General features: G+C 33.1%; 6 protein-coding genes across 14 annotated transcripts in view; 3 read left to right on the plus strand and 3 right to left on the minus strand.

Annotated features, from left to right (window-relative positions):
• LOC111708059 (uncharacterized) overlaps positions 1–1,689 on the plus strand; it is a 3,320-nt gene extending 1,631 nt beyond the window's left edge. The window contains exons 4-5 of the mRNA XM_023481310.1: positions 1,363–1,410; positions 1,636–1,689. Coding sequence (XP_023337078.1) covers positions 1,363–1,410; positions 1,636–1,689 — 102 coding nt within the window. The remainder of the gene's footprint in view (positions 1–1,362; positions 1,411–1,635) is intronic.
• Positions 1,690–4,438: 2,749 nt separating this feature from the next.
• Positions 4,439–14,309, plus strand: LOC111708060 (stress response protein NST1). Its single transcript, XM_023481311.1, has 17 exons — positions 4,439–4,509; positions 5,160–5,209; positions 6,684–6,760; positions 6,814–6,891; positions 7,060–7,118; positions 7,609–7,705; positions 7,899–7,952; positions 8,033–8,129; positions 8,248–8,329; positions 8,698–8,731; positions 8,845–8,895; positions 8,973–9,086; positions 11,827–11,921; positions 12,294–12,355; positions 12,413–12,469; positions 13,246–13,319; positions 13,988–14,309. Exons 1-17 carry the CDS (start codon positions 4,439–4,441, stop codon positions 14,069–14,071), a joined length of 1,236 nt encoding a protein of 411 aa, XP_023337079.1. The 3' UTR covers positions 14,072–14,309.
• Positions 14,310–19,138: 4,829 nt separating this feature from the next.
• LOC111708051 (spectrin beta chain) lies at positions 19,139–40,702 on the minus strand. Of its 7 annotated transcripts, none has more exons than XM_023481297.1 (30): positions 40,575–40,701; positions 40,261–40,446; positions 39,979–40,021; positions 39,227–39,310; positions 39,070–39,152; positions 38,424–38,821; positions 38,175–38,338; positions 37,155–37,307; positions 36,692–36,831; positions 36,242–36,434; positions 34,290–36,124; positions 33,891–33,975; positions 33,476–33,577; positions 32,164–33,411; positions 31,611–31,841; positions 31,124–31,351; positions 30,594–30,733; positions 30,031–30,105; positions 29,490–29,583; positions 28,743–28,877; positions 27,636–27,724; positions 27,253–27,302; positions 25,571–25,714; positions 24,476–24,631; positions 23,373–23,451; positions 22,989–23,084; positions 22,638–22,721; positions 22,096–22,177; positions 21,938–22,038; positions 19,139–19,553 (listed from the first exon to the last, which is right to left on the minus strand). In XM_023481297.1, the coding sequence occupies exons 1-30, from the start codon at positions 40,667–40,669 to the stop codon at positions 19,550–19,552; spliced, it is 6,597 nt and encodes a 2,198-aa protein (XP_023337065.1). In that variant the 5' UTR covers positions 40,670–40,701; the 3' UTR covers positions 19,139–19,549. The 7 variants fall into 7 exon arrangements, with proteins under 7 accessions (XP_023337065.1, XP_023337066.1, XP_023337067.1 ...); XM_023481298.1 differs by lacking the exon at positions 24,476–24,631 and adding an exon at positions 26,343–26,471; XM_023481296.1 differs by lacking the exon at positions 19,139–19,553 and adding an exon at positions 26,343–26,471 and having other exon boundaries at positions 21,934–22,038.
• A 2,590-nt stretch (positions 40,703–43,292) lies between these two features.
• Positions 43,293–46,742, minus strand: LOC111708053 (uncharacterized). Of its 2 annotated transcripts, none has more exons than XM_023481304.1 (6): positions 46,547–46,742; positions 46,352–46,413; positions 45,779–45,904; positions 44,208–44,235; positions 44,080–44,103; positions 43,293–43,453 (listed from the first exon to the last, which is right to left on the minus strand). In XM_023481304.1, the coding sequence occupies exons 2-6, from the start codon at positions 46,411–46,413 to the stop codon at positions 43,388–43,390; spliced, it is 306 nt and encodes a 101-aa protein (XP_023337072.1). In that variant the 5' UTR covers positions 46,547–46,742; the 3' UTR covers positions 43,293–43,387. The 2 variants fall into 2 exon arrangements, with proteins under 2 accessions (XP_023337072.1, XP_023337073.1); XM_023481305.1 differs by having other exon boundaries at positions 43,320–43,453; positions 45,779–45,895; positions 46,547–46,688.
• Positions 46,743–60,161: 13,419 nt separating this feature from the next.
• LOC111708061 (uncharacterized) lies at positions 60,162–63,923 on the plus strand. Its single transcript, XM_023481312.1, has 4 exons — positions 60,162–60,380; positions 60,686–60,832; positions 61,873–61,987; positions 62,282–63,923. The coding sequence occupies exons 1-4, from the start codon at positions 60,162–60,164 to the stop codon at positions 62,809–62,811; spliced, it is 1,011 nt and encodes a 336-aa protein (XP_023337080.1). The 3' UTR covers positions 62,812–63,923.
• A 3,130-nt stretch (positions 63,924–67,053) lies between these two features.
• The window catches only part of LOC111708030 (TBC1 domain family member 12), an 18,250-nt gene continuing 13,939 nt past the window's right edge, over positions 67,054–71,364 (minus strand). Inside the window, exons 15-18 of one of the 2 annotated variants that reach the window (XR_002766575.1) lie at positions 71,343–71,364; positions 68,080–68,178; positions 67,538–67,798; positions 67,054–67,086 (exon numbers count right to left, since the gene is read on the minus strand). The exon at positions 71,343–71,364 is cut by the window's right edge and continues 54 nt beyond it. Coding sequence is in view for 1 of the 2 variants with exons in the window: in XM_023481273.1 (XP_023337041.1) it covers positions 67,742–67,798; positions 68,080–68,178; positions 71,343–71,364 (178 nt within the window). In the remaining variant the exon portion in view is untranslated. Of the gene's footprint in view, positions 67,087–67,517; positions 67,799–68,079; positions 68,179–71,342 lie in introns of those variants that run through there. The other variant, XM_023481273.1, reaches the window with a different exon arrangement.

Here is a 71,364-nt window from a genome sequence, read left to right on the forward strand (position 1 = left end):
CTAAAATTAATAATAAAAGAAAACCAAATTATGAAATAGGCTGGTTTCATAATTGACCAATGATCATTTCACATAGACTCTATGCCTTTCACTTTACACACGATGATTTTCCGTTTCAACTATAAATCAAATGATGTATGTTTTTATTCACCTAATTCATTTTATAAAGTTTATTTAACAGCTTTAAAAAATTCGAAATTGAAATGAATAGTCTAGGGAACATACTGTGTTAATGTACTCTACTGCATATAATTTGTGAACATTTACATGATTTGTACACTTAGAACTCCCTTTTAGGCTGAAAGGGACTTACAAAATTCATACCGAAGGATTGTCTAAATTCCACTCTAATATATATTCTATTCTGTTTGGTTATAAATAAAAATATCTACGAATCCTTGATCAAATATAGATTTAAAGGGTATTGTTGTAAATCGTACATGCCATTCTACAGATGGAAGGTCATTTAACCCTATTTACCCTGACGTCTATGTTTCATATCTGGTTCCCTCATGGAAGGGGTCAAATTGACCCCCCCCCCCCTCTATTTTGTTATCGTGATACAAGTCTATAACATTTGATATGTTTTTGGAAAGCTCTTGAGTTCTACTTCATTAATCTGCAACAAAAAAATGGCAATTTTGCAAAAATTCAAATATTTCTTGCGAAATCTAGTTATTAAGCAAAAAAATTGCAACATTATATACATTTTTGAAAAGCCCTTGGCCCAGCAAATTCAAATGTTAAAAATTTCTAAAACCTAAATGTTTATTCAAGAAAAACTGAAAATGTGCAAATTCCCTTCAAAGGCGTCTGTGCAAAAATCTGTGGAAAATGTTTTTGCTAAAATTATGCAATCTGGTTGCTTTTGTTATAGCTGCTTTCCAAAGAGCTATAAATGTTGAAATCCCATGATTGGAAGTAGGTCTAACTATAGATTTAGTCTGGTATTGGTAAATAAGGCATTTATGCCTGAGGACTTAGGCAGTAGATATAAAAGCCCAGCTTTTTGCCTTAGGTGATGGGCATGTGTTAGTTATACAAGTCAGAAAATGTCATTTTTTGAGTTATCGCAAAAAAACGATAGGAAGGGGGGGTCAAATTGATTAAAGATAGGGTTAATCCCCCCCCCCAGGGTAAATAGGGTTAAAATTACGCTAACAATATTTCCCTTCTTGTTCCAGATAAAGAAGGTAGAAATAGATCACAAGCATATCAGGGCTTTAAAGGAAACTTTAAACGTAAAAAAAGATTCTATGCCAGATATGTATCAGGTAATTCAAATCAATTTGACCAAAATTGTTCGCATTTTATATCATTTAACTGTAAATTTTGCCGGTAAAATTGAAGCCTATTTTTTAGGTTAAAATAGTGAATCCCAACATTTACATAGGATTAGATTTAACCAAGGTAAATATTCAAATATATATATGTGGAAGATATCGTCATTTTTCTAGCTTGAAACTTATTCAATTCCGACGATTTTCTTTCTCCTTTTTTGTATCAGAAATGCACAAGTAACTTTTAAGAGAAAAAAACAATTCAAAATAGTTAAAAAAAAGATGCCATATAAAAAATGAAGTATATATATAAATGTATAATTTCTTATCATTAAATTTCTGTTTTTTTTTCTAGAATAAGCCTGTTGTTACAGACAAAAACCCCCACTTAGAAGGTATAAGTCTTTGATCTCTTTTAAGATGATTTTTATGATTTTGACAAAGGACTAAATGTACGGGGTGAGTCAAAAACCAGGAATTACCAAAGTTTTTGGAAAAAAAAATTTTCGCAAAAAATAGATGGAAAAATTTATTTTTTAATCACAAATGAAAGAGATATGCTCTAAAAACCGCAAACAATTTTGAGGCAAAACTTGAATGCATTGTAAGTTTGAAAAATATTAGAATAAAACACTTTCCCATGAATGTTTCCAGACATTTAATGTTTTCCAAAAAAAACAAGTTTTGCGGATTTAAAACATTTTTTTGTCACATTTCAATGTTTTTATAAAATCGGAAACAAAAAAAAATGTTGAAATTCTTTTACTCGTACATACATTACATTAAACAGTCATGAAAAAAAAGAGATATTGCAACAAAAAATCAGTTCAAAAAGTGCTTAGTTTAAAGAATTTAAAATAATTTGTTACCCACAAATAATGAAACTTTAATTTTTGTGAAGACCTAAAACTCTTTGAATATAGCAGTACTAAGTTTCAATTCTGGTTTCGGCCTTAAAATTCAGCCACATCGACAGAGCTCGAGATATCAACAGTTTATCCTTAGAATTTACGGGTTAAAGTTTAATCCAAGGAATTGCCAGGACGTCAATAAAGATATAAAAAAGTAATAATAAAGCTCTTTGTTCATATAATATATATGTTAGCTACACATGGCCAAACGGGTGGGCTGAATTAGCTAACATTTTTTAGGGAACCCATGGGTGCCCGAGGGGTAACTAAGGTTAAAGAGTAGATTTTTTTTTAAATTTGAATTTTTTTCAAAAAGTGTTGCTACGGGTAACGCCGGGCACTTCAGTTGGTTAGTAATAATTCAAACAAACAACTTAAACTGAACGGGCAGGGGGATCTAGACGACCCGATTGAGCACGTTATCAACAGATTAAATATACAAAAGGTTTGACCTATGTTTAGGGTTGCAAGATGCTCACAAATGTATTTATCTACCCAGCTCTATGGAGAAAAATCAGTATCTTCCATCCTATCTTAGCCAAAATGTGATTTTTATTGTAAGTAATTATTCACATATACATACTGGGTCTTTTATCTTTTTCAATTAAAGAAGCTGATTACTTGACTCAAACTCTAATTTTTAATCTCTGTTTGCAAGCTAATGGTACGAACGTGTAACCCTTTTTATTTTAGTTTTTCACTAATTTTGTAAAGTTTGTTAGTTTTTTTCAGGTTTCAAAGTTTTAAGGATTTGAAAAAAGAATTTGAGGCCGGGTTTTTGATCCAAATATAATATTTTCTAGGAATTTTTAATAAACATATTTTTAATATTTTCAGGAGTTGCCCTCTGCCCCTCTGTTTGCCCCTGGTGTGGCCCCTGGTTTATTCCTCTACACTCCCAAACTAACAGGGGCATTTCAAACATTTATTTCTAAAAACATTTCGATAATATATTTAATGATAAAAATATGACTAAAAGAATAAGGGGATTATTTAGCATTTTTCGGAAGAAAAATTTCGCATATTCTTAAGTTTTCTAAAATACAGTTTTTAATCTTAATGTATTCCCCCTTGCTATTATAAAAATTAGTTGCAACGCTTTTAAGGATTAATTCACTCCCAAAATCGAGAAAAAAAAACAATCGATCTTCGAAATTATTTGCATCTGTTATTTTTCATCCTAGTTTTAAAAGTATGCTTAACAAAATAAACCCTGTCGCAAAAATATCAAAATTATCAAATGCCAAATGATCAAATGTCTAATTATGGAATACAAACGCAGGACGTTTCAATTAGGTCTACAAGCTAGAAATGTAAACAAATCAGAGAAAATTCATAACAACGGATCGTTCTGCATTGTTCATCTAAAAACTGGTTAAATGTCGACAACAAAGAGAAAATATAGAGGAGACTATAAGAGATAAGGAAAGAGAATAAAAGAGATAAGAGAACAGAAGAGTAGAGAAGAGAAGAAAAGAGATAAGAGAACAGAAGAGTAGAGAAGAGAAGAAAAGAGATAAGAGAACAGAAGATTAGAGAAGAGAAGAAAAGAGATAAGAGAACAGAAGATTAGAGAAGAGAAGAAAAGAGATAAGAGAACAGAAGATTAGAGAAGGGAAGAAAAGAGATAAGAGAACAGAAGAGTAGAGAAGAGAAGAAAAGAAAAGAAAAGATAAGAAAAAAGAGAAGAAAAAAGAAGAAAAAAGAAGAGAAGAAAAAAGAAGAGAAGAAAAAAGGAGAGAAGAGAAAGAAGAAAGAGAGAGCTTACATTTTACAGACGTTTAATCATAAAAATATGTTTAAGAATACCTTAAACTTTAAAATAAACTTTATTGTAAAATTTTATGATATTTTTGAAAAAATAGAAGTCCAAACTGTTTCGCGTACATTTTTCTGAGCATTTAAAGATTTTTGATCATTTGGCATTTGATATTCTGATATTTTTGCGCATTTAACAAATGTTGTCTGCCTGTTTTGTGCTTACAAAATGACCAGAATTGTCTAACTATGAAACAAAACCAGATTACCTTCTTAGTCCTTACTTATCTATTATTTTTTAAATCATGAAGTAAAATTTTAGTTTTTTCTAGGTTTAAATGAACAATTTTTATTCCGAAGACTAGGGTTGAAAAAAATGAAAAAAATGTAAACTATTATGTCCTTGTTACATTTAAGATTACAACTTTTAACTACTTTAAAAATTGACTTTACAAAATAAATATTTTTATCTAATATGAGCGGATTTAAATGTTTAAAAGTTTAGGTTGTAATATATTTGTAGCTCATGATCCACAACTTCATAAATACTGGGTTTTAAGGTAAAAAAAAACATACAAAAACATGCAAAATTACGATAAAGGTTGATTTTGAAAAAGTGTCTTTCTCATTTTGTTAAGAGATAGAAAAAAAATAAAAAATCGTCCAGTACTTCTTCAAAACTAAACATTTGTGAAACTATTTCAAAATAATGGCTAATCCTAATAAAAGATTTAAGAACTAAAATGCCGTGTTGACCAGAATGTAGGTACTTTTGAGAAACACCTAAGGAAAGCCAATGTAACCTGTCACGAAGACAACTTAGATCTGATCAAAAATAAATATTTGTTTTTTTGGTGAATTTTTTCTATCTCTTGACAAAAAGAAAAAAGACACATTGTATAGTATACTCTTTCTTTATGAAATTATGAATTCTGTGTTACTAGTATGTACAATGTACATGATATATTCACACACAAAGATATACATACATTTTTTAATGCATGGTGTAGTTCAAATTTATTTAGGAAATTTTTAACTAAATAGTGTTATGCAAACAACATGCAAAATTATGCTAAATAGTCGACATTAATTTTTACTCGTGCATAACAAATTTAACATTTAATCGTTATTGAATCCTTTAATATATAAAAGAAGAAGTGATTTTTTTTTGTAGATATTTTAGCATTTTAAAATATTTTCCATATTTTAGGATAAGCGGGAAAAATGCAGTTGTTCCGCCGGAATTAGAAAAAGACAAGGGTAGGATATGGTTTGAATATCACACAACTCATTTTTTATTAATTTTTTAATTTTTTTATTAATAAATCTATATTCTTTATGTTTTTAACATTCATTTTTGAATGCCAAAAATGCTATTAACAAAATTTTAAAAAGACCAGTGAATTTTTTTCTTTGACTGTTGTATCTTCTTTTTTGCTTATCATACATCTGTTTTCTGTTCCTCTCTTTTATTCTTATTCTAATCCCTTCTAGACAAGAGAACATTTTGAAACATATTTCTGATTTTCTTTCTCCCTAATATTACGCATATTTCTATTTGTTTTCCATGCAGAGGTGTCAAATTTCTCTGACAAGTTTTGTTGAAGAATGAGGATGAAACTTTTTCATCCAGCTATTGTTCATATGTATTATATATATTCTTACAGGTTGGAAAAATAAAAGTCACTGCTAAGCGGTTTTTGAAAATTCTGAAGATGCATTGTCAGAATTTCACATTAATAATGACATTAATAATGGGATAAGGAAGGTTAGGCAAGGAGTGAATATTTTCGACAAAAGAATTCTTGATTCTTGTAAGTTCATCTTAGACAGCACTTCAGAATACGGCCTGGTCTACAGCAATCTTTTCCTCGCAGCCGGCAGAGTATAAACGGGTATCATAGCGTATGGTGCACAACCTATCAGGATTCTACTTTCTATGTTTCAATTTTCCTTGTTATTGGCAAGAGGGAGTGGGAAGAGAAGCATAGAGAAACCCCTCCTTCTCAGTACTTTTATTTTCTTTTTTCCCAAGTAGGATGTATTGCCATTTTTTATTCCACAGAGGGTTCTGCTCAGCTGCAAGAAATTGGAGAGAGTTGTATAACAACCTGACTGTTCTGAAGCTCCCTTGATGCTTGCGTTCAAAAATGAAATATTGATTGTAGTTCCGTTTTTTCTTTTCCAATTGTGTGCAGGGGCGTATATACTCTCCTAGCTAAAGTTTCTCTAGTTTAGTAATAGCTAAGTTCATCAGAAAAAAACTTAGAAATCATGAAGCTAACTTTTTTTTACTTCATAACTTCAAACAAAATATTCATTTCTTTGAAATACTTTCTATAGGTTCGATATTGAAAACAATATTGTCTAACATTTTTATAATATGCCAAAAACGAGTTTTCAGAAAAATCATCGAAATTGATAAAAATATTCCATTCAAGTTAAAAAAGGTTGTTTAATAATTTTTTTTACCAAAAAATCCATTTTTATTAAATTAAAGTGGTTTCATTCAATCAAGATTCAAGAACCATAAGACTCTATTTTAGATAAAATAATAATATTTATTAATTCAACAAAATAATTATATAATCTTCAATCAAAATGTTAAGGTAGATACTCACCACAAACACTTAATCCCAATGTCTTTGCAACCTTGAGGTTTGATATTAAAAACTGACTTTTTGTGATTTTGCATTTTTGAAATATAGTTTTCCGAGACATTTTCTATTTTTAGAGCTTGAGGCCAAGGAAGAAGAAGAGAAAGAAAAACAACTTCAAAAAGAACCAACAACGGATGAAAAGCTTTCAGCGGTAATTGAAGACATTTTTTCATTATATTTTATGTATTAAATATTTCTTTTTAGCTGGAGAAAAAGTTGATGAAATTGCCGAGAGCAAGCACAGAAATAGGAAAGCTGAAGAAAGAAATTGAAAATTTAAAGGTATCTGATTGTATTTGTAGAATTTACAAAAATAAGATTTTTTTATGATTATAAAGGGACAATTAACGTTATTTACTTCTCATTTGGATAATAGGCTAATATCATTTCCAACATTTTTAAAGACATTGGGTCACTGAAAAATTGCGTTAATTACTCGACCTTTCATAGGTTCTGAAGAATCAGGAGAAGATATCGGAATTAAAAGAAAATTTGTCAATTTTACCCAGGTAAACTAGATACATTGAAAAAAAAAAAACAAGTTATGAACGAAAAACTGCAAAATTCAAATTTGATCAACTTTGGGTTTCATCACTGTGACTATTTGATAATGTGCTGTAAACCCTCCAACTTTGATAATGTAAATGCACTCAACTTTTTATAAATTTTTCCTTTCTATACATGTCTAGGGCTACAAAAAAGCAAAAGCGTGTTAGTACAGTAACATTAAAGCCTAAGGTGTTGGAACATTCCAAAGTCCACCCAGTCTTAAAAATTGATGTAACTTTCCAGCAGGCGTGATCTATTTTACCCTTCTGTGTCTGAATTTAATGAAATTAAGCCACGTCTGAAATCCCCCAAAAACCACTTTTAATTGACCACTGGCTGAAATCTTGAAAAATTTAATACAAATTTAAGTGGAACCAACCATATTTGAGCCCTGGCTTAAATTTAAACCGCGGCTTAAATTCTTTAAATTCGGCGTCCGGTTTTCTTTAGATATAGTGAAGAATCTGCCCGCTTAAAACTGTTACTAGAAGAACTTGAGATGAAAGAGAAGAAACGAAAAGAGGAGGAAGAGGCAAGGAGGAAAAAGGTTTGTTATTGGTGTACATGAAAAAAAATCTTTAATGGCTGGGTATCATTTTTAAACACAAGCAGTGGCATGGCGTGGCTTAGCCCTTCCCCTAAACCCAGGACTCTGTTTACGCCCCTAAACCCTAATTTTGTACTATTTATTTCACTATTCTATTCTGATTTTCTATATGATAATCTTAATATTGTTAAAGGAAGAGGAGTTACTAGCGTCCAAGAAGAAAGTCAAACTGGAAAAAGAAAAGAAGGTTATACCAACAGCAACAGAACGGAAATCTCTTTTAAATTCAATAATTCCGTTTTATGCAGAGTAAATATATGTTTTTAGGAGAGTATAACAAAAAGTGTTATCCAAGAAAAATTAGAGAAGGTTAAAGCTAAGAAGGAAATGATGGAACAGGCTGAGATTGAGAAAGTTCAGTCAGGTTGATATTTTGCAAATACATTTATGGGGGTCTATAATAAAAGAGAATCTTCTATCATTTTAGCTGTTCTAACAAAACAAAGTATTCTCTGTAGTGAACAAACCATGTGTTCTTTTAGTGTTGGGAGGACGACATCAGAATTGTGCGGGGCATGGTGCGCAAGCCCATGGAAAGGAATCTGTAACCTCTCTCATCTCAAGGTTAGAATAAATTGCAGGACGTACAGAGATTAGAATGTCAGTTATGATATACAATATTGTTACAATTGAGACATTATTTTAGATTCATTCTTTGTTTTTGAATTTAAGAGTGTAACAAGGGAGGGGTGGCTGCTCCCCCTCTATCACTCCCCTTCGATATTGCAAAGAAAAATAAAATGTGGCCATGTATACTGCAAAAAAGAAATATTAAATGCAAACCAAAAGATATTTTCTTTACAAGAGATCACAAAGAGTCAACATTAAAAGCCTTAATTCAACCCTTCCTGTGAATTAAGCATAAAAGAAACAACAAAATGAAACATGAATCAAAAGTAAACTTGATAATTATTATTTCAATTTTTATTTAGAAAATCCTCTGCAAATCCCAGTAAGGGTGTAAAGGTAAGGTATTTTTCCAATTTCAATGCTCCTCATTTTAAATTTGTTGAACACAATATAAAATAATTAGTTTATTTTGATTTTAGAATATTTGTTTAAAAATATAATTTTTTCAGGAATTAGATGAACAGTGGGGTAGAAAAATTAGCAACATGAAATTGCCAAAGGTTCTACAATATCTAAAAAATCTAAAAATAAAGAGAATACATATTAAATTGTAAATAATTTATTTCAATCATTCTAGAACATAGCAAAACATAGATGCGAAGACAAGGGAATTAAGAAAAAGTCCTGGGCTGTCCAGTTTAAAGAGTTCAGGGCATTTGGAGAATGTGTTCTAGATTATTTAAGATCCCAGGTAAAAATAAAAGTTTTATTGAATTACAAAATTACATAAAAAAGAAAAATAAATTTAGTGTTCAGACCTATTGAAACATAGAACTTAGCTTCTGGCTCACAAAATTCAGAACATTATCATCAAAGATTATCAAAAGGATTGGCAAAACAAATATTATTATTCTGATAACACTAGACATTAAGACTATGGAGCTCTCTGAAGTATTTCTGTCATAATTTATGATCGTGTTGATCAAACAGAAAAATGTTACTAAAGTCATTACAAGAGAAATTGTAGAGGATCTTAAAAAGAACTCCTTCAATGGTTTGATCACCATTTTCTGAAATTCAACTGAATCATCTTTTAAGATAATCTTGACTGGTAATTTGTTCACCCCTTTTTGGTCAGGGATTTCTTTTGTAGAAACTTGTTGTACTGAAGTTCTGCGCTTTGTTGGCCTTCGAACTACCTGAATTAAAATGTCCCCAGTTGACCAGGATCTCTTTAGCTTGAAAGTTTTGTGTCTTAGACTGGACCCTGCAATGTATGGTTGAAGGGGTTTATGCTGTTGAACCTCTTTTTGTGATTTGACCTTTGTAGATGGAGCCATGCATTTGACTTTCTTTAACAATCTCAATACATAGATTATGGTTTTGATTACTTCCATAAGAGTTGAAAGGAATAACAGGATTGCAGCAAACCGGATCTGATAGCATTCCAAATGCTCATTGCTGCTGTTTGATGTTACATTAAATGTCTGTGTTTGAATTCCAAATTCACTTATAATTTGATCCCCATCTGCAGATGCATAGTATTTTGAGTGTGTTAGCAAACATCTTATATGATTGAGTAGAAAATCTGATACAAATATCACTGCCACAAACACCACTGAGAATATTAAGCTAGTATTCCGACTTATGCCTTGGTAGAAACCTGGAAATGCAATCAGAACTAGTCGTGCAGCAGAAAGCATAACCAATGATGCACAAAAGCAACATGCCAAAGGCTTGGGATTTAGCAAATACTTGGATATTTCTAGATTGTACGCATAGAATGTGCTTAACCCTTCTTGGTTAATATTTGTCATCAAGCTTAGTGTATAATATTCTAAAAGTGCTGCCTCTACAGTTAGCAAGAACTGAATAGAGAGTCCGTCGAGAATATTTTTTTGTGTTAGACCAGCCAGGAAAACTTGGAAAATTACACAGGCTGTAAAGGAAAACATTAAGCCTACTGTATCAACAGTTAATCTGTACAGGTTTGGATTCTTCGGAACATACGTCACAAAACAACCATATGCTGCTAGGAGTAAACTTGTGCCTAAGGTTTTTAAATTCATCATTTTCTTGTTGCCTTTTGAGCTGAATGAAAAAAAGTGATAGTCTGCAGCTCAACTTACATTGAATAAATCAAGTATTTTTCTTGAAGCAATGATCGCTTTTTTATAACTTGTTTTGAATTGTTTCAAAAAATAGTGTTGTATGTAGAGACTTTCTCTCTTCTCTAATAGACCGAGCAGGTTCAAGAGCTGCATAATTTAATTTAATTGGCTTCTCTGTTGTGAAACCACATCTTTCAATTGCTTAGCAACTGGTGAGGTTTTCTTCTTTTTTCCTCTCACTTCAGATTCTTATTGATCCATCACTATAATACCTTGAAAACCAGCCATTATTTATTATTTTAATATTAAAATTGAGGACAAATTTAAAGAATTTAAACTGCCAAAAAACGATTCCAATTGATGGGCCCCTCAGTAGGATTACAGCGGGGGTTAGTCATTTTCTCAAAATTATGAAAGGTTCCATCACTGTTGATGCACTCAATTCTATGCTCTAGACTGAGAAAAATATTTGATGCACAGTAATAATAAATTGGATTAAATGCATACATTTTCTCAATTACATCTCTTGTGATCTTTGGACATATTTAAAGTGCAATGCATATTGTATACCATAGGAATATTGAGTATGGATTGACTTTTATTGCAAAATGACAACTTTCAATTCCATCTGAACAATGGAGCTCAGAAGATTGAAGAGTTGAAAAGTGTATGTTTAAACTTTACTGCAGTCTAATGTTACAGCTCATGGACTGTAGTTTTATTGTAAACAATAAAATACTGATGAAACAGGGCTTGTAATTTCTTTGCAGAGCTCGCAGAGCGAAGCATGCAATTTAAAAGATTCAGCTCGGGTTGTAATTCCTTAAACCCAGCTAAAAGACCCAATCTTAGACTCAACTCTGACAACAGCTTGTGAAGTTGTGACACCTGATTGACAAATAGAATATTCAACCGGTTTTTTGAACTCAACTCTGTGGAAAATAATTTGCAACTTGAATCCGAAATCTTTAGTTGTAAATAAGGCCCAATGACATCTTAGACCTGAGTCGTATTTTGTTGAACTTTTTAAATCACCGACTCAACAAAGATTATCTTGAACAACCAATTGCTGGAAACTGATGGCATCGTAGCTTCTAATAATTACTTTCAGAGATGTCATGCTCGGTTTAAATAGACAACAATGTAGCAATGAGAGAAATAAACGGACTTTATATATACTGAATCTAGCAATACAAAGTTCAAATATCTACTTGAAATCTAACATGGAAATTACAGATATATTTGGTTTGGTTCTCAGAGCTTCCGGAATGTAAAGACGATATTCCAGGGTCTCCACAACAGACCCTTTATTTTGTCTATGAATAATAATACATATATATATATATATATATATATATATATATATATATATATGAGTAGGGGATGAATGCCCACTTTATTCTACGAGTAGCAACTGATAGGGACTGGGCCGCTGATGTTAGAACTCAGCAATACTGGCTCGACGAAACAAACAGGTTTAATTTTGGAACCCATATTGTAGGTCACTAACGGTCATTTTCAATACATCTTTTTCTACTGCGGGATAACAATTTTAAATTATCATTACATCAATGGATTCTATTAGAACTATAACGATAAGAAGAAAATCTTTTGCCATACATTTTTCGGAATTTTAAAATCATTTTGCAATTGGATTGGAGTCATTATTTAAATAGTTAATAAGCAGGCTTGCACTTCTAACATCAAATACTTCAACTTTGGTTTGAATCGCTATTTCTGTTTTTTTAAAGTTTTCTAATGTTTTGACAAACATTATTAACAAAAAATCATTTTCTTTTAAATTTTGCACAGAAATGTTTGATTTTACAGTTTTTGTTTTGTTTAAGGGTAGGGAAGTGTAACCATTATATGTATAGAGGAGAGGCAATATTTTTTGCAAAATTTGATGGTAATTTTTTTAACTTAATAAATAAAAACTTTTTATACAACTTCGTTTTTCTTTTAGAGGGAAATTGGAAGTTTGGAATTAAGGACTTAAATCTAGCCAGAGGACTAGGGCAAGGTTTAAGTATACTTACTCTTTAACTCTTTAGATGAATCAAGATGAAAAAAAATGTAATACTAACTTAAAACCTTATAATCAAATCAAACTAGCTGAAGTGCCCGGCGTTGCATATGGGCCGATAAAAAAAAAATTTTAATTTAAAAAAAATCTGATTTTTAAAGAATAAAAATCGATTAAAAAATAAATCGATTTTTTTAGCCTATGTTACTCCCTATGCAATAGGAACCCATGGGTTCCCTCAAAAAATTGCATTCCATTCGGTCCAGCTGTTTTTCCGGCTATAACTAACATATAAATATATATGTATATAAACATATATATTCATCTGTTTTTTTGATTGAATAATAATTGAATATAAATATATATTATACAGATTTGAATTATTATGATAAAAGGTTTAAAATGTTTTTGAAATGTTAGGATTTAAGATTTTGGGAGCCTACATGGCCGAATTTAAGTTGATTCTTGAAGCCCAGAGAAAATAATCATGCTAAATCATTATGTTATAATAATAATAACAGTAGGGTTCAGTTGTGAAGGTTGTTTATAGGAACCAAAAACTGTTAAGATAAAATAATCTTTTTGTATATTTTTAAGGTTTGGTAAATATACATTATACGAATCATGTTTTCTTTTGTTTTGTGATGCAGTATAATGTAAATATTTTTCATAAATGAATGCTGTTTGATTAAAAAAAAATATTGCTTGATTAAAAAAATATTTACTCCGATTTTAGGGAAACGTGGTTTTATTTTAATATCTGACAATTCTAGGGGGTAAATATCCTTTAGAGGGAAAAGATTTTTTCCACGCTAGTAATTGTGATACTCATCATATTTATCATCAGGTAAATAGAAAGTTGGGGCCATTTTTGCAAGTGTTACATGAGGAAAAGGACTCAGAAATGAGGGATGTGATATAGATATAAAAGCATTAGATTAAAATCATCAAATGGCATGTGTTGAAAATATTTTATACATTTCCTTCTCCACTTTCACGTTCATTTTTTTTAAATTGACTTAAAGGGACTGTAAGTGTAATTTCAAATGACCCTCCATGCAAAGATATTAATGCATGATTTACAACTGTACCCTTAAACACCAATTCGACTGATCAAATTTGGGGGAGTCTCATTAAACACTTTGTTTGCAAGATGTTTTAACTTTTGAAAACATTAATATATTCACTTTCTAGAATATGCTGCAGAAGATAAAATATTTTCTTTCGAATTTAGGACACTGTTTTTAATATGAAATATTATGTCAAATTTCGCAAGTATATGTCAAATTTTGCATCAGCTGTGTTGAGGTCAAACTGTACACCGCGTTTTAAATGGATTCAAGTGGTTTTTAAAATAATTAAACAAAGAGTTTTCTTTACTCAATGAACAGTCAAAGGATTAATGAGTTATACTTCTATCAGGCGTTGTCCTCTTGGCATGGAGGGTCACTTGAAATGACGATACTTACAGTCCCTTTAATAGAATTTCTATTGGTAAAAGGTTTGTGTTTTCAGGCAATGATGAAAGGTTCCAAGGCTGTAGAAAGACATGGAACGCATAGCCATGGAACTGCTGAGATATCCGGAATTCATAATTAAATAGACAGAAGTAAAAATTTATGAAATAAATGTTTTATTAAAATTTTCTGTTTTGACATTAATTGATAAACACAGCTCTATCACAATACTTAAGTTTTTTTTACTCTGTTACTCTGGATTAGCTGGTTTCCAGGGAACAAAAACTTCACAAAAAATTGCGAAAATATTTGTTCCTATTTTAAAACTTTTTTGCGCAATATAGTATTTTTCCGCGAAAATTAATTAAATGAAAAAATGCAAAAACGACAATTGAAATTTCGCGAAAACAATTTTCTTTAAAGATAATCACTGTAGCTGCAACAATTACTTACGCAAAAAAAAACTTTGCTTTCATTTTTTCGCGAAATTTGCGCATTTCTTATTTTTCGAAAATTTCGCATTTTTTCCTGAAACAGATTAAAGAAATTTTTTTCAAATAATAAGCGAAAATCTTCACAGTTTTCGTGAAAGAACAAAACCGAAAAATGCGAAATTTTCGGCGAATTTTCCGCAAAATAAGAAAAGCAAAAATTTTGCGAAAAATCAAGAGCAAAATTTTGCAAAAAACAATTTGTGGAAATTTAGCCAAAAAAGTACGGAATGTTTGCGAATTTTTCATCAATCATTTATTCATTGGAAACCCTACTCCGGATAAGGTGTAGAATATAATCTGCTTTTTATTGTAATCAATTGTTTGTTTGGTAAATTATTGCTTGATAAAATAAATGGTAAAAATTCTAATAAGTATACAATAAAAGATTAAAACTAAAGATTAAATTACAAAAAAGGCCAATTCATGGGTCCTGACCTACATAGACATACATGAAAGCTTGAGATATACAAAGTCCAGAACTTTTTCATCAAACACCACTAATAGAATGGGCAATAGAAAAATGATTATTCTGGTAAAACTAGACAGTACCCAGAAAGAGCTTTCTGACTTTTTTGTTTGAAAACTTATAATCACATAAATCAGAGTTATAAATGTGATTGTGGTCACCAGAAAAGAGATTGTAGAGGATCTGCATAAGAACTCCTTAAAGGGTTTGATCACCATTTTTTGAAAATTATCTGAATCCACCTTGGAGATCTTCTTAACTGGTAAGTTTTTTACCCCTTCAGGATGATAGATTTCTTTTGCTGTTGTAAGTTGCAGAGAAAGTCTTCGCTTGCTTGGTTTCTGAATCATCTGAATTTTTATATCCCCAGCAGAACAGGATCTTTTCAACTTGTTTTTAAGCTTCAGACTGACCCCTGGAAGGTCAGGTGAAAGGGGTTCAAGTTGGTGACCGATATTTAGTGATATGATCTTCACAGTCGGAGCTGTGCGTTTGTTTTTTCTCAATAATCTTGATAAAAAGATGAAGATTTTGATGACTTCCATTAGGGATGACAGAAATAATAGAATTGCTGCAAACCGGATCTGAAAGCATTCTAGTTGCTCATCATCATTGCCCGTTGATATTATATTCAATGTCTGTGTTGAAATTCCGAATTCGATTCTCATTTGTTCTCCGTCTGCGGATTCATAGTGTTTTGAGTGCGTTAACAAACATCTCACATGATTTAGCAGAAAATCTGATATTAGTATGACAACATTAAAGGCTGCTGAGAACACCAAGCATGTCTTTCTCGGCAAGCACTGGTAGTATGATGGCAAGGCAATCAGTAATAGTCGTGCAGCAGAAAGCATAACCAATGATGCGCAAAAACAACATGCCAGAGGCTTGGGATTCACCACATATTTGGATATTTCTGGGTTATTAGCATAGAATGTGCTAAACCCTTCATGGGCAATGTTGGTTACGAGGCTCAGAGTCCAGAAGTGCATAATTGCACCCTCTGTTGTGAGCAAGAACTGAATACAGAGCCCACCTAGAATGGTTTGCTGTGTTGAACTTGCCAGGTAAACTTGTAATGTGACACAGGCTAAAAAGGAACAAATTGACCCAACCGTATCAGCAGTTAGTTTGTACAGGTTTGGATTGCTGGGAACATATGTTACAAAACAACTATAGGTCGCTATCAATAAACTAGTGCCTAGCAGTTTTAATTTTATCATTTTCTTGAGACCCTGCAAGCTATAAAATAAGATAAGTTTTTTCGTCCAAAAACACTGTTCTCAGTTCAAACTTTCTCTCTTGTCTAAGCTCGTCAGAGGGAAAAAAGGAGTCTCATTGTGTAAATTACTTCTCTGTTTTGTTTTTGGCTGCTTGGCAACCATTTTCATTTAGAAAAAAGTATTCCCTATGAATAGGAAGGGGAAGTTTTAGTCACATGAGCTGTGGAAATTGAGAAAAAATTCTAAATTCCAAAATTATAATATCATAAGTATTAAACAAATATTTCCCCCCCTATTCATTCTAACGTATAGTAAAGGCATATTGATAAGAAATTTATCTGTCTGTGCCTTCAAAAAACAAAATTTTCTTTTTTTCGGTCACACTAGAGTCTAGGAGTCCTAGGATAAGGCTTTATTGACGGCCTAGAACTCTTTCTATACCATGGATTTCAAGATAAATTGGATTAATTTAACTAACTAAACCCTTAATAGGTTTGGGCAGAGATAAAAGAGTTACAGAGATCGATACCTATAATATGCGATATTTTCCACAGTATATTCCATTGTGTACAAGGACTGTACACGACCAATCAGCAAACATCTGTATTCAGGGATATTTAAGGATCCTTTGAATACGAAACATAAAATCTTCAAAAAAAAAAACAATATTCATAAACGTTATGTTTTATGTTTAAAATTGTAGAATTTCTTTAAAAGTTGTAAAACTTAACCCTGAATGCAACAAATGGCCGTGAGATGTTAGTCAAAACCCATTACATGAAACCGTAGCATGGCGTGCCGGGACATTTAAGGCCTGCTTAGCCTATCCAGGTAGAGTGTATGAGCAGTCTGTGGGTTGGGGGTGGGTGGTTTTTGCCAGCACTCGCATTTTTGACTCTTGCAGTTTGACATTTTTCACTCCCTCTGGTTTTTGCCAGCGCTTGCATTTTTGACACGATCAGTTTGACAGTTTTTCACTTTCAAGAAATGATAATTTGAAGAATTTTATGCAAAAAAATATCTTTTTTAGGCAGGACTGTAATTTTTACAATTAATTTGTTACAAATTTATTGATACATGTAAATGCAGAATGTACATAATTATTTTCCAACCTTCTTGTTTTCTAATTGTCCTTTAGTTCGGCGTTCAATTCCCTTTAGGATGGTTAATATGCAGGATTGTTTATTGTTAACATTGCTGAAATGAGAACTTCCCTTTGTCAGCTGCATTGAGTTACATGTATCAGTATATGCAGTAATTTAGAAAGAAGTCTAATAGACCTAGCCTTCACTGTATTCAGGACTGTTATAACGAATCTTTTTTTCAATGAGGTTAAAATAAAGGTTTATACACTCACAAGTCTTCCCCTGCTTCTCCCTCTGAGTGAGCAAGAAAAAATGCGTAAAAATATATTTTGTGACAGAATAAAAAATTTGTTCTCAACGAATATCAATTCTCCGCTACAACCCTATGTTCTAACGCGGCCATTTTGAGAAAAGTGTCTCCCTGTATCAGTCCAATCGATTTGACGGCCTCCTAGTTCCTAACTGTGGGTACACAGGGGAATGGGGCAAGGTTGACATCAGGTTCAAAGGAGCTAGTGGGGGTACAGAATTACCTCTTTATCTACTTTATTCTGAAAAAAAGAGAAAAAAGTCTTGAATGACGACATATTTCATTTTTGAATAATTAACTTTTAGCCGAGCACACTGTGTATACAACCGTCATGTTCAGTTATATCATTACGATAGTATTACCAACATTTGAAATGCACCACTCATGTTTTGATCTTGAAAGTTTTCGTTTTTAGGATTTTAAGTACTTAAAAACTTTCAGAGCCGTAAAATCGACAAAATCTACATTATTGATCCTGATTTAAAGGGTACCATTATGAATCGGGCATGTCCCTTTTTAGATGGAGGGCCATTTAAAATTGCAACATGTCCCTTTTTTACATTTATTCACACTTTAAATTTGTTAAATATTGCAGGATATAGAGGGGCCGGATGAGTCTTTGATTCAAGATTTTTCCATTTCATTTCTGAAAATGTCTTTTACTTTCTCTAGTTTATTATCCAATATTATCTTGGAAACCCAGCTTCGCCTGGAGTTTACCTGAATCAATTCAGCCATGACTCAGCTTACAAAACAAACCAACAATAAATGATTACTACTTTTATTTATATATACATGATTCTATGCCCGGTTGATAAGTTAGCACTCAAATCCCTTGACCTATTTACTTCAAAAATTTTGACTGGATAACCGGCAGAACCACGGGAAAGTTTTTTTGCTTGATTTAAAATTCTAAGTTTTTTGGGTAACTTTTATGGAGAGTTTAGTTTCCAGGCAAAGCTGGATTTCCAAGCTGGTATTCTGCATGAATTAATTTAACTGCTTCTATTCTTTCTATAAATGATGTCCCGCATAATTTCGGATCGTTTATGGCTCTAAATTGCGATCTTCGCGACTACACAGAAAATTTAATAATTTAATTTTAATAATTTAATTTAATATAAAAATTGGCACGCAGAAAAACTAGGCTTTAATCGTACTATGTGCGTATTAGCGTTATATCTTTGAGATAATCCAATATAATATGGGATGCTCTGTAGGTTTAAGTTGACCTTTATGGGACGCTCTGTAGGTTCAAGTTGACCTTTATGGGACGCTCTGTAGGTTCAAGGTGACCTTTATGGGACGCTCTGTAGGTTCAAGTTGACCTTTATGGGACGCTCTATAGGTTCAAGTTGACCTTTATGGGACGCTCTGTAGGTTCATGTTGACCTTTATGGGACGCTCTGTAGGTCCAAGTTGACCTTTATGGGACGCTCTGTAGGTTCAAGTTGACCTTTATGGGACGCTCTGTAGGTTCAAGTTAACCTTTATGGGACGCTCTGTAGGTTCAAGGTGACCTTTATGGGACGCTCTGTAGGTTCAAGTGGACCTTTATGTGACGCTCTGTAGGTTCAATGTGACCTTTCTATAAAGTCTCTAATGAGACTCTGATCACCAGATTGAATAAGCAAGTTAAAGTTATTTATTCCGTTAAACATCTTATAATAAGGACTATAATGATAAAGAAAAAATAACTACAAATTTTATTATTCAACAATAAGCTTCTTTTAGAAGGTAAAAGAAAAAATTGACTGTCCTATTTTAGGTAGGTATTCAAAATAACATTCAAATCTAAACTTAAATTTAACGTCAAAACATACGCGGCAGTATAATAAGGATAAAGTGAAGGGTGGCACGTTGCAACAGCTAACACTCGACAATTATTTCAGCTGTTGATTTTAGCGCCATTTTGAAACAAAGCGTCCAAAATTGGTTAAAAATAAGCGATATACTTTATATACTTTGTAAACTATTTATAAGAAGTTAAAATTTATGAAACTTTGGGATGTTTTCATCTGATGGTTCTTCTAGTCTGCGCTTCAACTAAAATAAAATAAAAATTAAATTGATAAATCCGATAATAAATCCATAAATTCATGCTGAAAGTACTTACAAATAAAAAATCTGGCTAAAAATTGCATTGGGTAAATAGTTAGGAGGCAGGGGGAGGTATATTATTTGCCTATAAATGGGAAAAGACCTTTTAAAGAATTGGGACAAAAAGTTTTTTTTAAAGAATGCACATTACACAACAAATAGAACATTTTCAAGTGAAGGGGCTGGCTGGCAATTATTAAACATTATATTTTTACATCTAAGATTCTACTTAACTAGGCAACAGGCATGCAGGATAACTCTTTGAGTAAAAATTATAAAATCTACTATTATTTTGTATTGAAATAATTTTTCCTGAATACTTGGTTTTTGTTCCATGCTTCCAGTTCTCCATGCAATTTACCTCCACCAATTGTCATTTATATCACATAAACTTTCTTTTTTTTTAACTGATATTTACTTTAAATGATTTATTTTAAGATTAAAACATAAAATTCAAACAAGGCAGTTAGTGTAATTCATAAATTTATCATTACAGTACAACTGAAGGGCAAATGTTTTTAGCAAGTGCAAATTGTTTTGATTTGATATTTTCACAAAGTATATATAATAAACATCACAAAAAAAGATAAATTTAAATTTATTGTTGTAACTATTGCAATCATTTTAAAAAGATTTTATGGATAACGATTTAGTTTCTCTATATTATATAAAAAGTCAAAAGACGACCTTGGTATATTTTTCTTGTGTGGACATTGGACATGGACATTTCTAAAGGAATCTACGAAGCCATAAAATAATGCACCTTTTTGTTTAATTATTCCCAAAGCTTCTAAAATTTTGTTTACAACGTGAGAAGGGGTAACCCTGATTATGAATGTTATGAAGTGTTGTGTTAAAGAGAAGAAAATTTCTTCGAATCCATTTGAACATAAAAAAAAGACAAAACTGATAAATCGAACCAGCCAGAGGAAATCGATTCACTATAAATGTTTCAACAATCATTGCCATAATAGTTCTACATCTGCAGGGACATTTTGTGTTTTGTAAAATTTTATTTACTTCAGAATAGTAAGAACTGTTCGTTAATATTTTAAAAAAATCACCAGCCAAAATATTTTAATTAAAAAATGGTTTCAGTTATGATAAAGGAAGCCAAAAAAAAGCATTCCATAAAAGTAAATGGCAGTGGGTGGTAGGATCACAAGGGATTAAAGGGAGTGGCCGGCAATGTATGGTGGTTGAATGGAGTATGCAGTAATGTAGAACAATTTTATAGGCTTCTTTTGAGACATATAAAAAGTATGATTATTTCGACGTCGACGTTCAAACTCATGAATTTGGGTGGGTACGTTTCAGAATCTTTTTTTAAATTATTAAATAACGACTACAAAAATTTAGTAAAATTGTATAGTAAACTATTTAGATGTTTAGGAACATATTTATCAAAAGAAATTTGTCAATAACTCAATGTTAGAATTAATTATTTTGCTTTCTTCATTATATTGAATTTCTGAATTTCTATGAATCTGTTCGCAGATTTCTACACATTCTTCAAATGTCGTCTTTTCAATAGAAATCTGCAGAAAATCTGTGAATAATGAAAGATTATAGAAACTAATAAATGAACAAGATTATTTATTATCGATGAAAAGAATTAAATTTTATTTTCTCAACCTGTTCCTAAATGAATCCAAAAAATTTGTCCACAATACTACATATTCAGTTCAACCCCCATACTTTGACGGTCACTCCCTTTAAAGCAAATAATGTGAGGAACTAAAACACATATTTTTATACAGCAAAAAAATACAACATTTAAAAAGGGATATTTACTTGCTGAACAAACATGCACTACCGTCTATATTCTTAAATCAAAAATAAAGAAGTGTTTGACAACTGGTTCTATGTTAGTATATAGCTATTTATAAATATTTCATTGTTTCACACTTAAAGTTCTACATAATTGGAAAAAAGCTGTCATGAATAGTAGATTTTTAATGGACTCTCAAGTCCGGAAAATTTGACAACTAAAATATCAGTATTGTTTTAAAACAAAAAACAAAATGATCTGATAACTAGAATTATACACTAGACTCAAGATCTTCAAAATAAATGTCAAAATATTTAAAAATAAAAGGATTCACCGCAACCAGTTAAATTCCCGTTTATAAATGTGAATTTTTAAGAGAAAAACGCTCTATTTAACTAGTAAATGAGAAAACGGGAAGTCAAATAATGAAAAGTTTAGCTAGTGACCATTGACCAAGTGGTAGCATGTACATCATACCACGTGGAGACTGTACACTATACAGAAATACACTACACTATACTCTACAGAAATGCGAGAAGGAGAACATTTGAAACTTTACTTTTTCTTGAGAGTGAAGAAAGATCTACGCTTGGGTTCATCCTTCTTGTCCCCGCCTGAGGGAAGGGTCTGGGACTTGCCGGGACCTCTTTCTCCCGCCGACTAAATTTACATTAAATAAAGTTGAGAGATAATTGTACAAAATTAACAATTCTTTACCTCGCTGTTTATAGCTGTAATCCACGTGTTCATTTCATCGTCATCCGCACATTGGAACAGATAATCACCACCATTTGCTAATCTATAATATAATCAGAATGATGTTGTCTCAAATACAAAAATATGAAAGATCTTATTTCTCTTCATAATCTTTGCTTGATGTAGTTCATCTGTCTACTAGTTGTTCGTACATATTAAAGCAATATTTCGAGCGCTTTCCTGTTTACAAAGGAGGGATTTCTCTTCATAATCTTTGCTTGATGTAGTTCATCTATCTACTAGATTGTTCGTACATGTTAAAGCAATATTTCGAGCGCTTTCCTGTTTACAAAGGAGGGATTTCTCTTCATAATCTTTGCTTGATGTAGTTCATCTATCTACTAGATTGTTCGTACATGTTAAAGCAATATTTCGAGCGCTTTCCTGTTTACAAAGGAGGGATTTCCAAAAAAAGTACCGGAATTTTTATTTCAATTAAAAATGTGGCTAGTTTTGAGGTTTATTTAATTGTAGAAATAAAATTTTTTCTTCAATTTTTTTACCTTAATCTATAGACATGTTTTTTCTTGGTGTAATCTGTAGCCACCTCCGCTTCAGCTCCCTTTAGTTCTACTGCAGCTTCCCCTCTGTAAATATGAATCAGTCAAACAAATAATTAATTAAATAATTAATCAATTAAAAAAATAAGCAATCAATGAATAAACGCCACATCAGTCAGTGCATATATCAATTAATTAATCAATGAAACAGTAAATGAATTAATCAATTAGTTCATCAATCAATCAATCAAACATCAATCAAGGTGTTGAATCTTGAAAAAAACTTAAAGAATTGGGATCTCTTTATTGGAAAATTCCACTAAATAATTTAAGTTTAAAAATATTAAGTTTTACCTGTATGTAACATCTGGTGTTGTTTTGTAGGTTTTCTGATCCTTGTAGAAGAAGATTTGAGAACCCTTTAGTACTGTACATACACGATCCCAAGATCTGAACAATAGATTTACAATATACATAAAACCTTAATGGCAAATTATGTATACCAGGCGCATTGTGTAATTTAGTCTTTAGTACGATAGGAATGTTAGCGCCGAGCACAATTTTAAGAAATGCATGATTTTAATGATTTAAATTTTAATATGTAATCTGTAAATTTTTTCATTTTTCTCAAAAAATCTTTTAAAAACATTTTTCCTTGCTTTGACACTAGTAAATATTAACTAGTAAATTTCCCGGTTAAATTCCCTCCTTGCTTTCAGCAAATAATAATAATAATACCTGTTAGCTGCCTTCTTTGTTGTGGACTCCCAAGCATGTTTTCTGCCCAACATTCCCTCCAGTTCACCGTCTGCGCTCTCTATAATCAATCAATAAATCAATCAATCAATCGACCGACCGACCGATAAATGCTTCCTTATCCACCACCATTACATTGAAACTTATAGAAACTTTAAGCGTAATTTAAAATGGCCCTCCATACAAAGATGGAAATGGTTGATTCACAACGTTACCCTTGAGAACTTTGGATAATCAAGTGGTTTTTCTACCAGGGAGGAAAACACATCGGAATTATCAGACGTGAACATTTTAAACCTATAAAAACCACGTTGTCTTCCGCATTATTGATCAGATAAAGGTCTTAAGGGTACTGTTGTGATTCGAACGTTGTCATCTTTAAAGGAGGCTCACAGGAAATTACGCTTACAATCCCTTTAAGAAGTTTTTTTTATATTATCCACCTTGGCGTAATTAAATATAAAACTATTTATAACATAACTTTGTCGGGATGAAAAACTGAAAATTAAAAATATATTATTTAAATGATGAATTCACAGTACGTCCAAAACTATTATGTCAATCATCATGCTAAAAACTGAACAAAAAACATGCACACTGAATTTACTTACCTTGTAATCATGTTTGATATTAAAACATTTTACTATTTTCCCTGGACATTTAAGAAAACCAATAAAAAATTTTTATAGAAACCCAATTATTTGAAATGACGCACTTTCTTTTTTCCATTATCAACTCTCAGTGTTAGTGAAACTGTCAAATTAACATTTTTGACAATTCTGTTTTGAATTTAACGATTTATACAAAACAAAAAATTGCTAGAAAAACTCATTAAAAGATTCCAATTTTTTATAAAATAATTTTTTTAACTGAAACCTTTCTACAGATAATTAAAAATTAAAGAGGGGGGAAAGGCGACCCACATTTTTTTTTGACCGAAAATGTTTGACAATAGTTTTTCCTTCATTAACAGTTTGTTACTTTTCACAGTTCGAACGATTTTTTCGTTGGCTCAGGAAACTTTCCCCCTCACTTTATAGATCTAAAACCAGCACCAGTATCCTCCACCACCCGGAGAAACATACCAACGGTTCGTCCTCCATCCTCCTCATCACTATTGTACCCGGAGTAGGAATCGGGTTTCTTCTTCCATCTGAAGCTTCGGAATGGACTTTTACTCCGGGTTAGGGACTTACCACGTCCCTCTTTACTAGCAGTACTACTTCTTCGCGATCCTAGAGCTAAGGACAAAAACAAATCTAATCTAGGTGAACATCAATCAGATTCTAACTAAAGAGAAATCAATCTAGAAGAATCTGGATTAAAAATAATGACGAAAAAAATATGTATTAAACCAAATTTTAACGATCTATTTTTAATTTTAAATAAAGTCACAAATATTTAAATATTCAGTTAACGCCCTTTTAAAACTTTAATCTTTGCAACCTTTCCAATTTAGCAACCCTTTTCTTAAGAATTCGAACATTTGTAATTTATTAAAAATTGAACTTTTGGAAAATTATGATATTAATAATAGATCTAATCTTCCCAGAAACTAAGATTGCCTCTCTTATGGTAAAATCTTCTTGAAAAACAAAAACAAGAACACAAAACGTGAAACAGTTTCTAACTAATAACAGTGTGGAAAGTGAATTTAACTACTGTGAAAAAAATACACAAATGCAACTGTACACTTAGTGTTTATAGAGGTGTACACTGTACATAAAGGGGCTTTAACTACTGTGCATATTCAAATTACATGAACAAAGCGCACATAAAAACTGTACGTACACAAACTGTACCCTAGTGCACAGTTGCAGTTCAGCTGCAGTACATTGATAAGTGACGATAAAGACGACTATTCATAATACCGGAATGCATTTGTCAAAAATTGTCAACTTGGCAACTCCAACAATAAACAGATTTTTTGTGTGACATATTCTAGGCTTTACCAATGGCTAGATAATAGATTTATATTTTATATTCATATTTCGCAGAATCCATCGTTTAAGATGTTAAAGATCCTCTCCATCAGGTTACAAAAATGTAATTCGAGTTTGAGACAAACGTGAGGGGAATTAAAGTAAAAAACTCATATAAAATGATGTTCCATTATTATTTACAGAATTGTTCTTTATCATCTCTTATCTTGGATGCTAGGGAAAGGTGGTATTTTGCACCTGTTTTAGGAGATGAAGGAACACTCCTAGCGGAGGGGGTTGTCATGCTAGCCCCCTGTCCACCCTTTAGGGCTTGGGAAAGCCCCTTAGCTCCTGCAGGGGCTGAAGGAGGTTTACCCTGTCCAATTCCTTCATGCTGAGGTCCTGTCATGCATTAGGAAATTAAAAAATAAATAAAAAATATTTTATTTTGTAAAAAAAAACACAAATCAACCATGCAGAACATTTAGTTTGAAAGCGATTAAATTCAGCCATATTTTACAGATTAAAACAAATTTAGCAACAAATTAAGATTTATCATGCAAAAAAAGGTTATTTATTTAAAAAAGTTTTTTATATTCCATTTAACCGTTCAGAAAATATCTATGTTAGTGCAATGCAGAGGTTAAAACTTAGAATACCTTCACACTTTCTAATAGTTTTGCATGCATTTGGATATAGCTTGGATATCTAGGGGAAAGTTGGAGACATGAAGGTGGAGATATTGGATATATGAGGAGGGGGGAAGGTTGGAGACATGAGGGTGGATATTGGATACATGAGGAGGGGGGAAGGTTGGAGACATGAGGGTGGAGATATTGGATATATGAGGANCTGACCGTACTCGTCGCTCTTCAGATACGGGTCCTAGGATAACACCTCAATCAATATAATTGAAATATAAAATTAGTTAGCGAGTTTTTTTGAAAGATTATTTTATACAAAATACCACAGGGAGGAGATATTGGATACATGAGGAGGGGGGAGGGGGTCATGCAATGGTTCCCTTCACCTGTAGTGTGCTGCACAGCAGTGTCTGTGGGTGAGGCTGGATGTGAGGAAGATGGTTGAGGATCACGAAGTGTAACACGAGGTTTAACTCTAGCTTGACCTGCACCTTCTCCACCAGCAGCTGGTGCAGCTAGGAGGAGAACATTCATGCTCATGTCCAGGGTGCAGACAAACAAAATAGGAAATATACCCAGTTCTCCCAACCCTTTCATTTACAACTCACTTAACCCCTCTTCCCTACCTCAGAAAATGTGCTTTACCCCACACAATCCTTTTTCTCATCAATGCATTGAAATGGCAATAATTTAATTTTTCATTATTTTTTTTTTAAAGAACCCCTCCTTAATTAAAATTAGATAACTGAAAGATCTGCCCCCCCCCCCCTCCCCTCCCCACCTCTTGGAAAGTCAAGACAGACATCGGAGCTAGCATCCTCTTAATTCTTCTACTACTTGATATCCCCCCCCCCCTCGCTCTCCCGATGTTTCCTTCCAATATTTCCTACTTTGTTTGACTAGTGAGCAACATGCAGTGTTAGTTACATTATATTCAAATTTCAAATCAATTGTTAGAACACATTAATTATTCATAGAAAATTCTGCTTTCGATAAATATCTAAATTAGTTTATAAAATGTTGAGGGAAAAAGATAGATTTGAAGAAAAGTTGTGAAATTATAGATTATAGAAGTGAACCACACCGCCACCAAACCAAACCAAACCAAACCAAACCACACCGCCACCAAACCAAACCAAACCAAACCATGTGGTTTTTCAACCAAAGCATCATACCATGTGATTGAATTGGTAGGGAAAAACCCGCAAAATTATGGTGTTAGGTGTTAGTCACACACACACACACTCAAAACTCAAAACCACACGAAAAATAATTATTTTTATTTTATTAACTTACTTGTTTCTTTCAAACTGTGAGTGTCAGATTTGTCTCTACCGGAATCGGGTCTAAAAATATTTCTTTATAATTTTCAGTTTTTTGTACTTTAGTGAAAAGCCCTTTATACAGTAGTTCCCTACAAACTTATTTATTTTTCTACAGCTATATAAATCAATTTATAAAAAAAACGTGAACAAATGATGATGATTTGGGGGAAAATAGGAGTATGGTATTAACTAAGCAAGCACTTTTTATCCAAAATTATTTTAATTTCGGCAATGATCAAAAAACTAACATTTATTCCTAACAGCAGGGAGGTAGGGTGAGGGGGAATCATTTTCAAAGGGTAATGGAGGGATGATTTCCCAAGTAAAAATATACCCTTAGAGAGGAATTTTTACCTGTCGGTTGGGGTTAGTTTAAGGGTGGCGGCCTCCTCCCTCCTTCTCTCCTCATCCTCCTGCCTCCTCTTCATGTCCTTCAGCTCAAACTAGAATAGGATTGATAGATATGTATGGAGATCAAAACAAGATAGATAAATAAGTATGTAGATCAAAACAAGATATATATGCATATATATACATAGATAGATAGGTATGTAGATCATATCAAGCAAAATAAATATAGATAGGTAAGTATGTAGATCGAACAAGATAGATAAATATAAATAAGTGTGTTTTCAAAACAAGATATACAAAGACAAGTATGGAGATCAAAACAAGAAACAGGGTTACCCATAAAGAATGAGACTACAGAGACAACTGTACGAAAGAACGAAATTGATACTATCTGTTTCCTTATATTCATGACTTCCTGTAACTATAAACTTATTTCTTTCTTTGCTAGATCAATAAATAAGCCCGTTAAAAGACCTAATTCCAGGCAGAGGACTTGATTTTAACTTGTGATCGTAATACTTAAAGAGTTTCATCAAGTCGTTTTTACAGTTTCATCCTTAGCAGGGTTGCCAAGTGGTTCTGTACGGAACCAAATAACTCAAAAGTGGTTCTCTAGAAAAGTTGTGGTTCTGGTGGTTCCCATCTGGTTCCAAATTTTTTTTTGGTATATATTGAGGAAAACGTTAAAATGGTTAGATTTAGCAAATCATTTTTAGATAATTCTTGAATAAAATATTCTGATTAATGAAAATGAAGGGATATTTTTATAAACTTATTAATTTAAGCACCTCCATTCCCTTAATAATTTAATGCCCACTTTATATTTGATGTGATAGTTTTGCATCTGCCCTCAACTAAGCGGGTCACGTACCTTTTTAAGGTCTACAGATTAAAGGTTCAAAAAATTTATACTGTAAGGAACCATTAAGAAGACAGATAGATAAACCAAACTAAATGAAACACAAAGAAAACGATTTCCACCCTTTTCGATGCTTTTTATCAAAAAAAGAATGGTTTCCAAGCATTTCAGCAATTCGAGAGAGAGAGTTGGGATATTGTTGAAAAAGTGATATCTCCATAATATGACAAGGTATGTTTGCCCCGACTTACCGTAGTTAATCTCTCTAGCGCGGCAAATCTTTCTTCCTGCGCAGCGGCAGCTTTCTCAAATGCTTCGTGCTTTTTGATCAGATTTTCAACCTCATCAATCGTCTGACCGTACTCGTCGCTCTTCAGATACGGGTCCTAGGATAACACCTCAATCAATATAATTGAAATATAAAATTAGTTAGCGAGTTTTTTTGAAAGATTATTTTGTACAAAATACCACAGTGGACTAATAAAACTGTGAAATAGGAAGACGACATTTTACTAATTCTCTGTATCTTTCATGATGTTATACAATACAACCCTAGAAGACTCGGAATCAATTTACAATGAACTAGACGACTTTACAATCTATATTTAAGAATATGAATGATATATGAACCGTAGTCCTGCCATTTCCATTTTCCATAACGTGGTCTTCCATTTTAGTTTGTTTAAAATAACCAGAGAAATATATGTAACTAGGCTTTTAGGGCGCTTCGCGCCCATCTTCAATTTCAATATGAAAAATGCTATTTACGACACGTTCGTAGGCATTGTTTTCGAGTCGTATTTCAGTCGTTTTTTAACATAAAATTTCTGCCCGGGCTAAAATTTGACATAGTGTAAGAAAAAATAATAATAAGAAAATACATTTAAAAATGAATTTGCCTTTTGCACACTATGCTTAATTTTGGCCCTGAAAGAAAACATAAATAATAAACGACCCAAAAAAAGAACCCTAAGGCACATCACTACTACTTTATTTACCTGTGCCATAAGCCAGGCTTCAGCAACTGCTGCATCGCGAGCAAACTGATAAACTTCAAGAATAAGCTGAAGATGTTCCCATCTCTCCTCCCACCTACAAACAGCCAAGGTTCAGGACTTTGTCCAGAAATAGATTGTTCACTGGTTAAGGTTTAAGTCTAGATTCAGGAAAGGTCTAAAGTCCAGGTGAAGGTTTGAAGTCTAATTAAATGTAACTTAGCGTGAGTAATATGTACTCTGTAAAGGTCGAAATTTCATGTGAAAGTCTTAATAAACCCAGGTAAAAGGCTAATGTCCATATAAAGTTGGTAAATGTCTGAAGTCCAATGATGTAAATGTCTGAAGTCCTATGATGTAAAGTACTAAGCTCTAATGCCCATCTAAAAGTCAAAAGATCTCAAGTCCAGGCAAAGGTTCGAAGTCAAAAAAGGTCAAAATCCCGGGTAAAGGTCTCCGTCTCAACGAATCAAAATGATTATTGACGGTTAACTGATAAAGTTGGTAAAAAAACAAACATTAACCGATGATAAAAATCTCTAACCTGTGGATCATTCCATTTCTCTTGTCGGTCAACTCCATCAGCTTTTCTTTAATCTCGTTGCTAGCATAGTGAGACCTAAATTATGATAATGTAGAAAACTGTATTGGAATTAATTGATAAGAAATCCTAGAACATTTTGATAGTATTTTTGTTAAACAGAGCTGAGGTGTTGTAATTCTTGCGGAGTTTTATCTCCAATTCAGCAAAAGTAAAAAAACAAACAAATCCTTTTCTAAGCTTGTTAACTAAACGCCCTTTTTTGTTTCTTGTACTTTGATAGTGAAAAAGAGGGGGTATCGAAAATTTGAAAATAGAAAAAAAATTGACTCAAATTTCACAAATTTCCCCCATCATCATCAACCCAGCAATAAAAGCATAACAAAAATATTATTTAAAAATCAAATATGAACAATTGGATAACATTTTTCCAAAAAATAAATTATATTTTTCACTAAAAACATTCCTATTATACTAATGGAAAAGGGGGAATGATTTAAAGAGAATATCTACCCCTAAATTATTTTAAAGGGGAAGTTGGGGGGAGGGGGGGGGGTTCTATTTACCTGCTGAGCAGCTCCTTGCCTAGACTGTAAACATCTCCGAAGATATCCTCCCTTGTATCAATCTCTGCCTTGTGTCCCTGGTGATTATTCATGAGAAGTTCTACTCCAGACACGTCACGAGGCTTCTCACTGGTAGACATCTTAACACAAAGGACGAATTTGAAAAAAGGAAAAAATTTAAAAATTAGAAGAATTTCATCCTTTATATGCTGTTTGATGCAGCTTAAAATAATCTTGATTAGTAAAATGTCTCTTTGTACAATATGTACAGAAATCATAGCTTGAGTCTGACAGTCGTCTTTATGTACAGAGAAATATTTTTATTTTCCCCGTCACAAAAATATTTTAACACTTTTCTGATATTTGCTAAAGGTGATCTAGTTATTTTTACTCCCCCCTCACAAAATTACATTTTTAAGGTAATTAAAACGCATTATTTAAAATTCGTTAAAATTATGAAATTTTTTTTAACGTTTCCGAGATTTTGAAAATGTGGCCTGAACCGGACTCAACTGAACTCAAGTTCCTACCTGTCTCATGAGATCGTCCATCCACAGCATCAAGTTCCTGACCATAGCAAAGAACCTGAACAAGTCTCCGGTATCGTTCAACTTCCTCTTCCTGGAGTCTCCGAAAGCCTGGAGCTCCATCCAGGCCCTGACCACCTCCCTCTCTCTGTTGGTGATCTCCATAGCCTTTTCCCCTGCATAAGCAGCCTGCAGCTTGGCAGAGTCCTCTTGGATAGATGCTACTTGCACCTACACAAAAAAAATGGTAAAGTTTTGACAAGAAATTTTGGAAAATATTCTTGAAAATTTAAACCTACTTTTGATATGAACATGCCAAATATTTTTAAAATTGAAATACTTATTCAAGGAGTTTACGAAAATGTGAATTAATGGTTAACAAAATTTTAATTTACAGAGTCACAGATTAGAGTTCTTGAAAATGTATCATAATTTGGACATTTGTAACTAATAAATAAGCTTAAGAAAAAAGATAAGAGGAAGAGTTCACCAGTAGTGACATCAAATCCTGGAGGAAGTTGTGATGTTTCCTCTGCAGCATACTGACAGTTGCTCCGTCCCGTCCTAGCTCATCCGACATGGAGTTCTGCTTCTCCAGGATCCTGGATAACACGTCCTTGCAGTCATGGAAGTACTTGTGGAGCTCCCTGCTGGCATCCAGCATCTGGTTCCTTGTGTCAATCAATTCAAGGAGATCAGCCCAGGCATCGTTCAGAGAATCCTGAACAAATTTTATATTAAACATTTCAAAAAAATAAAAGAAACGCGTAATTCCCAGTGTATTTAGTTCATTCTCAGGGGACCTTTAATTCTTATGGTAGCCTGTATAACTTGTTCTGATCCAAGAATGAATGAGATATCAATGTATTTCTCTTTAAAAATTGAGTATTATTAATTGTAAGGTTTATTTTATTATTGTTGGTCAGATTAGAATTAACGGATACTGTTGAGAATTGGGCATGCCTCTTTTTTTTTTTAAATTGAGGGTCATTTGAAATTACATATTACAAGGGAAAATTTGTGAAAGAAACTGAATATTTCACCTTCCATTGTGCTATGGTAGCAGCATCAGTATGTCCCACACTGATCAGAGAATCAGCAATCTCATTTGCAGCTTCCACGCGCTCATTTCCAATACTTTCAGTTTCCTTGGCAAACTCCTTGAACCTCTCGATGAGAAGGGAAACATGCTCGTAATCCTGGCCGAGCTCATGGGAGCCAGCTACAACCTCACGCTCCGCGATCCACTGTTCGAGGTCATCAACCTCACGGTTGAGTCTGAACAGTTTCAAAGCGTCGTCCAACTTAGCGCGTCGCTCATTTGCCAAATCCTTCAGTCCTGCGTAAAGTTTGTCAACCTGGCCAATTCTGACAGCAATAGTTTCGCTGTCAGGATGCCCGTCAGCGATGAGCTGACGTGCTGTTTCTCCAAGTTGTCGAACTGCCTCGGAGTAATCCTCGACAGCACTCTCCTGAGTCCTGTGCTTCTTCATGAGGTTCTCAGCGGAGAACTCATCCTTACCCCTGTCCTCGACCATCATGTAGAGTTCCTGCTCGGACATCCAGGACTCTGCTTCTCCTGCATCGAACAGGAACTGCTGCACGCGCTCGTTGACGAGCAGCTGCTGTCTTCTGGCCTCCAGGAGGTCCTTCAATGCTTGCCACTTTTCAACCAGTTCATCCAGCTTCTTGTTGAACTCCTCGGCTTGAGGATGCCCCTCAGAGATGAGTTTGGTACCATTCTCCACAACACTGTTAACTCTGTGCTCATGATTAGCAATCTCACCAGAGGTCATCTTGTTCTTCTTCAGAAGGAGGTTGACAGCCATGAGGCTATTTCCAACCTCTTGACTGGAGGCCAGAGCCATCTTCTCCTCAATCCAGAGGTTCTCATCCTCCACATCTCTTTTGAACTGGAAGGTTTCTTTCTTCTTGAGAAGCTCTGCCTTCCTTGCCTCGATCGGTGCCATAATGGCTCCGAATCTCTCCTCCACCTTGGCCTTCTTGGCGACAATCTCCTCCATATTTTCTGGTTCCATCCTGACCAGATGGTCGGCCTGTCCCTCCAACTCTGTCATCTGTTGACTCTTGACAATAAGCTGGGTCTCGATCAACTGCTGCTTCTGCATCATGATGTTGACAGAGGTCAAGTCCTTCAACTCCTCCATGGGCTCGGTTTCTATCTGTGCCTCAATATCCCTGGCAAAGCTATCAATATCGTCACAACTCTGGTCGTAAAGATCTGCACGTTTAGCATCAAATAAGCGCTCTCCCTTCTCATGGGTATCAGCCTAGGATAGAGAAATGTTTAAAAATAAAATTCTTAGGTTTTTCAATATTTTAAAGAAAGTGTACCTGCAGCTTCTCAAACTGTGCATGAAGCTCCTCTAGTTTAGGGGCAACAAGATCCTGCATCTCAGGCTTAGCCTGGAGCAGAACCTGACCAGACTGCTGAACCTAAATTATAGAAAATATAAACATGGTTATGTGCTATGAGCATATTGAATTGGCACCGATACAAAAATTGTTACAATATATGTGAACACAATTGAATGTTCGACAATTATCTGCATTCGGAAAATGATTTTATTTTATTTTTGTTGTATTTATAAACTTTCCTGTAATTTTAAAACTGGTAAAATAACATTACACACTACACAAGTTAAACTGAAGAAGGGGAACTATTTTTATTTTTTTTTTTTAAACGTAGAAGGAAGAAATTATAACATTTTTACATTTCCCCAACATTTTGAAAAGTAAAAAATATTACCTTCTCCAATCTCTCCTTGTTGCTGAGGATCTCTGACTGGAAGGCCTGGTGACGGGTCCACTTGGAGTGGATGGTTCGGGCAGATCTAGGAATCAATCAGTCAAACAATGTTATCAACAAAACAAGTAAGAAATGCCAAACCAACGAAGGTAAGCGTGTCTTGAAGATCTATTCTTTTATGTATGTTAGTTCGTTTTGGCAAATCACAATTTGATATTTATTTTGTTGGGAATGTGGAAATCTGAACAGAAAAATCCGCAAAATACGATTTACAAAGAAAAATGGCAACTAAAAGACTAAAATAGTTACCAGAGTGGAAGCCTGGTGAGTTGTGAACTTGATTGTTTAACAATTGATGTACTGCTTTGAACAAAATACTACCAAGAGCTATTTTTGTACCTGTAAGTGTCCTGTTGTACAATGACATGTCTCTCCTGGACCCAATCCGTCAACTCCTCGCAGTCCTGGAGGAAGTTGTGCAACATATGCTGATCCTTGATCCTCTCGTGCTGTTCGATCGCCTCCGCCCTGTTCTTCTGTCTCCTCTCCGCCAGTTCTTCCGCCTTCTTAGAAATTTTATCGGCTGCAAAATGCTCTTCTTGGACAAGGATTTGGGCGCTTTGAAGCACGCCATTAACCTTGTCGTCGTTTGCATCCATGGTGGTGAGAAGAGCTTCGTGCTTCTTCAGGAGTGTCTCCGCTTGCTCCAAGTTTGCTGGGGACTCGTCCTTGCTGAGCATATGCTCCTGCTGTGAAAGCAAGACTTCAGCCTGCTTTGCGTCTCTGTTAAACATCTGCAGAGAAAGAGATTGTGAAAGGAGAGATTGCCTGTTCTCCCACATCTGATGAACCTCAGTCCATCCATCCTGAAGTGCCTTCAGTCTCTCTCTAAGGAACATATACTGGGGATCGTCGAAGGTTGATGGGTCAGCTGTGACCTTTTCACCATACTCCATCATGCTGCTATAGTCAGTGACATAGCTGTCAATCTCTTCCCTGATCTGCTGGTGCATAGCCAACAACTTCTCTGCTTCTGCCAATGAGGATGGATTCTCCTGGTTGGCAATATCTGACTCAGTCTTACTAAGCCAGGCCTGGAAGTGATCTAGATCCTTCAAGAATCTGTGAAGGTCTCCAGCCTCCTCTAACTTCTCATCCCGCTCCTTCAGCATAGCTGTCAGGAGGTCCCAGACCTCTCTGAGTCTGTTAGTCCTCTGTTTAATGATAACAGCCTCTTCAGGATGAGAAACAGAGATCTTATCAGCCTCTTCATCTAGGGCGTCGAGCTTAGCCTGAATAGCAGCAAGATCACGCTCCATACCAGACAGCTTTCTTTGGAGGGTCATGATACCAGTAAGGTCCATCTTAAGCTCATCTGTCTGTTCAAGGACTCTCATCTTGTCCTCAATCCATGTAACAGTCTCACGACATTCAATGTGGAAGATCTGTACTCCATGGGCAGAGATCAATTCTTCACGCTTCATCTCTGATCTCTCCCTGAGGGAAGACCACTTGGAGTTTAGTTGGTTCTGCCTGGAGACAATCTCCTCAGAATTGGGATGATCAACATGCAGAAGCTGACGAGCAAGCTGGTTGACAACCGCAACACGGCTTGCATTAGCATTCATCTCACGGTCAAAACCATCAAACCTATGCTTCATAATTTCACAGTCCTCGATGTCCTTGCCGGGGACCATTGTCACCAACATCTTCTCCTTCTCCGAGATCCATTGCTCAACTCCATCAGCCTCAGTGAATAGCTTGTACAGAGACAAAGCATCAAGAAGACGCTGCTTCCTAATCTTAGCCATCTCAAGCAGCTCCTTATACCTCCTGTCTATAGATGCAAGGCGTTCAACCACAGGACCAGACTCCTTGTCCTCATCTCCTAGGGCAGCGGCCTGTTCATGCAGAGCATCAATGGTTCCCTGATAGTTCTTCAATTCCTCGGTGACATCCTTGTGTTTCTTTAACAAGGTCTGCACATTGCTTTCATCCTTACCAATATCATCAGAAGAGACAAGCTTAAGGATGTCAAGCATCCAGTTGTCCACGTCATCAGCATCAGTGAAGAACTGGTGGAAGTCCACACCATCTGTCAAGCGTTTCTTCCTGGCATCCATGAGAGCGATGAGCTCAGACCACCTGGAGGTAACGTCCTGGATCCTCTCTTGGATCTTGGCAGAACCAAAGTGTCCCTGCTCAATCAGTTCATCTCCACCACTGATAGAAACCTGATGAAACAAAGAACTAGAAAAATTGGAAAAGGTGAAACTAGCTATTTAAGAATAACGAAAAGTTGAAAATATTTTTTTTAAGAAGAAAAATTGTAAAATGAAAAAAGTCTCTACCTGCAAAGCAGACTCATGTCCCAATATTTCTGTCTCCAAAGTTTTGTGCTTACTGAGCAGAAGATTGATGGTTGTTAGATCATGACCAATATCTCCCTGGAGAAGGATGTTCTCCATCTCCTTGATCCAGTTCTCCTCCTCAGCCATGTCCCAGTAGAACTGCCACAATAGTCTGCTCTCTTCGAGACGAGACCTGAAGATTTGAAGAGGTTAATATTATTAATTTTTATGTTCATTTTGATGCAAGTTTGTGGTGTCCCCTAGGCCTAGCCAAGCCATGATTTTAATATAAACGGTAGTCAAATTTTTTTCTTTTTTCAAAAAATGGAAATGTTCAGTGAAACTAAGTAAGCAAATCATTCTAATTAAGTAAATATCAATGCTTCTTAAACTTTTGGAGAAAAGGAATAATTTGAAAAAAAGATTTTGAAATCATTAATTCTGACAAACCTTCTTTCCACAGCAAACTTGACAAGCTCTGCGTATCCGTCCTCCAGATTTTGAACACGCTCAACAATAATCGAAGGATCACAAGCACGGTATCCATCAGCTGCCTCTTCATCCAGGAACCTTTGGCTGTGCTGGACAACCTGGATTGATGTTAATTAATAAAAAGATCATTAAAAATGTTGAATACTGGGGCAAGGGTTATTTTGAAAGATTGGTGGAAAAATAAAATTTTACCATTGTCTCATTTATATTAAGCAGCTTGATATGCATTTCTACATCAAAATCTTAAGATGATTTCTTCCTTTGTTTCGCATATTGATTTATATTTGTTACTTTTTTATCTATTTTCTTCTCTCATAAGTTATATTTGCAGAGCAAATTAAAAATACGAATAAAAAAGTGGCCTCATATTGATAACAATTACAATATAGGCTGTTGAGTTTTAATCTATAAAAAGTTTAACCTGCTTAACCCTCTCTCCTAGTACATTAATATCTGCCTCTACTAGACTATGCTTCTGCAGAAGATCCTCAACTCCCATCAGATGTTTACCGAAATCATCAGATAGTAGTCGGAGCTTCAGTTCTTCCATACTGTCCAGGATATAAGACATTTCCTACAATAATATAAACATATAAGACAGATTTAAGTGAAAATAAATGAAAAATCAGTATTGTTGAACTGTAAACTCAAGAGGACCATGCCCAATTCATAACTGTATCCTAAAATCTTGATCAGAGTCTAAAACTAAAGAATGCGCGAATTTTAAGTTCGTGGTTAAAAGTTCTGTAAAATAATGAATAGCTACTTAAATATTAAACTTTCTCAATTTTAAATTGGAATTTCCCGGGAAAAATCTGAACCAATCAGAAAAAAGGATTTACGGAGACTATTACATAACCATCGCTAATCAGCTGTTCTTACGTAACCGAAAACAAAACATATTACGAGTTACAACCGTTTTTTGGGTTTACATCCAAAAATTAATTTATCTAAAACGTGAAATTTCTTTAACAAGGTTTTCACTTTTAAATATATCGTAAAGTTGAATGCCGCTTCCTCAGCTGCAGCTGAATGATGATTGAAATTTGAATAATAGACAAAAAAGGAAAATGCAGGATTTCAAGATAATTTAAACCTCTGTTTAAATTTTAACTCGTCGATTTCGGCGAGTTAAATATTTAACCACAGGGTTAAATATTTAACGTTACGGTTAAAGTTCAGGTTTAAATTAAGTCAAAAGTGGCATTTAACCATGAACTTAAAATTTAAGTCAAAACTTTTCGTTCTTTAGTTTTAGACTCTGATCAAAGTTGTGGAAGATAAAGTCGTTTAAAGAGTAAAATCTCACAATTTCCTCAAATATTACTATAGCATAAAATCCAAATACTATTTTTTTTATTTCAGTAAAATATAATAATATTAATTTTATTATAGTTTGCAAGACATTTTTTGAACAAATATAGTTTATAGAATAGTTTACCTGGAAGCTGTGTTGAAGTTGAAGACTGAGTTCTAATCTCTGTCTCCTAGCTCTGAGTAGCTCTAAGAGATACTGCCACAACCTCAACACGTTCTCCTTCCTAGCGTTGATTCTCGCAATATCATGATAGTTCTCCTGCTCAAGCTCCATAGCAACCTGCTCAACTGCTGTCACTCGCTCTTCGTATGCAAAAATATCGGTCTCAAATCAATGAATCAATGAATTCAAGCTCCATAGCAACCTGCTCAACTGCTGTCACTCGCTCTTCGTATGCAAAAATATCGGTCTCAATAGCTTCATGCTTCTTCGCGGCGGCCTCAACGGCCGCGAGGTCGAAGCCGAAGTTGTCGGCAGAGACAAGACGTTGATTCTCGGATAACCAAGTTTCGCGCATTCCTGCCTTGCGGTTGAACCTAGCCGCTAGCTGTTCAAGTTTCTCTTGACGAATGAGTTCTTCGCGCAGCGCCAGTTCACGCTCGTGCTCGGCCTTTTCTAGGCGCTCCCAGGCAGAGTTGATGTCCCTGATCATCTTGCCCTCCTTAGGGGTGTAGGGGACTTTGTTGTGCGCACGCATCTTAGACTGGAGGGTAAACAGGAGAACTTCAAGGTTTCCTTTCTCCATAAACTTCGGAGGTTTCTCCTTATTCCTGCAGACAAAAAACAGGATCATAATAATAATAACCAGTCAACCATTTTTCCGTAGAAATGAAGGCCAAGTCCTTATAGCAAAAAAAATCAGCATAAGGGCCATGCCACCAAATATTTAAAACAAGCAAGTTTTAAGCACTGATCTAAAACCTTTGATCTTATATAGAGGATGTCCCAGATTTATCAGATTTCCTTTAAATTACAATATTTAAAAATCTAGAAACTCGAAGAAATCCGAAAAGCTCACCTGTACGCATTAAACTGTCCTAACTGCTCCTGTACTCCCCGAAGAGAATTTGCGAAGTTTCTGTCCGATAATTCTTCAATTATCTAGAAGAAACAACATAGTATACTACTATGTAAGACATTTTTAAGTCTTTTTTCGTTTTTTTTTGTTCTTTTACCTGTTGGATCCAAGCGAGAAGATCTGAAGTAAAGGATTCGTATTCTTGAATCATTTTATCAATCTCCATCTCAATACCAAGAACCTAAATCAATCAAAAAATCAATTAACACTTCATAAATCATTTCATTATTTAATAATTAGAACCTTAATTGATCATTTAATAAAAACACAGGGCCTTAATTGATCTATTAATCTATAGTACCCAAGACCTTGATTGATCAATTAATCAATTTATTAATTAATAAATCAATTTCTCAATTTCTCAATTTCTCAATTTATACTATGATCTATTTACACTGTTTCACCTCCCCCCGCCATGATTTAATTAAATTGCACCCACCCCATATAATCTAATTGAACTGTTTCTCCCCCCTCAACTAAGAAAAGAAACCCTACATGGTTTACTTTTAAGTTAACTTAATTAGAACAACTGTTTTTCCTTTATTTTTATTGTCACATGTTTTTTTATTGGACTAAGTCTGACATCATATCTGTGGCATGGAAGCTAGGCTGGGCTCCACTTTGCAACAATTAACTCTCGATTTTATCAGTTTCTTGAGAAACAAATTCTCTCAGCCAGTGTATCAAACATTGAAATACAAAAATAACGGATTTATCAAATATTGAAAATTAAAATCCTTTAGTACAAAATCACGAATATATTTTCGATGTTTATTTTACTGTTCCCCCCTCCCCCTCTTCCACTTCCTCAAGTTCCTTTTAACCAAAACAAAACAACTAAATGTTTACCTTAGCAATTCTTTTTCCTTGAACTGTCTCCTGCTTCAGCTTACTGCAGTACAGAATACACTTGGATATTGTTTACAAACAAACATTTTAATTAATTTTTTAAAACAGTAATTTTATTTAGAGAAAGAACCCCTATTTTTACTCGGAAAAAAACTAATGAAGAAATAAAAATAATAAGGAGAAAACCAACATTTTATTAAATTGGGGACCTACCCCCCCCTACCCCCCCGGACCCATCAACATTTCCCCTGAACAAATATCTAGTGTACACTGTGTACATCCCTGAAGTAATGGTAGTACGTCACAACGTAGGTGATGATCGACTTCTCATCGGGTTGATCAACGAATACGTCCTCGGCATCGAGAAGTTTGACGAGGCCGAACTCCTTCTCCGCTAGGTTAAAGGCGTGGTTGAGGTTGTGCATGGCGTTGCTCTTGGATAACTTCTCGTACTGAACCAGGTCAGATCTAATAAAAGATGTATAATATAATAATATTAGAAAAAAACTGAATCTAACAAATTTATGGTGAGGCAAAGGGGGTGGTCAAATTCGGGTCGAAGTATGTATATAATCGTTATCTAACCCTAGATATACCTGTGTTTATGAATGATAGCATTGAATGCTAAACCATCTCTCCAAGATGTTGTAAAGTTTCTCACGTTCACATTGTGATATCCAGCAGTCTTCATCTGGCACCTGGAGAACAAAAAATCAATTGCAAATGATCAATTACAGATCGATCTTTTTATACATTGATCACCAATTTGAAAAATATCAGAATTAAAAACAGATTTAAGAATTAAGAAGTAAATCAACCTAATGAATGTAATTACAAAGCATGGACGAACTAGTGAAGGAATAAAAAAAAGAATAATTGGATGAAATGAGCAATGGAAGGATGGATGAAACGATCAATATATTGATGAACCAATGAATCAATGAATCAATGAATCAATGAACCAATGAACCAATGAACCAATGAACCAATGAATTTATGAATCAATGAATCAATGAATCAATGAATCAATGAATCAATGAATCAATGAATCAATGAATCAATGAATCAACGAATCAATGAATCAATTAATCAATGAATCAATGAATCAATGAATCAATGAATCAATGAACCAATGAATAAATGAACCGATGAATCAATTGAATCCATGAAACAATGAATAAATTAATCTCCAATCAATGATTTAGTGAACCAATGAATCAATGAACCAATGAACCATTGAACTAATGAACCAATGAATCAATGCACCAATGAACTAATAAGTCAATGCATCAATGCATCAATGAATTAATGATTAATGATTAATGATTAATGACTAATGATTAATGATTAATGATTAATGATTAATGATTAATGATTAAATGACCTGAAATGACCTCCAAAATAAAAATGCTTTAACTATGGCTTTATGCATATCAATTGAAAGCTAGAAACCCAGGAAATATAGTAGCTGCAACAAATCCAGTGTTTGACCTTCTGATGATCTCTAACGACCTCTAATAGTTAAAACATTTTCATTTTTGGAGGTCATTTAGGTCATTAGAGGTCGTAAGAGGTCATTAAAGGTCAAGCACTTGATTTGTTGCTGCTACTGTATTCCTGGGTTCCTAGCTTTCGTTTGATATGCGTAAAGCCATAGTTGAAATATTTTCATGCATAAAGCCAAGCCATAGTTGAAATATCTGCAAATCTTCCAAAAAATTGGAAGATTTGAACCAAAAATGAAGGCAGCCATCCCCCCCACCCCCACATCAAATTGGACATCTCCACCATCCCCTTGAAAGAAAATATTTCGCTCATTGAACTCTGCCAATAAATAAAATAAAATCAGGAACTAAGGGTTCAACGTTCATACTTCAAATCTAAAATGGCTTTATTGAATTCATTCAGATCTGAAGCTTGCCCTTGAAGTTTGAAACGGATCAACTATTTTCTAGACAAGATTAACGTAAAAATCCTTGTCACTAAATACATCAACACAACACGACCATAAATAAAAGCAACATTTAAAAGTTACTTCTAGATACTTACAATAACAAACAAACAGCAATTTGACCTCGATAACAATCATGACTCCCAATGACAAATATAACAGTGATCTCAACGACGTATGAACACATATCCGATTCAGAACGTTAATCTTTAAAGCTTTGCTTGATCAGCCGTGAATGAGATATTTCATTTTATCTTTGCCAGAATGAACACTCTTCAAAATAGAAAAAAAGACGATATCTTCCAACCTTTTGATTAGGGTACCGTTGTGAACACAGACATGCTCCTCTTTTTTAAATGAAGAACCATTTGAATTACGACTACAGTCCCTTTAATGGTGATAAAACTGACCTAAATGCACTCTCTGCTCGTAAAGAAAGCTCAGAGCCTTGTCAACATTCTCCAGGCAGTGGATCCTCATCTTGCCCTTCGTCGGCCTCGGCTAGATAGATAGATAGATATATACATACACAGAAATACATAGATATATAGTTATAGAGATAGACAAATAGATAGATAATTCTATAAAAATTAAATAGATATATAGACAGAAAGATGATGGGTATATCAATAGATCATTAAATACATAGATAGATAGATAGGAAAGAAAGACAATTTAGAATAAATAGATAGATAGAAGAGATAGCATAAGAGATGGACAGAAAAAAATAGATAGAAAGATATTTAAGTAGATAGAGTCATGGATAAATAGAAAGAAGGATAGTAAAGAAATCATAGATTAATTTATTTGTAAAGATAGATAGATATTTAGGAGTTTTAGAGTTAAACAATTAAAAATCAATGAGTTTGATTGATAAAAGGTAAATAGATGTTAAAAAGATAGATTGGTGGATAGGTAGAGAGATAGATCAAAAAGATAATCTTGACAATATCCACTGTGGAAACTTTTCATTTTAGTCCTAATCCACTCTTTTTCTCTCTCCTTGGATATCCGTTAATTGTTTTCTCCAATGAGAATATTTCTCATTGGTTGCCCGCTTTTCTCTGATTGGCTGCTACAGTTTCTCAGATGATTACATATTAACTTGAATTTTTTCGTTTTTCATACACTTTTAAGATAGTCTTGCAAGATTATGTTAATCTTGAGATTATCAAAAAGAGAGGATCAAGCATTAATCCTGATATCCACAATTCTAAAGTTCCCAGCTCAGAGCTGAAAACTTTAGAATATGATATCCTTAATACTGATCTGTAAATTAATCTGGAGATTAAATTCATGAGGAGAACAAGCAATATTTAATCTGGAGATTAAGAAAAAGAGTGGATCAAGCATTAATCCCGATATCCACCATTCTAAAGTTCCCAGCTCAAAGCATACATTTTTTACTCATAACAAATTGAGCTTGATTAGGGTTTTGTGCGCATTTTTAAAAATATATTAACTACTTTTGAGATCCCTGATAACTCGGTTGTAAACATCTAGAAGTACACGATCCTTCAAATCCTTCAGACAAACAAAATGTCGTCTGTCATCTGTCGGGTTATCATGTGTCCCGTCTTTCATCTGTCCGTTTATCAGATATCTCGCGTCTGTCATCTTTACGTCTAAATCATTTTATGCTGATATAAATATTTTGTCTGCAAATTTCGTGTCCGATGTCCAATATTTTATATCTTTACTTTTTAGGACAAATTCGTTGAAAGGGACTTTCAAGGGACTTTCAAGGGACCCTCCGTTCGAAAAGGGGCATGCCCGATTCACAACGTTACTCTTTACCTTTACACCATTATCTGATCAATATTGTGGAGAAATCATAATTTTTCTAGCTTAAAATATCCTCTCTTGTTTCTGTATAGAGAAACCACAATTTAAAAAAAATGGAACTTTTTTGAATTTCTCATGCTCGCATTCTTGACCATACTTCGCTTTTCAGGGTCCCGTTGTAAATCAAACATGCTACTCCATAAACCGAGAGTCACTTGGAATTAAGTCTACAAGCCAAATTATAGTTTATCATTGAATAGTGCTAATACTAGATCTGACCAGTTCCATAATTTTCTATTAGCGGTCCTTTTTACTGAAATCAAATATGTTGACAAATATTTTTTTTTGATTAATTTTATGTCTGCCTGATTTTTGCTTATTCCAGGAGACTAAAAAATACTTTTTAAACGAATTCAAACTTTTTTCTTTTCAAATTTAATACTAAAGCAATATTTGATTGTTTTTTTAAAATTCGATTAAAAATATTTTTTTCCTTAGGCATAATATCGTCTTGTCCCGTTCTGGTAATGCAAAAAGTAGTTGGTTTTGCATAAAAATAAACGTGAGGTGCTATGGAAGTTGACCTACGGATACCTTCATCGAGAAGTTTATACCTAATTGTTGATCAGTTTTGTTAACACTAGACGTCTTATTTTAAATCAAATAAAACCAGTCGGTTTGACCAACTCGTTTGAACCTGTTAAAAAATATTCCCAATTCTAGGTTTAAAAATCCGTAGATCAGCTTCCCCTGATTCGATTGATCAGTGCATTACAATATACACTGTACAGTGTACAATGTATTTTAGTTAGTTCTATCTAAAGAAGTTTAAATAAACTGAACTAAGAAAAGAAACCCTACATGGTTTACTTTTAAGTTAACTTAATTAGAACAACTGTTTTTCCTTTATTTTTATTGTCACATGTTTTTTTATTGCTATTTCTTTATTTCCCTTCCTGTCCTTATAATCTCCTTCCTGTCCTTATAATCTCCTTCCTGTCCTTATAATCTCCTTCCTGTCCTTATAATCTCCTTCCTGTCCTTTACATCCGTGCTTTTTTCTTTCTGTTAAATCCCTTTTACTCTTTCCTGTCATACTTTCTTTTCTCTTTTCCCTCAAATTTTTTGAAATGTCAAAAACTTCAGAATACACTAATACATAAATCTAAATAATAAAACAGGACATTCTTATACATGTTCCCTATAAACGGCTGAACCGAAAGGGTTGACATTTTTTGAGGGAACCCTGGGGTAACATAGGCTAAAAAAATCATATTTTTTTAACATTTTTTTCTTGAAAATTTATTTTATTTATATTTTTTATTTTTTTTTATTTTTGAAGGGACAGATCGGCTATGTAAGGTAGTTAAACAGAGTATGCAGTATTGTTTACAAAATCTTCAGGATTTATTTGAGACATATTAATATTTTTAAAGATCTGTAAATCCTGAGTTTAAGCGCAACGTCGACGTTCAAAATCGTACTTTTGGGTGGATACGTTTTCAGAATTGCTTTTCTTAAAATTTTTAAATAACAACGACAAAAAATGTGAACTTACAAAATTCTACAGTAAACTAGTGGTTTAAGAACAGGTTGGGAAAATAAAAATTAATCTTATTATCGAAGTAAGTAATCTATTTCAATTATTAGTTTCTATTTTCTTATTATTCTAGTTTCTCATTATTTACAAAGATTTTCTGCAGATTTTCTGGAATTATTATTGAAAAGACGACATTTGAAGAATTTGAAGAAATCTGCGAACAAATTCATAGAAAATAAGAAATTCAATATAATAAAGAAAACGAAACAATTGATTCTAGCATTGATTTATTTGCATTCAAACTCAGTAATCATACATCGTGGAAAAGTTTTATAAGTTACAAATGAATCCTAAGTTTTATATGTCTCAAATGAATCCTAAAAAAGTTGTCCACAACACTGCATACTCAATTTAACTACCTTACATAGCCGGTCTGTCCCTTTAAATTAGATTTTTTAAATTCCACGGACAACACCGAGCACTTAAACTAGTTTTTTTTAAGATTTCAAACTACTTTAAAATCCCTGGTATTCAGTTCGATGTCAGTGTCAAACTTAAAGCTGGAAAATCTAGATCCTTCAAATCCTCCACCCCCTCCATTTGATCCAATTCCACTATCTCTATTTCCCTCCGAAGCATCACTAATATCGCTATTTTTCAAACAAAATGGAAATATTTTCGTGGATTTAGCTAGTACATCAGTCTTGTGGTTAGATACAAATAAATGAAGCGTTACGTAAAATAAATTGTCAATCTTAAAAACCAAATTTAAAATTTTAAATGTGCAAATTAGTGAATGGACGTTATGGCTTTATCTTCTCTAAACTTTGCTCTCCAAAATTTGCATTATCTTATCATTATCAGTATCTTATTAAATTTTTTTTTAAAGTAGACTTTGTGCAAAAATTTATTCGGAAGTGCATAATTTGTAAAGATACATTGAGTACGTTTGGTTCGACAAAACGTACACTTAAAAGTTCACTTAAAAATATTTTTGAGAAAAATACCAACATTTTTTATCTTTACTGAAGTTCAAAATACAATTGAATTTTTAGAATTGAAAGAAGCAAGAATTTTTAACTATTTTGTTTTGATGCCTGTGCATGAAGTAGAACTGTTCAGATTTTGTTTTAAAACTAGGGGACGTCAGTCGGTCCATCTTTAAAGGGGTTGTAAACCAATTTTGAAATTAATCACTTGTAAAATTTAATTTGAAATCATTCCAACTTTTAAAATTATGAAATTTTTTTTGCAATTAATTTAAATATCTTTCTAAAATTGACTGACAATCCCTTCAACTCCACGTATAGTTAGTCTGGAGCTCTAACATATAACGTTAAACTTGGATCTAGACTGATTCATTTTATTTCCACATGTCCTTCCTTATCTTCCCTAACCTCTCACCTTATCTTCCAATTGTTTTCAGTCAAATAAAATGCTTAGTTTGAGGTTTCAGACATTGTTCTTCAATCAGTAGAGTTTCATTGAGATAAGAAAATAAAATCATTTCTTTATTTTTTTGGACTAACATTGAAGGCCCTGTATTAAGGGGGGGGGTGACAAAAAATCACAGAAATGAGGAACATCTTTGAATAAATGACATGGCCAACCCGCCTCGTCAGATCGTGACTTAAAACAAAAAGCAATTTATGTTACAATTTTAAAAATTATTTTCAAAGCTAACCTGCCAAGGCTCTAATCCTGCTCCTCTCGAAGAGCCTGGAGCTGCTGTTCCCTCCGTCGTACTCGAACTCGAAATCCTCGATGGCCTCGCCTCCCTGCCCATTCAAGGGATCCCATCTCACCCCCACACTTATATCCGTGGTCATACTGACCTTGGGTGCAGCAGTACACTGCTAATGATCTGAAATGTAAACAAACATTTAAAAAGATCACCAATCAGTGGTATCAAAAGTTGAAGTAAATACAATTTTTAAAGGCCAACTTAAATGTTCATAATCACAGAAAACAAGCTTAAGTAAATCTTAATTACAAATATAAGCAAACATGTTTTTGAAGTTAAACAATACCGCATTAACAAATAAGAATTAATTAATTAGCGTTGTTCCTAAAAAAATGCTTTTCTTATTACTATTATCGCAAGTTTATGACTCATCAAAATTCTGTTACAAATTGATAAAATAAAAGGCAAATAGTTGCAGGAAAGTCGACGAAAAAAAAAGATAAAAGGAAGAAAAAATGGTTGAGTTTTATTTTACATATTGCACTAGCGTACACGTTGCCGACGTTTCTGAAAACGACCAAAAGAACAACATATGAATAGTTTACATATAAGATATATTCTGAGCGTAAATACATTTATTTTGTGTTCATCTACTCGTATGTTTATCTGTGACTACGTTAATTTCACTCTTCACTTCCGTCCCCTCCACCTTCTCCCACCATTGTTAAACCAGAATATTGAGTAGTTAAGTCTTGTATGATGCAGATTAAATTACAGGAATACTAATCAACTACACATAGATAGATGAGAGCAGGATAGATATATATATTTATGTGCATAATTATGTATCTATGCTCGGCACCAAGGGGATGGGGGACTAGATAGATGAGAGCAGGATAGATTATATATATCTATGCTCGGCACCAGGGGGATGGGGGCCTGAGTTTTTTTTTTTTAAATGTATCCCTGAAGTTTAAAATGTAAAATAAAATAATATTTTTCTATTTTACCAATGTTTGAAAAATCATCTAAAACTCCATTTTAATCTCAACTTCTATCTATAACAATAAAAAAAAACATTTTAAGAAGTTTTAAATTATTGTAAAAATAAACTATCGGTAATTACAAAAACTTTAAGTTCACAGTAGGCGAGGTGGACAATTATATAAATCATTTAATCTATTAATATATTTGTTGGTTTGTATTGAAACGGCTGAACCAATCGAATATCAATTTTTCAGTTGAATTTAAAATAGCTCAAGATAATATGTATGCCCGGACGAAATAAAAATTTGCCCAGCAAGCTTTTCGGTCATCTGATATTTTTGGAAATCCCTGAATGGATTTGTCTGAGAAATTTTATAGTTGTTTGATCTTTAAGATACAAAAAACTGGTGGCTTGGCTTTTGGAAAGCATCAAGGGGCGTTAATATTTAAACATTTAAATGTTTAAATTTAAAGCGGATTCTTTAAATATATGTTTATATATTATATGTTTATATATTATATGTATATATGTTTCTATGAAAGCCTAGACTAGAAACATGAATCACTAGTTGAGGAGGACTGCATAAACTTAACTGGGCTTTAAAACCGGTTACAGGGCTAAATATAGCGCACATAATAAAGTTAAATTATTTTATTAATTTTATCTTTCCGACATTTAAAAATAAAATAAAAATAAGAATAACCTTTTAAAGAAACCTAGTGTTTAACCCATTTTTCCCCGAAAATGGAGGCTTATTCTTACAATTAGCACATTCCAAAATTAGAAACCTTCTATTGAAATCAAAAAGCCATAAAAACATTTTGAAGTGTTTTTACACTGCTATTTGTATACATTTTGTTTTAAATTTAACTATTTTTCAGCAACTTACGATGATGAGGCCATATGTGTTTTAATGCAACTATATTCTTAAACAAACATTAAACCCGTGATCTTCTGATTTATCTTTTATTTCTTTCCGTAGACTTTTCTTCACGTACTTTTACTGCATACATGATACAGTGTAAACTTATCAATGTTTTTTCAATATTTCAACTAAAGTTTTTTATGTGTTTATGTTGTGTTGATTCTCAGGACTCCTAGTAACCGAGTAAGAATTAAAAAAGAAGCAATGGATTTAAAGTTTTTTTTTAACAACATTTGAACTTCAGAACTTATCAAGAAAAACAATTTGTACACAACTTATGAAATATTTTAAAACAAAAATGCATGTATTAATTTAGAAAACACCAGTCACAGAACATCCCTTTCAAAACCACACCTTATTAAATTTACAAGGCAGCAGTACACTGCTAATGATCTGAAATGTAAACAAACATTTAAAAAGATCACCAATCAGTGGTATCAAAAGTTGAAGTAAATACAATTTTTAAATGAAAAGTGATTTTTATTTATAACCTATTTATGGCCGACTTTATTTGCAAAAAAACCTTTGTTTGCCATGGTTAAACGTCGGCTTTATTCGGTCTTTTAATTAGAAATGTAGTTAAATATTAAAAAAATATATATTCTTGGCATTATTAAGTCGACCTCCTTTACAGATGATTTTTTAAAATGCTTGCACTAAGAATTTTTTTTAAATCAATCAGTTTAAACAAATTGTTTGGTTGACTTAAATAAACAATTTTAAAAAATCAGATTGGTCCAGGGTTGGAGTAAATCCAAACTGAAATTCGAATTTACAGACTGAATGAATACGTCATTCATTCCATGCACTTCACACTGGTTGTGACTGCATTATACATTTAAATAATAAAAAAGACCCCCCCGACAACAAATGCAATATTAGTTTAGATGATTTGTAAAACATCATAAAGCTGTGTTTTCAATATTTACTGTTTATCAATTGACAAAACAAACAGAAGAAAATATGGCAAGTAAAAATAACTTGCTAAATAGGGGGGGGGGGGGGCATGTATGTTTTAAGTTATACAAAACTATAATCTGAACTTTTTTTTGAAAATTGCCTTGTTTACGTTAGAATCATTAGAATGTGAAATTTTGAGAAATTAATAAAATTTTACAAATAACAAACGAAAATGTTTAAAATGCTAAGTTCAATTTTTGTAAAATATTTATTAATTAAATTTTAATTTAATCTCATAGAATTTTATTTGATTGGATTCCATGCATAATAGAGATTTTCTGGTGATATGATATACCCTTGACTCTCGAGCTTCATTGTGAACTATGTACAGTGTAAATGCATAATGTTTATTGTTTTTTTCCAGAAACTGCCGGAAATAATAAAAATAAAAAATAATAATAAAAGTTAATGCAAGCTCAATGCTAATCTCAAATCAAGTTACATCAGATGAGTACATAATTCACATTTGTTGTGTATGTTATTTCGTTTTGATTTAAATTTATTTTGGTCTGAGTTCACCCTCTTTAATTTAATAGGTTAATGTTTAAACGATATAATCACCATCAAAATCAATAATATAAAATTAGAAATGTTACAAAAATCCCAGGAAAATAAGAATTAAAAACTTGTTTAAGATTTGTTAATTATCTTCTATTCGCCTTTAATGAAATTATTAAAGAAACTCCTCCCCTCCCCTCCCCCTCCCAAACAAATGTTTTTATACAAACATATGCCTCCATCCCTCTCTTCCATTTTTAAGATAATCGGAGAGCTTTCATAATATAATAAAATAAAGCTTTCCATTTATTTCCATTTATTTAGGGATTTGGTTCTTTTTTTACAACGGAATAAAATTAGGAAGGAATGAGCATGAAAAAAATAATGTCAGGCAGGGGCGCATTCAGGGAGGGGAAGTTAGCCCCCCCCCCAGTGAAATTTACGGATTTCAAGGGGTTTTCAGGCCCCAACGGGTGCTGACCCCCCCCCCCCCGATGAAAAAATTAAGCCCTTCCCCCTGGACAAATTTCTGAATACGGGACATTAAACATATAAATCACTAAAAACAAAAATGAGACACTTTCATAGCTTTATTATCGTAGCATTAAAGGAAATATGATTTTTGGAAAGTAAATAAACTTTAGGTATACTGTATAGGTATCAAAAAGAGAAAATTTCCAATTAATGTACAATTAATGTGTTCCCTTCAGAATCTTTAAAATATTATAAGACACTTTCTGGGCCGAGCGCTGCGGCTAGGATGGGCTAGGGGGCCGAGCGCTGCGGCCACGGGTTAGGTTAGTTAAGACACTTTCTGGGCCGAGCGCTGCGGCTAGGAAATCCTAGGGGGCCGAGCGCTGTGGCCACAGGGTCAATTATATCCATGTCTAACATATAAGATCCATGTACAAAATTGATAGGAAGGGGGGCTGGGGGGCGGGTCCAAAAATCGTTCACTAGGAATATACCCTACAAAATAAGATGCATGTTCAAAATCAATTGAAGGTGTCCATAAACGTAATTTCTAGATCTAGGATTATAAGCCCATTTAACGACCATACTTCCTTTAAATTCTTCTTTTACAATTTTAGCTTTCTTCTTAATTATAATATTTTAAAAAATTGATAAATTCCTTTTATCTTATTTTAATATTTACTCTACATTTTTCTCCCTTTCTTTAAACATCCCTTCTATCTTTTACATTCACTCCTGTAATCCTTCCAACTTATTACTCCTATCTGCAAATCTAGTTCACTAAGTCTGTTTTCACTAAATTCATCTTCGATTTAATCGACCCCTGTCAGCATCAAGAAAAGTTGTCCCACCTCAAAATAAACAATTTTGTTTGTTTGAGAAATATTAAGAAAATGGCTGCCGGCAACAAGCCTAGAACACACGAAAACAATACATCATTAAAGCGGCTTCATTTCTTATATGTTTCATGTCACAGATCACTATTTTATCTAGTCACAAACACCGTTGTTTATAAATAACTTTGTCGCTGTTATGTTAATCCGAGTTAGCTGTCGCATCCATAATATCCGCTGTATGTAGTGTGAAGAGGTGCCACTCCCTTGCTCGAGCCGAAGCAGGACGGGCCTGTACACCATCAGCCAGGTAGTCAGGAGACATTCAAAAATATATTTCACTATAAACCAATCCTCGAAAATTTTCAAAAAATTATCAAAGCTTTGAAATAACGCAAACAAAAATCCGGAATATTTTTAAGGGGATATATTACCCTGTCAAGCCCTGCCCTGCATCTGTGCAGTGAATAAGCGGCTTTCCTTTCATCGATTTCCTTCCTGTGTAAAATTCGACATTTTTCAATTTTCATTTGGAACAACTATAGATTACGAAAATCATCAATATCAATTTTTTATATTACATATACAAATATATATGAATTTTGGTCTAAAAAATTCTCATCAAATATTTTTGTTACGAAATTTACCTTTATAGTATTTCGAAGCAGAATTCAAGCCATTGCAATGGCTAATGGCAATTAGGATAGGGGTACTCAAAGTCGTCTTCGACACTGTAATAAACTCTATTCCTCTCAAGGTTGTAAACAAAGTTAGGTTACTCTCGATGCGCTCCAGCCTCCGTACGGGAAATGTCGTCTCCTAGATTTATTGATAATAACCCAATATGACGTCTCTCTCGCCTCGATAATCAGAGAGAGACGTCACATTATGGTTTTTATCTATCTTTCCCCTCGACATATCCTCTACTCAACTGTTTCCCCCCCCCCCTTGCCCATATCCTATGCTCCATTGCTTCTCATCATTCCCTGGTCGACATATCCTATATACTTGATTGTTTCTCATCCTTCCCCTCCATTGTTTCGATCATCCTTTCCAAACATCCTATACTCCATTGTTTCTCATCCTTCCCCTCCATCCTATACTCCGTTGTTTCTCATCCTTCCCCTCCATCCTACACATCATTGTTTCTCATCCCTCCGTCCTATACTCCATTGTTTCTCATCCTTCCCTCCATCCTATACTCCATTGTTTCTCATCCTTCCCCTCCATACTCCATTGTTTCTCTTCCTTCCCCTCCGTCCTATACTCCATTGTTTCTCTTCCTTCCCTTTTATCTTTTACTCCATGTAAATTGTAGAAGTAAAGACATTTTGCCGGAAGACCTATTGGTATGAACAGTACAGTGATATGGGTTATGGGTAAACGCACTGCCAAAAACCATGCTTTTGATTCAACTGCGAGATGGAAGCTATAATAAAGATCATAGTTGAATTGTACATCCCCCATCCCCCCTCTATTTGAAAAATTTAACTAAGAATTTGACTAGCAAAGGTTTTTTGTAAACTTTCTGAAGAACAATCATAGACATAATGTCTTTTAGATGTGAAAGCTTCCAGAAGAAATTCATGTACGTGTCCTTTGCATATTTCGGAATGTATAAAATAAATAGATAAAAGGGAATGTTTGTAAAATTTTATTTTAAAAATGTTTGCAAAATAAATTTTTGAAAATGATAAAATATACATTTTTGTAAAGCCCTTGACCATGCCGTTTCATATATGACAATTTTTTAAAATTTTTTTTAAATTTTTAATAACCAGGTGTAATTAAGAAAAAGAAAAATGTGCAAATTTCTTTAAAAATTTGCAAAAAATTCTTTACAAAACAAAGAACAGAATGATCTAGTTGAAGGCTCTCGTTCTAGAACGGAATAGAATGATTTAAAAACAAAGTCGGAACGTGCCCAGCCGTAATTGGCACACTCATATATTATTTTTGTCTGTTATCAGGTCCAGCTTTAAATAAGAATAACCAGGAAACAAATAATCACCAATTTGCACCAATATAGTCAAAAAGGCATGAAAAATATTCTGTGATTCATGCCGATTGCTAGACTTGTTGTCGCAAAGGAACAAGATTCTGACGATGAACAGATAGACAAGGTATAATCCACGAATCAAAATCGATAATGCAGAAAACTCTTTATTTCCTAAAAAAAATAACGAAATGAATAATGATAAATAATTATTACAGGGTTTACAAATTTATAATGAAAAGATTCTTACGATCTATTTTCCTATTCGTGAGACTATCTGTCGAAAAGTCCGAAGACGCTTTTTATACATTAAAACTTCTGAAAAGATTGACAATTAAATGTTGATGAAAGTCACTAATTCTTTAAATAGAAATGTTTTTGTTTAACTTTGAAATGGTTCACAATTGGTAAACGTTTTAACTCCGTCATCGGAGAACAAGGAAGAAAGGCGGGCTGAAATTGTTTGGTTTGGACTCTTGACTCCGAGAGGAGCATTTAAGTTGAAGACGATATTACATGAACTGTGGGGGGGGGGGTCTTAATGTTAATGGTTGACAAGACTTTATAAAAACTTTGAAATAAATTTTTTTTATCAGATTTGATCACTGATTCTACTACGGTGAATTTGGCTCTGGTGTTCCAAAAAATTTTGGAATTGTAGATGGAATTCGCCTTGGGTCGCAGAAAGGTTTCTGAAGAATCATTAAAGAATTCTTGGTTGCCGAAGAAATCTTGTGGAATTGTAGAAGGAACTCTGCTGCCCAGAGTAACCATTGTTACAGTAGAGGCATGGATGATTGTTGAAGTAACCAGGAGTTTGGGAGGTTATTAGGAGTAAAAGATGTTCTCTTTAAAAAACCTTCATTACCTCGACTCCATCAGTCTTTAACACTCGACCAACAGAGTAGGTACGAAACAATATCCTTTTCATGTTCAATTAAAACATTAGTTTAGAGGAAAAGGCCTGATTTTGTTTCACAAATACAATCAAATTATTTGATTTATTATGAGGTTTTTTTCAAATTGTAACAAGAGCCTTTTCATGAAAATTGTCATTGAAATTGTATTTAATAATCTAAGACAGATTTGCTTTGGTTGGTAAGGTTCGTTCCTTTAAGTTGCCTGTCATCAGCAATTATTTGCCTTAAATTAAAAAAAATGTCACAAATAAATTCAAATACCAAAGACGACTTTCAAGTCGTCTTGCTATTGTCATGTTTCGTGGGACACCCTGTAGCATTTTGAAAAAAATAAAGATTTGTAAAACAATTATGATTTTCTTAGCCTAGGACACCCGCGGCTACCCATAAGTGTCCACAAAAATTTCAGCACATTCGGTCCAGCCGTTTGGCTGGCCAGAGGGAACATTTATATGAATGTCTTGTTTTTTTCTATAGATAGTTGTTTAAAATTGAAATCTTTTACTGAGTAGATTTTAACATTTTTATATTTTCTCTAATCTCTGGATTTCCAAAAACCTTAAAAGTTGAAAATAAATAAAAGGCCATAACTATTTGGGTCAGGAGGTGCAATAAATGTTTTTTTTTCTTGATTTTATCCCTCAACCTAAATCAACTTGCATCTAAGACAATCTTTTATGAAAGTTTTACTGTCATGGCTTTTTACTGTATTTTGACACTAGATGAGACCATTGGAGTTAAAAACGAGTTTTTATCCATTGCTGCAGACCTGAACATTGCATCGGTTTAATGTACAGGGTGTCTAAAAAACGGGGAATAAGGGTTGACAGACTCGTTTGTAATTGGATTTTCATGATTGAGACCATTTTTAAAAATCTTTTTACAATTTCCGATTCAATAAGCCCAATTTTAGGTAATAACAATTTTATAAGCTCCGAAAGTTTACAACTGGAGTTAGTAAATTTTGTAAAAATAAATATAATTTTCGTTTGCATATAAGGATCTTTGCAGACTTGTTTGAAATCGGATTATCAAGATTGAGACCATTTTTGATGTCTACGTCAAGTTCCGATTCAATGAGCCCAATCTTTAGACTTGTAGATCTAAAAATAACAATTATACTTTAATAAACTGTTACCTAACATTGAATATAAAACGGAGATTTTCTTTTACTTTTTACTTCTCTCTAGTTGGAAACTTTAGAAGCCTATACAATTGTTTTTTTAGATCTACAAGCGTAAAATTGGGCTTATTGCATCGGAAATTGTAAAAAGATTTTAAAAAATGGTCTCAAACTTGAATCCGATTATGCAAACGAGTCTGTAGACCCTTATTCCCCGTTTTTTTAGACATCCTGTATATGTACTTTATTTTTATATTAAAATATATGTAAGTTTAGGCAATTAACATAAAATGCATCATAAAGCATACAGCAAAGAGCTATATACAGTATAAAATATAAGTTTAAAAGTGGTTGCATAGGATGCATGCATAGAATAGACTCATATATAAGAAAATATATACAAGTTTATGTAAAGCTAAATAACAAAAATATATACAAATAGCTTGGGAACTCCGCGCTGCCCAGGTTACAAATAGTTACTCTCGCCGTTTACCCTCACTTGGACTATTTTACTGGGAAACTAAATTTTCGCTATTTAAATCAACCCACTTAACTTAGAATCTCAAAACAAATATAAGAACATTCCCGTGGGTCTCCCAAGTTTCACAATCACAATTTGAGGCCAATCGGTCCAGGGGTTCCTGAGTTCTGATCGGACAAACAAACAAACAGACAAACAGAGATTACAACTTTATATATAGACTAGCTTGGGAACCCAGCCCTGCCCAGGTTCTGATAGTTATAATCACCGTTTACCCGCACTTGAACGATTTTACCGGTAAACTGAATTTTCACTTTTAAAGTCGGATCATTTAACTTGGAATCTCATTACTAAGCTATGCACATTACCCTAGGTCTCTCGAGTTCCCAAAACAAAATTTGAGGCAAAACGGTCCAGGTTTTCCAGAGTTATGATCGGAATAACAAACAAACAAACAAACAAACAATCACCCAAACAGAGATTACAACTTTATATATATGATGATCTTTAAGGTACTAGAACTTTCATCACAGCTCTAATTAAGGGAGAAACTACTTGGCACTTTTTGATTTTGAGAAGAGGGGGCCTGTGGGCGACTATCACTTATGTTTACCATAACTGATATATGCATTTTTTTAAATCTGTGCATTTATTTTTTTTTAGGACCTGTTGTCATCGATGGTCCAGTTATGTCCATTAGTGATACTGATATTTGTAAAGTTTTAATTAAAGATAAACGAGTATTCGAAATAAACAATTAGACATTATTTAGATAAAAGGATTGATTACTTATTCCTCCAAGAAAGAGAGAAAGGTTGTTTTCTAGGATTCGTGGGCGATGATCCACTAATGCTCATTAGAGATACTGATATTTCTATTTTAAAGATAGATTAGTGCGCAGTTTTGGAGATAAAAATAGGACACAATATTCCTTCCTCCTTGTTTTGTAGAAAATGATAGAGGGATTAAAATCTCAGGACTTGGTCACCGATTTCAGGGATTTTTTGGGGAACACAATTTTGAGACTTAGTTTACTGAAATTTTCCGAAAAATGCTCCTGAATTTTCCCTCATGAAATTCTAAAATTTTTTGGAAATACTCTTCGGAAATTTCTGAAAAATCAAACCTCTGATAATTTAATTAAATTTAAAACTGATCATTCAGATATTACAATTAATAAATTCTGGATTTGTTTAGGATCATTACAATGCAGTTAATATTTAAATATTTTTCACAAATTTCAAAGTACATTTTGTGTCGAAACCCTGTTTTTATGACCAGCTCTTGATTTTTTTGTAAATAAAATCGATAATGTAAACAATAAGACAAATTGTCGAATTGAATTAAGATGGGTATCAAAACACTGAAGAATCACTGAGTTCATAAAAATACTTAGAAAAATTAATAAGTTACAGTCAGAACCAGAAAACGGTGAAATAGGAAGACGACATTATAGACATTATAGCAATTATGAAGTGCATTTGATGATGTTTAAAGCAAATCGCTTTACTTAAAAGTTATTAAATTACTTATTAAGGAAAATGGGTCTGTTTACATTGCACAATTGCTATGCCCTATGTTCAATGCACTATTAAAAGTAATAACTTGAGTTTAAAAGTCGATTTCCTATTCCAGAGTTTTCTGGTTATCACGGTATAAACAAAAAAAACCGGGGTTCAAAAGAATATATCAAAATATCAAAAAAATTTGTTTTGATAAAATTAGCAAGAAGAAAAAGCAAAATTTCATCAGATCAGTATTTTCATCCTATTTGTATTTTTGGTGTTTGTTAATTTGATTTTTCTTTTACTTTTACTAAATCTATTACTTAGGGACCCCCGGTATGTACAGGAAAATTGAACCTTGACTTAATTATCTTGCTCTGAGCCCGTATCTTGCCCAAGGGCGTATACAGAAATAATTTTTTGCCCCACCCCCCAGTAGCTCCTAGGGGGGGGGGGGCAAATTTGATCTGAAAATTCAAAACATTTGGCTTCTTGGATATCAAGCATAAGTTATATAAGATACTTTAAAGGTATACACATAAAGTCCAATTTCCTTGCATGTACTATACTTTATCTCTCCTTCAAACAAAACTAGCAGAAAAAAAACACTGTTTCTAAAAGATCGACTTCATCATTTATACTATTAATAATTAGTATTTAAACTAGAAATAGTAAAAGACAAAGGTCCAGAAAATAATTATGACTTGTTAAAGTTTCTGTTTTGAAAAAAGGGAGGTGTACAATTGTAATCTATGTCATAAAGCTCTTCGTCCATTTATATGTTTGCTATGGCTGGCCGAACGGCTGAATCAATTTTTGTTTTAATTCAATTTTTAAAATTCCACGGGCAACGCGCCAGGCACTTCAGCTAGTTTGTAATAAAAAGAAAGATTACAAAACAGCGGTGCAATGAATAAAATAAATTAAATCCAAATAAAAAAACAAAAAATGGTCTTTTACTACCTCCAAACTCAAGCCAAGCCAAACATTATGATGAATGTGCATTCTAAATAGATTTTTCATTCGGACTTCTGTCATGGTAGCTCTGGTCCACTAATACAATCTTCTTAGTGCACTGAATGAACAGCAAACTATTTTTTTTATGTTTTTCACTCTTGAGTTTAAGAATTGGAAAAGTGTAAAAGCTTCGAGTTTTAGTGGGGGGGCGCTTCCCCCTTTGCCCCCCCCTGTATACGCCCTTGATCTTGCCACCTTAACGGGCATATTTAAGACGTACTTTGTATATCTCCGTACACTAAAGTGTTTGTCCGCAAGATGTCGTCCAAGTATAGGTGTCAGCACATAATCTAATTTTACTGTGCTTTCTGTTTATTTTCGCGGAGAGGGGTTGTGTTTCACCGTGAGTAAGTGAAGACGTCATATGTTTGTTAAGAGTACGGATGGCAAGATACTGGCTCTGACTTATTCTTATAATGTTTATAGCAAAATAGTCTACACTTTGTGTACTGCAGAGCCTAACCACTTTTAAATACACGTGTATTTATATGCATATATTTTCTTATTAAAGTCTATGCATCCCGAGCTGGGAACTTTTGAATGTTGGATATCGGGATTAATGCTTAATCGACTCTTTTTCTTAATCTCGAGATTAAATAACGCTTGTTCTCCTCTTGTTATTTATCTTGCAGATTAATTAAGCGGTCGGGATTAAAGATATCTCATTCTAAAGTTTTTAGCTCTGTGCAGCCGTATATATTCTTAATTGTATGTATTTTCTTTTATGAGTCTCTGCCTCTATGCTATACATGTATCCAATGCAGCCGTATATATACTTAATTGTATGAATTTTCGTATATGAGTCTCTGCCTTTATGCTATTCATGCATCCTATGCAGCTGATATATACAATTAATTGTATGTATTTTCTTATATGAGTCTCTGCCTCTATGCTATACATGCATCCTATAGCAGCCGTATAAACTTAGACATATTTTCTAATATGAGTCTGTGTTATGCATGCATTCTCAGAAGCTCTATATATTTTCTTATATGAATCTATGCTATGCATGCATCTTATGGCGCTGCATATAAATTAGTATAAATTTTCTTATACAAGAGTATGCTATGCATGCATCCTATGCCGCCATAACTGAAGTTTCGTATATTTTCTTATATGAGCCTATGCATCTATGATAGATGAGTATGCTAGCATATGCCTTCTAAGCAGCCATAAACAAACTTTCTTTTCTTTTATATTTTCTTATATAAGTCTATGCAATATGCATCCTATGCAGCCTTATATTAAAAGTTTATAAATTCTTATATTAATATTCTCTTCATAAACCTATGAATTCTTCAATCTACATGTATATGCTATTTATATATATGTCTCATAACATAAACAATTGGATATATCATGCTCATAAAACTATGCAACTATTCATCCCTATGAATTTGAAAAAAGATGATATTCTTCCTATGGTCTCATATTAGACCTATAATGTTTTGACAAAAAAAAATCAATAAAAATTCAAAAAAAAATTTTCCTTAGGATTGAACAATGGAGGAATACTGGAACTGCAGAAACTATACAGTAGAGAGTAAGCTTGGTGAATATCCAGGAGTTTTCCTCATTCTGACAATCCTCTTGATCATCAGTAGTTTCCTCTTCTGGGTTCTTCGCTGCTTCTTCAACAGTATTGAAGATCACAGGATGAACATCAACATCTTTCTCAACAAGCGGATAACAGAGTTACTGATATGTCACATCTACATATGGGTAAAGGATTTAAACGTTAAAGCAAAGTTAATGACATTTAATTCAACTGAACAATCCATATACATTTACTTTTTTGATTTTTTTTTCTTTTAAAATGCATTGTAAGAGCCAACGTATACACATTGTTATGAATTGCAGTTTTTTGGTGCTTTTTCAATTCAAATATCAAAATTCATTTTGTTTTTGATTGCCAATAAAATAAACCGGATCAGATTCTGCTTTAAGACAATTAAAATTATCTTCATGAAATTACAGAATTATATGTTATTCTTATTTAAAAGATATTAAAATGATAATAATTTAAGAGCCTAATGATAATGTGGAGCAGTATCCTGGGACCCTTACCTCTAATAGTCTGCAAAACCATCAGATATTCTGCAATTGTGTGTTCTAGCCTCACTGGTGATCTCTTCCTGTGCGTTTCAACATTCAGACTCATCTTGATTTACAAGGTTTTAGTTTTAATATCCTCTAATTATTTATATTTTCAGCCAAAAGCTTTAGTTGGCAGAGGGTGGGGATGCAGAGCTGGCATGAGCACCTCAAAATAACCTTTGGAGTCTCCAGATTCGCACAATTGCCTCCGCAACTCTAACTCCACATCCAGCATTCTTATCTCCAATAATAACATATATTTAGCTTTTACATCCACCATAAAACCTTTTTTTTTTGAAAATCTCAACATGACCAAAAAAACACAAACAATTTGTCTTAAAAAGCCCACTTTAATTGAGACTAAATCTTCTTTTATTTTGTTTTTCTAAATTTCACCAATTCTTAAACTTGTGCGAAACAATTGCAGCTTTATATAGAAAACTGTAAAGATGTGTCTATAATGTCTCTGCAAGATGAACAGTGAATACGGACAAGTTCACTCTGTTTGTATACTGTAATTTTCTTGTTTTACTAAGTACAACCGGTTGCAGTCAAAACATAAACAAACAAAATGTAAACATAGCAGACGAAACTCTTACAGATTACAGCTTTCTCAGTAGGTATCACTATACAAAATCGAAGAATTATTTGAAAAGACGATATCGAATTCGTCACTGAATTCCCATGTTTTTTGGGACACCCTGTATATAAGCACCAATTCACAAAACATAATAGTTTTTGTGAAATATTTAAATTTGTGCTTATTGTGTTTTATTATTTTTTGATCTTGTTGAGATTCATTGAAAAAAAATGTTTTTGGTGGATGTAAACGCTAAATATATGTTATTGGAGACAAGAATGTTGGACGTGGAGTAAGAATTGCGGGGGCTTAGAGACCTTGCCTGAGGCACTGGGATGATTTTGATTAGCTAGGAGGTAGTTCTGTGAATCTAGAGGCTCCAGAGGTTGTTTTCAGAACTCATGATGACTATGCACCTCCCTCGTTGATGGGCGATATGAATTGTAATTGTTAATCTAAAATCATGTAGATGAATTGACATAATATCTTATAGTGAAAAATTATTTTTTCATATTTGATTTCAATTTTATTGTTTAGAATGATTGGATCATGGAGTTTGATCAGGAGAAAATGGCAAGGAACTGCTACTACTGTTCCCTTCCATTGGCAATTCTAACTTATCTTGGATTTCTGGTGGTAGACATCAAACGCGGTAACTAGAAATATTTGTGAACTAAAGTCTGGTCTTGCTTTGTTTTAAAAGCCATCTGGAATTACACTCTTTTTAGTTCTGATCTGACTCAGCATTCAAGTATTTCAGTACTCAGCTTTCTCAACCCTTTAACTTAAATAGCAAAAAATGCTTGAGATATAGGCATCCCTTACTCAATCATTGGTAAAGGTCTGGGATCCACTGATTCTGTCTGTAGCATAACTTGGGTTGATATGTGTCTATATTTCTAGTGAAAGCATTTTGGATTGATAGGATAAGTTGTCTTTTTTTCAGGGACTGTTCATGCATCTGAATCATTTGCAAGTAGATGTCCCCCTACAGAAGAACAGGACTATGTCACACTAGGAAATATCATCATGGGCATCACATACCTTACTGTCTTTATAAGTTCTAACATCATCCTGACATTTATGTTCCGAAATGCAGATGAGAACTTATTTCAGAATTTCCGTGTTAAAACCGTGACAATTGGGATTACCTTTGTTGCAGGTTTTGTTGGTATTGTAGGAATGTTTCAGTTCCTACCAATTTATGATTTTGATGTGAAATCAACCTTTTTTATAATTATTGTGGACCTTGCTGCCTTAGCATTGTACATAATCAAAGAAAATGAGTTCACATACATTTTCATTCTAAACCTTTCTCTATGGAATAGATGCAGAAATCCAAATGGTGTTGGTCCCTTGCCTCTGCCAGCATACCCCTTGCAGGAGCTGAATCCTAGAGCACTAGGACACAATGTTTCTGGTCAGAACTGCAGGATCATTGATCTGGAAGATGATGGAGGAATCTTTGTGGGGTAAACTGTACAGGAGCTAAATCCTAGATCCCCACAGAGCTGAGCCAGACTTCCTGCCAGGACTGCCAGATCATTGATCTAGAGGACAAAGGAGGAATCTTTATGGGCTAAACTGTACAGGAGCTAAATCCTAGATCACCACAGAGCCAGACTTCCTGCCAGGACTGCTAGATCATTGATATAGAGAACAATGGAGGAATCTTTATGGAAGCTTAATCTTAGAGTGCTATAGAGCAAAGCTTCTGGCTGGAAATGCAAGATAATTGTTCTAGATGACAACTTGATAGAGGAATCTTTATGAGGTGAACCATACAGGAGCTAAATCCTAGAGAGCAAGGCTTCTGGTCAGAATTGCTGGATCATTGATCTGGAGGACAAAAGAGGAACCTTTATGGGGTGGACCTTGCAGGAACTGAATCCTTAAGAACTAGGGAGCACAAATTCTTCTTTACATGGCAGATTGATCTAAAGAATCCTTCTGAGAGGCGAACCTTTCGATAGCTAAATACTAGAGCACTAGGAGGTGTTATTATAGAGCAATGCTTCTTGCTGGAAATGCAGGATCAAAGGACGAAGGAATCTATATGAGTTGAATCGTACAAAAGCTGAATCCTAGATCACTGGAGGGCAAGGATTCTGGCCAGGACTTCTGAATTATTGATCTAGAGGATGATGGTTGAATCTTTATTGAGGTCTTAAAGTCCAGCTAAATCCTAGAGAACAAGAGAGCAAAAATTCTTGATAGCATGGCAGGCCGGATCATTGATCTACAATACTTCTAGAACATTCAGGAAAATTCAGGAATTAATCATCATGGGGTCGTACCTCAATAAACTGAAGAATTCTTGAACAATGGAAAACACTAAAGCTAAAAACTATATATAGAACTTGAGAATCATTGATCTAATTGGTTTTTACCTGGATCTTGGATATAATGGTTACAGGCTAGAGGGTAATTTTGTAAATATGTTTTTCTAAAAGCATTAGCTAAATTATATTCTGATTGACGTTGTTGACATAATTTCCATCTATTATCTCTGAATAATAACAAATATAGATTATTCAGGCATTTAGAGCGCTTCGCGCCCATCTTCTATTTCAACTTTCAACTGTGGCTTTATCTGTGAGCATCTTCTCTTTGTACATTATAAAACAAAAACAAATAAGTTTGCGTATTCCATTATATTTTTTCGCGCATTTTCAAAATTTTTGCAAAAATAAAGAAATTTTAAACACACATTTTTTAATTTAGATCATTCATAAACCATACCTGGGGTCACGTGAGATCCCACAAAATATGTTGGCCCGATTGGTTAAGCCGTTTAGACGTTTATTGGATACAAACAAACACCCAGACAGACAGTCTAAATTTATATATAGATGTTTAGAAACATTTCATTATATTCATTAGGGTTTCATGAAGAATTAACCAAATCTGCATTACTTTAGATATAAGTTATAATTTTCCTTACTAGTTACAACAAAATTTCCCCTAGGCCTTAGCCCAATATTAGAATTACGAGTGTAATTTGTAAGACATTTTCGGATACAGGTATTGACTGACTGCAGACTACTGATAATGTTTAATTTTTAACTGTGGAATTTCTCAACCACTTCTGAGGATTTCTAAAAAAATATATTTTGACCAATGATCTGGTTCAGGGACGTTTATGGAGGAAAAGGTCTTAGGTTTGTAAGGCAATATTTGTGTAGAAAACATTTTGTGGTCGAAAACATTGTGTGGTAGAAAGCGTTGTGTGGTAGAGCATTGTGTGCTTGGAAATTATGTGTGGTAGAAAGCATTGTGTGAAAGAAAAATAAGATTCCTAAATATATATATGGCCTTCCATGACAAAGAAATGAAAGATTTTTAAGAAATGTTTGCGCAAGTTAATATTTTTTAGTGTAAAGTAATAAATTGGTATTTTTCATTCCTTGTCAATAACTTGATAATTGGTTAAAACTAATCTAAATGAATCTTTCTAGAGAAAAACATCGCAAGGACTTTAACAAGACTTTTAATCAAAATTATGAATAAAATTAATTCCATTGCCCAACCAATTCTATTATGATACAAGAAATATTCTTTAACGATTTCTTATCTATAAGAAATAACAAGATTCCTATATTTGTATGCATATAAAGTAGTAATCTATGTTTATTTGTTGCATATCCATCGTACAAAGTAAAAAAAGGTAAGCTTCATTTAATATAGTTTTCTAAAAATAAACTAAATAATATGCAATGATAATTGACATACATGTTTTCTTTTAAAATAAACATAATATGTAATGTTATGTATGTATGTAAGGGTGTATGTATGTGTTAATTCACATTCAAGATGTTGCTCTTTTTTATTTAAAATAAATTCAATTTTATTGCTCATTGTTTACATATAATTCATTGCTAAGAACCAAGCAAACTCTTTCATATTTAAGTTTGCTAAAGTCTACTTTGAGATATTTTAAACCATTTTATGTTACACAATTTATTTCTAAGTTTGCTAAAGTCTACATGTAATTTATTGTATTTGTTGCAGTTTTTAACAATAAATGTTTAAAACTTACTGAATTTTGATAAAAATGTTAGTAAACTGGTGTTGGTGTACAATCCAGCTAACTGCGCGATAACTGGATATTTTAAAACTAGTACAGGGTGTCCCAATAAACATGGGAATTCAGTGACGAGTTCGATATCGTCTTTTCAAATAATTCTTTGATTTAGCATAGTGATACCTACTGAGAAAGCTGTAATCTGTAAGAGTTTAGTCTGCTATGTTCACATTTTGTTTGTTTATGTTTTGACTGCATACGGTTGTACTTAGTAAAACAAGAAAATTGCAGTACACTAACAGTGTAAACTTGTCCGTCATCACTGTTCATCTTGCGGAGACATTATAGACACATCTTTACAACCATTTACCGTTTTCATAAAATAAACTCTAGCAGATATAATAGTATTATGGCTTTTGAAATTAGGTATTACAATGCTAATTCATAGCAAAGACGATATCCAATTCGTCACTGAATTCCCATGTTTTTGGGACACCCTGTATATTTGGTCAAACTAAGTCACACTTAAATTATTTTGTGGATTGGAAATATTTCTTCATTTATCTTTTAAATTATAGAGACCATGATTAATTTGTTACAATTATTAATTAAAATATGCTCTAACATAATTAAGTTTGTTGCCAAGAGCTGGGAACTTTTGAATGGTGGATATCGGGATTAATGCTTGATCCACTCTTTTCTCTCTCTTGTTCTATTGTTATTAATCTCCAGATTAATGAACCGATGATCAGGATTTAGGATATCCCATTCTAAAGTTATCAGCTCTGAATAGATAACAAGGATTTAATTCACGTTTCGTTGTTTTAAGTTTAAATTAAGTTTTATCGTTTTTTATCTTAATTTCTCTTTTACACCATTGAAAGGACTGAAGAGGTCATTTTATTTAACATTTGGTGACACATACCTCAGTATGAGATTTTCCAGCTGAAAATTGATTATTTTCCGTCGGGGTTTCCTAATTCAAATTTCATGAAGACTATATCTTCCGCATTGAAGATTTTTATAGATTAAATCTAAAGTTCTTTTATTTCAGGGTGGGGAAAAAACTGGGTTTTTAAAATAAAACCAGTCCTGGGTTTTCAATTTGAAAGTAGTTGAACCATACAAAAGTTATACAATTTCATAATAATATGACTATTTAAGCAATTAATAATATTGTTGTGATAATATGCAATAATCTTATTTAATTACTCTTCAAATAAAATGATATCTCTTCTCTTCGGCCTTCTGAATAGGTGGAATCTTTCAATTTTTTTATATTTTAGTTTGAAGAATTTCAGACAACTTTTTTTTAGTTGGATAAATATTTCTGATTGGGAGTGGGGTTACTCAGAAGACCACTGTTAAATACCGAAAAACTTTAGCTCGAATGAATTTTTTATCCTTATCCTATAGCAACATATTTTAAAAACTCTTAAGAAAAGAATAAATGTGTCAGTTTTAGTTCTGTAAACTCCCCAAAAATCAATACTGTTGATAATAGTCCTTTTTTTTGAAGAGTTTATCACTTATGAGTGAATAAGGCAAGAACTTGAATAATTCTAAAAAACGAATAAAACCCAAAAAAGTCCACCTTCAGGTGGGGTTTGTTGGTTTTTTGGGGTTTTTCATGCCAACACTGCTTTATTTAAAATTCTAACTAATAGTATGTTTAAAATATCAAGTAAACTTTATTGATCATTATATGAAAATATAATCTTTATATTCTTAAAATATTATTATAAAATTCATAGAAAAAAATATAGATTTAAATGCACTAATTACAAGATTTTCAGAAGTCTATTGCAGGAAATAAAAAAAAGTAGGATGAAAATGATAACCTTTAATTTGTCTTTAGAGACAATTTTCAAGATCTAATATATTTTGTCCCCAAAAGGCTGAACAAATAAGTCCAGAAAAATATAAATATAAAATGTAAATATATATATATATATTATTTGTATATGAGAAATATGTTAAGGAAATATAACCATAATAATTGTAAAAAATGTATATTTTAAATATCTAATTGAAAAAAATAAATTGTTTAAATTTTCCATGTTGAATCGGATCTTTTTTGCTTTTGTCAAAATAATTTAATTATAATTTAGTACTTTTTAAATTTTTAGAGCATTAAATGTTATTAAGTTTATCTTTCTATAATTTGTAGAATAATACTTTTAGATCAGATCTAGTATTTTTAAATCATTTTCTGTCAATCATAATTATTGATCACATTATTGCAATTGATTAATCAATCCCTTATCACAGAAGATAATTCCTTATCCGGTCTAAATAATCCATATCCGGTCAGATCTGCCAAGTGTTTTAGATCAGAATCCTTGCCGGCGGCTGATATAATCCATATCCGGTTTAATAAATCTATATCCGGGAGAAAACGGACGGAAAGGTTTTATTTCTAGGTTGAAGATTCAGTTCCTGAAAAAAAAGAATTGATGAAATTTCTGACAAACAGTTTAACCCTATTCCTGCTGGGGGGGGGGGTCAATTTGACCCCCCCCTGTAGTTTTTTTTACATAACTCAAAAAGTATTGGTCTGAGGCTGTTGAAATTTTCTGACTTTTCTTACATACCCAAAGCCTTCCCTTTAGGCCTAAAACCGGGCTTTAATACTAACTGCCTGAGTCCTCNAGAGTATCTGGAAGTATGTATACTACCTGTATATTATTAATAAGAGTATCTGGAAGTATGTATACTACCTGTATATTATTAATAAGAGTATCTGGAGAAAGTGTATCTGGAAGCTTTGAAAGAAACTGAGCTATCACAGTGAAATCATTCTCTGCCAGTATACGATCCTAAACATTAACTAAATGTAAAACAATTGCTCTCAGATTTGTGCATCAATTTTTAACAATCTTATTGTATCACGTAGTCCAGACTCTACTAACACCTGGCAAAGAGAATCTCAGAAATAAGAAGACGACATTTTAAACAAAGTAAAGAGAAATGTCGTCTTCTAATTTAGATTGCCGAATGTGTTTGTTAAGTCTGGATGACATGTCTGACGAGGAAATTTTCAAAATTTAATACTTTTTGATGTAGGAAAACAACTTTATTTTCCTTATTGTTAATTAGATAAGGGTTTTAAGGCTATCGATGCTTGCCGACATCCAACTCCAAAATGAGATCACTTGAAATTGTGGAGTCAGTCTCTTTAATATGTTCATGAAAGGAACTGGACCAACTGGAAACTTTAGTGAACAAATATTTTCTTAAATCTTTTTTTTTTACAAATATTAACTTTCTTTAATTCCCTGTATTCCAGTTAGGCATTAGCTAATAGCACATCTCTTTTTCCTAAGAAAAAAAAAACCAAAAGGGAAAGATGACAATGGTCTTGATAATATGAATGATATCTATAAAATAAAGCTTTCAGCTCATATATGTGTATAAAAATATATTTTTTTTATATATATGTAAGCTATAGCTGACCAAACGGCTAGAACAAAATGCTGAAATTTTATTATGAGACTTATGGGTACCCTGGAAGAAACATACAATAAAATAATTCCATTTTTCCCTACATTCAATTTCTTTTTTGAAGTTCGATTTTTAAAAAATTCACGGGCAACGTCGGGCACTTCAGCTAGTAATTAATATTACTGTTACTGAGTGAAGTAAATTTAATTGAAAAACTCTCCCCGAGCCCGCATCCGCTTAAAAAGTTATTTTAATTCAAGACAAATTATTCTAAATTTTGTCTTTTGCTGTATTTGATCATTTTTAATTTTTCTACAGTTTTGAAAACTGGGAATGATAATGTTAATGTGAGACTAGAGATAAACAAATTCAAGAGGAATTTAAAAATAAAAGTATTTAAAACAAAAATAAAAAAAATAATGTTTTCAATTAGTAATTTTAGGAACACAACCTTTTGATTATCAAAAAAAAAACGTTAAAATATTTAAGAGAAATTCAAAAATAACAGTATTTAATATCTAAAAACATTTATAAAAAAACTACTCTATTTCTTTAAGTACTTTTAGGAATACAATATTTTAATTGTCATTTATTCTGCGCAATAATTACTACGTAAAACAAGCTTTTATAGCGTTGAATAAATATTAGAAGAAAACGCCTACTTGAATAATTCAAGAAGAAAACGCCTACATGAATAATTTAAGAAGAAAACGCATACTTGAATAATTTAAGAAGAAATCGCCTACTTGAATAATTTAAGAAGAAAACGCCTATTTGAATAATATAGGAAGAAAACGCCTACTCGAATAATTTAAGAAGAAAACGCCTACTTGAATAATTTAAGAAGAAAACGCCTACTTGAATAATTTAAGAAGAATACGCTACTTTAATAATATAAGAAGAATACGCCTACTTAAATAATATAAGAAGAATACGCCAATCTGAATTGTTTTAGAAGAATACGCCTACTTTCATAATATAAAAAGAACCTTTTTAATAATTGAAGAAGAATATGCCTACTTTAATAATATAAGAAGACCCTATTTTAATAATTTAAAAAGAATACGCCTATTTTAATAATAAAAGAAGAATACTCATATTTTAATTATTTTAGAAGAATACGCCTACTTTAATAATATAAGAAGAATACGCATATTTTTATCATTTTAGAAGAATACGCCTACTTTCATAACTTAAGAAAACTACGCATACTTCAATAATTTAAACATTTCGAATGGATTATCCGTTTGATTCACCCAATGACAAAATTTATATTAATCTGGTAATATTAATGATAATAAAAACAATAGTGAAGCTTCCATTTGCCAATAAGTTGCTGTTATTTTTTATTAAATACTATATCTCCCCTTTGTAGCCACTGTAGTCCATTTTCAATGACTAATATTATAATGTATCACCTTAAATAGTTTTTCGTTATTCTCTGAGTAGTCCCATAAGATAATTATTAGTCCTAAGTCCCCATATTCCCCCCTGCCCCTAATGTGCATGTTGCCACTTGGTCCCCTTCCAAAGGGTTGCAAGAATATTTTTCCCTTCGCCTGTATCGCATCTGTATATATTTACAATTAACTGGTAGAGGGAGGGAAGAGGGTGACTATATATTTAAAGTTGTAATCTCTGTTTGTCTGTTTGTTTGTTTTTCCGTTTACAACTTAGGAACCCCTGGACCGATTTTCCTCAAATTTTAATTGGGGAACTTGAATGGCCCACGGGAATGTTCTTAGCTTGGTTTTAAGATTTAAGTTGAGTGGGTCGACTCAGTTAAAATCCCGGTAAAATCGATAAAGTGCGGGTAAACGGCGGAAGTAACTTGAAGTAACCTTGGCAGCACTGGGTTTCCAAGGTAGTTATGAAATGAACTCAAAGATATATGAAACTACGCAGATTTGACAGGAAATGCGTCATAGGATGTCATGCTACTGTGTACATTGTGTACAACAAGTTAATGTTCTAAAAAACTCATAGATATATGAAACTACGCAGATTTGACAGGAAATACGTCATAGGATGTCATGCTACTGTGTACATTGTGTACATAGGATGTCATGCTACTGTGTACATTGTGTACATTGTGTACATAGGATGTCATGCTACTGTGTACATTGTGTACAACAAGTTAGATGCACTAAAAAACCTCCAAAGCTTTAGCTACAAAAAAGTGTACTGCAGTTACTGGAAAAAATGTAAATATATTCAGTGCTATTCAGTCAAAGTTTACAGATGTATAATGAAGACACTTAGATTTAGAAAAATGCTTCGACTCGAAAAAATTTGACATAAAGTTTTGTTGTATTTTGAAGCTTTTGTAACGATACTTATTGCGCAGAAAAAAAAATTATAATTTTTTCCCGAAAGAACTAATGGGATTGGTTAGTGTTTAATGTTTTGTGATTTAAATATGGTTATACTCTTTCTGAACAAACAAAAGATATTGTGATATGTTTGGTGTATATTCAGTAGTACTTTACAATGTACATCGTTGTGTACAATGTACACTTTGCAGTACACCTGACTATACCTGGAATGTGTAGAGAATTCCA

This window comes from Eurytemora carolleeae, unplaced genomic scaffold (assembly GCF_000591075.1).
Source record: "Eurytemora carolleeae unplaced genomic scaffold, Eaff_2.0 scaffold5, whole genome shotgun sequence".
Taxonomy (NCBI): Eukaryota; Metazoa; Arthropoda; class Copepoda; order Calanoida; family Temoridae; genus Eurytemora; species Eurytemora carolleeae.

What these genes read in the sequence shown, in the direction of transcription:
- LOC111708061 (XM_023481312.1), top strand. Translation starts at nt 60,162, where the DNA reads ATGGAGGAATACTGGAACTGCAGAAACTATACAGTAGAGAGTAAGCTT. An exon ending in TATGTCACATCTACATATGG is followed by an intron (nt 60,381 to 60,685) that starts GTAAAGGATTTA and finishes TAATAATTTAAG; the next exon opens with AGCCTAATGATAATGTGGAG. An exon ending in GGTGGTAGACATCAAACGCG is followed by an intron (nt 61,988 to 62,281) that starts GTAACTAGAAAT and finishes TCTTTTTTTCAG; the next exon opens with GGACTGTTCATGCATCTGAA.
- LOC111708060 (XM_023481311.1), top strand. Translation starts at nt 4,439, where the DNA reads ATGTTTAAAAGTTTAGGTTGTAATATATTTGTAGCTCATGATCCACAA. An exon ending in CATAAATACTGGGTTTTAAG is followed by an intron (nt 4,510 to 5,159) that starts GTAAAAAAAAAC and finishes TCCATATTTTAG; the next exon opens with GATAAGCGGGAAAAATGCAG. An exon ending in TGGCTCGACGAAACAAACAG is followed by an intron (nt 11,922 to 12,293) that starts GTTTAATTTTGG and finishes GTTTTGTTTAAG; the next exon opens with GGTAGGGAAGTGTAACCATT.
- LOC111708053 (XM_023481304.1), bottom strand. Translation starts at nt 46,413, where the DNA reads ATGGACCGACTGACGTCCCCTAGTTTTAAAACAAAATCTGAACAGTTC. An exon ending in CAGTTCTACTTCATGCACAG is followed by an intron (nt 45,905 to 46,351) that starts GCATCAAAACAA and finishes TTTGAAAAATAG; the next exon opens with CGATATTAGTGATGCTTCGG. An exon ending in GACATCGAACTGAATACCAG is followed by an intron (nt 44,236 to 45,778) that starts GGATTTTAAAGT and finishes TTGCATTACCAG; the next exon opens with AACGGGACAAGACGATATTA.
- LOC111708051 (XM_023481296.1), bottom strand. Translation starts at nt 40,669, where the DNA reads ATGAAGACTGCTGGATATCACAATGTGAACGTGAGAAACTTTACAACA. An exon ending in AGAAATGGAATGATCCACAG is followed by an intron (nt 29,584 to 30,030) that starts GTTAGAGATTTT and finishes GGCTGTTTGTAG; the next exon opens with GTGGGAGGAGAGATGGGAAC. An exon ending in TCCTTCATCTCCTAAAACAG is followed by an intron (nt 24,632 to 25,570) that starts GTGCAAAATACC and finishes TTTTGTCCTTAG; the next exon opens with CTCTAGGATCGCGAAGAAGT.